The sequence below is a fragment of the Amblyomma maculatum genome, chromosome 6 (assembly GCF_055883805.1).
Source record: "Amblyomma maculatum isolate TAMU_Amacu chromosome 6, ASM5588380v1, whole genome shotgun sequence".
NCBI classification, from domain to species: Eukaryota; Metazoa; Arthropoda; class Arachnida; order Ixodida; family Ixodidae; genus Amblyomma; species Amblyomma maculatum.
This window is the reverse complement of record NC_139349.1, coordinates 136,480,518-136,550,533: the sequence shown is the minus strand read 5'-3', so window position 1 is coordinate 136,550,533 and position 70,016 is coordinate 136,480,518. Positions and strand designations below refer to the sequence as shown.

The 70,016-nt window shown below is 47.9% G+C and overlaps 1 pseudogene; it reads right to left on the bottom strand.

The window, feature by feature from the left end:
- Positions 1-32,970: 32,970 nt before the first annotated feature.
- Positions 32,971-37,035, bottom strand: LOC146186839 (uncharacterized; annotated as a pseudogene).
- Between the last annotated feature and the right edge of the window lie 32,981 nt (positions 37,036-70,016).

Here is a 70,016-nt window from a genome sequence, read left to right as displayed (position 1 = left end):
ACTTAGCGACTCGCCTCGTGACTCAAGACTTACTACGGTTCCTTGATGTGGACGACGTTACCCTCCTTTTATCAAGAAAGGAACACCTCCGGCGCCGCACATGTGCTCTTATCCCTCCGTGTGTGGCATCCCTCCCCGCGGTCTCACCCGTGCTAGGGAGGTTGCACTTAGGATGCGGGTCAGTGTTGCCCTCACACCAGCTGTCACTCGGATGTGGTCTCACTTCCGACACTTATATCCTCGCCCAGATTGTCCTAAGTGTAAAAATTAAAATATTGAAGAAGACATTCACCACTTGCTGTGGGACTGCCCAGCACTGAAATCGACACGAATCCGACACCTGACAATAGCTGGCCGTTCAGCAAGCAATCCTACCTCGTATATCGCGTGGACGCATGGATCACATCAACGCTCACTATGGACTTCATAAAATCAGCCAGCCTTTTTCCATTCATTTAATCATCTGCTCATTCTTCATCTCATACCCTACTGATGTCCTCAGGCAATAAATATTGTTACGTGGTGGCATGACAAGTGATGGAATACGGCGACAAAACAAACAGAACGACGTGATGGCATAACGATGAAATATGCTTTAATGGCCAGCGGGCCTAGCGCGAGCTCTCCGCCCCGCGCCACTGCCCGCTTCGTCGTCTTCGTAACATGACCCGGGTTCACCGAGCTATCGTCCTGATCGATTGCTTGTAATCAAATGCATAATGGGAATAATGAACACAGGTGGAGGACTCGGAGATGAAATGCGAATGCGAAGATGCGATGAATGCTTGTCCTGGGGCATCAGGTCCAATGTTCACCGTTTGCCGAAGGCCAAGGCTCATGGATACGCCGAACGGCTTGGGTGCTGTCTTCGCTCGAGTAGTCGGGAGGTCGCTTCATCGTGGGGTCCATCGGGTCGGTTTTGGGTTCTTCCTTGTCGTCGGCGTTAGGGAGGGGGCATGGGAGAGCGGCTGGTCGGGTCTGAGCAGAAAGGGCTGGGGCAGAGCTGGGCGGCTATCCCCACGGGCTTTTGGCCGATGGACCCGGCGTGCGGTTGGCGTCGACGGTGCGTGGCGAGGATGAGGATGAACCGCACCTCCAACCAAACGTTACGTGGTCGCATGACAAGCGATGGAACACGGCGACACAACAGAAACAGAAACTACATGATGACATGGCGATGACATATGCCTTTATGGCCAACGAACCTCCCTCCACCCCGCGCCACTTCCCGCTTCGTCGTCTTCGTAACAATATTGTTACAAAAAATGTAGACCAGAGAATAAGAGCATACCGGAATGAATTTCATAGCGCATTCCGTTTTCGTGGTAGACCGCTATTCCTAGCTTATGCTGACCAACGACTTTGTGCAACCAAGTGAGGAACTTACCCATGATGGTGAGGAAGGAAAACAGGGCCAGGTAGGGGTTGCTCTGTTGATCGTACCGCACCAAATCTCGTTTCGGCTCGGCAGCCATCGTAGCAATGTTCTGCGTAGCAAGAAATTGAATTAGTGGCACTAGTCCAGCGGATAGAAGCAAGCAATGCTGTCCATGAAACTCTCGAGGCCTCAGGAAGACCGGCTGGCCACATACCCGAAACGGAGGAGACGTGCGATATGCGATATGGACCGGTCCCGTGGACAGCAGGAAGACCTCGTCACGCAGAAGGAACTCAGGACCACAGAGGTATCTCGAAGTAGGAGCAGAACGTCCGCTGATGAAAAGAAGCGCTACCAAGCCGTGATGCGGGCGCCCGCGACAGACAGGACAGGAGCGTCTCGTGAGCACGAAGAATTTTCTTCTTCTGCTATCAGTACAGGCACGTGCACTCACATGTAAAGAAAGAAAGACAAATCGCTATATACTGGGGTCAGCTGAAGTTCAAATGGCGTGAAATCTCCAATAACTATTCATTTTTTTTGCAGATCCGCAGCGGAGAAAAAATTGACTAATTCAGTAGTAAAAATGGCTCGTAAACTCTAAATTGTAAAAATGAGCTCATATAGTACAGACAGTATTATGGTTTCTAGCCACCATAACAGTGTGCCATTGCCACGAACCGAATGAACAAAGTTGAGGCGGACGAAGTGAGTTTGTGCATCCGGCGCGTGATAGCTGGCCGAATCCTTCGCGGCGGGCTATGTTTTCATGACTAGTGCGCTCGTGTCTTGCATGGTTTGTCAGGCTTACGGGCTGCGAATGCTTCCTACCGCTTAACGTCGCGAAAGGAAGAAGTTTTGCGACTAGCTAGTGAAGAAGACAAATGTGAACTTAAAGGCATGGGAATCTGTCTGGGAGTGGCAGGTTAGAGCTGACAGCATGGAGTGATAGTCTGAGTAGAAAGAATCAGGCCTTTTAGCTTCTACTAGGTTGGCTGAACGGTCATCAGCAACGCCGTGTATGCTTCATTTAGCACGCTATCTAATCCAGGAGTGGCAGGTTATCCTGAGAATATTGAAAAGGAGAATTTTGGCATGCGGCTCGTGGAAATCGCAGCATGCAATCTGCATGGCTACGCTTAGGTTCGGCTTGAAAGTAAAGACATGGCTTTTGCACATAATAGTTTACTCTATGGTTTCAGCCTTATTTATGCCATATGGGGCACTTTTGACCACTAAAGTGCGATAAGGCGAAAGCGTCTGTTACGAAGAAGTGGTCTGAGGCCCTCTACGACGGCACCCTTTTCACCGTTTTCGCTCCTACCTTCGTTACGACGCGATAGCGTAAGTTACCAGCCAGCATATAGGCACCGTGCAGGAGTAACTCGCGGTGCGACGCGCGCACCCCTCGCGGCGGGAAGAACAGTTTGGTAGGGAGATGTGCGCCCGGCCATGCAGCGCAGACGCGGCGGATCTGCCGTGCGTGGGGCGCATTCGCCGTTCGTTCTTTCGATTCGCGGCATTGTATGGTCACAAATGAATTGCTAGGTTGCAGTCCTTGAATTGCTGCTGTTGCGCACATTTTCACTCGCCTGATAAAATATTTTTCGTGTCCCCGAATAAGCTTTACGAAGCGAAGCGACGCAAAGTGCGAATCGCTGCCTTCCAACGAGCAGTGAGCTGGCAATCATGCCCGGGTATTGCCGCGTCCAGATTTACCGCCAAGCATTTTTCCCGAAAGAGGACACACTATACCTTCACCTGCATTAGCATCCTTTCTCAACCTGCAAAAAAATAATATTTAAAGAAATGGACAACTCATAGGCATATCAGCGCTACTGTGACCGCCGTGCGCGCCCAGTGGGCCGCGCTCGTGAATGCAGTTGTTCATTGCATAATTTTTATTTATGCTGTCCTGTGGTTTATATTTCTCTGTCTACGATAGCTTGCATAAGCACCAGTACAATGCAGAGTAATTAACAGGAATGAACGGTTTTAATGGCGCATTTACTATGTCTTGCTCATTAGTTTTGCAAATTTACTTTGTCAACTTTTTCTTTTTTTTTTGCTTGCTTGCTTTCATTTTTTTCCCTCCCCCTCAGCTCATTCCTTTTTTTCTTTCCACACCCTTTCCTTTCATGCTGCTACTTTCCTTCTCCTCTTGGGCGGCTTCCTCCCTGCAGCCTGACGTTTTTGTTTTTTTTTTCCTCGCCATCCTTCGCTGTCCGCTTCGCCCTCCTCTGTAGATGTGATTCATAAAGCCCCTGTCTGCCATTCCATATGGTTTATTCAGTTAGTTGTGTTAATGACATTTCGATGTCTACTGAGCTGTTGAACCTCGAATGATAAGCTGTTTCTCACGCGATACTGCTCAATCGAGAATATAGTAAAAAATAAGTAAAAAAATAAATGTCGTTTTTTTACTACTTATTCGTGGACGCTCTGAACAGAACTTGCATTCATTACATGCCATCCTGCTCCAAACAAGTTGTCGAGCGGCTGGCTGCCCGGTTACCTTCCCCTGTCAAAACCTAATTTTGTGGCAGAGGACTTGAAAGTACCGTTAAAGAGGCATTAAGGATCGTTAAAAAAATAAAAAAACGAAAGAAAACTAGAATTCAAGTCGGGATGAGGCAGGACACTCTTTCAACGAAAAAGAAAATTAAGCACGCTACAATTCTGACATGTGACAGTTTTCAGGCTTGTGGCTTTTTTTTAGGCTTTTTTTTATCTTCTTCGACTACAGCTTCTTTTTTTTTTTTTCGAAGAGTTTGCCACAAGGCATAAGTTGAGAAAGGGGGAATGGGATGCAGGAGATAGAAAGTTAAAAGGAGTGAAGTCCAGTTGTGCTTATGTATTCGAGAAGATTAGCAGTATAGCGATTGTCCATTGTCCATTTCTCATAATCGCTATCGCGATTCCACCGCAGGCCCACCTTCATGATTATCCGTTGCCTAATGTTGTCTATTCTTCTCCCACACTCATTCCATCCTTCTCGGCCGCTCGATTCCCCGCAGCTTTCTCTTTTTTTTTTTTTCTCAGCTCTCCAGTTTGGGGCGTTCGAGCTGGCCTTTGTGAAGCTGTACCATACTTGGGAGGAAGGGCGCTCGCCACAAATGTTTTTTGTAGTTTTCTGCATTTTTACCGTGTTTTTTACGCCCCCCACCCTCCCACCTCCTTCGTTTTTTGCTCGGCCTTTTCCACTGCGTGCGCTTCTCCTGTCGTCTTCCGTTTCGCGTGTTTCCAGCCTAGAAATAAACGCTCAGCGGACGGCCAGGGCTCGTCCCTGTCTCTGCGTCTTGTGTCGTGTGACTCTCGCATTGTTTGTGCTTTGCTACGTCGCTCGAGCTGGCTGAAACTACTACCATTTTGCTGTGTAGGCCGCCTTTTTCAAGCGCGCGCCCTGCCCAGGCGGCCGCGCGTCTCCCTATCAAACTGTTCCGGCGCTCACTCGTGGCGCTGCCTGTTCGCCACGAGTGCTGCCCCCTGGGTTTCTGCATGGTGCCTGTAAAGCCCCGCTTTAACCGAGCCGTAAGAACGTGCCTGCGTGGCCTACGGATAACGTGAAATCAAATGTTTAGGCAGGCTGACTGTAGTATCACCCTCCCATACGAAAGGAGAGACCCGAATTGGCAGCTCCTGCCAAAAGTGATGTCACGAAACCTTACGCTCCGTTAGTGCTCCGCCATGTCAGTAGCCAGTTACCGCCTCCCACGACCTCCTCTTCTTCTTCTAGCGGTTGCTAGGCAACGGCTCAATGTCAGTGCGACCATAGCCAAGGTGCAACCACGACGAAAGTTTGATCACGTAAAAGAGGCGAAGCGGCTGGCGTAGTGTAGCTCTCGCTACGAAACGCATCTTCGTTTGCAGATCCCACTTAAATTTCCAAAAGCAGATTCCACTGTTGTTTGATAAAAATAAATTCGCAAACACGTTTAGCTTTGCGGTGTACTCTCAAATTTGACACAGATGGTCCTGCTGCTCCAAAATGTAGAAAGGCTGCTTAAAATATTGTTCCCAATTAATCTTGAGTTTTAATGCGGAAACTTTTCTTGGTTCATGGTGAAAATCTCGTCTAAGCGAGATCTGTCTCCAGGATTCTGCGAGATATATTCTTGTCTGTAGTGTTCCTGTCGTCATCATGAGGACGTGGGCGGCGTGATGACGAGTGATGCCGTATTGCAACTTTTTCTCTTGCAGGAGGACTGCAAAGACCGTGTGCCAAAAAAGGAAGTTTATGCTGCGGGGCACGAGCCTTGGCCTTAAGCTGTAAGCGGCGACCAATGTACCATGTGAGCGACTGAGACGGCTATGTCCTGCTGGATTCTCATTACGGAGCGAACTCCAGCAGTGCATAGCGGTCTCATTCGCTAAAATATGCAAAAGACAGAAAAGACAGAAGATCGAATTTGCATCTGAATGCCCATTGCTCACAGCGGACTGAGTGAAAGCTTTGGCGAAGTTTCCTGGTCCGCACAAGATCCTTCGTCGACTAGTTGAGCTGGGCTGTGAAGTCTTTCCTGGCGGAATCACATCGTCTCAACTCCGCGCCGGAGCCAGGAGTGTTCGACGTCGATTGTCTGAGCAATATACACCTTAATGAACGCTTCGTAATGCAAATCTCAGTAATTTTACCACCTTTCTCTTTCAAAGCATTGCACCGATTCTTTTTAAGCACGGCTAATGCTGAAATGTCTTCAATGCTTCATTATAGTCGAACAAGCCTTTACAGCTTTGTTCTGGATGGTAGATTCGAGCACACATATCCTGAATATTTGTAGTTCTGCGTATAATGATCTCTAAAGTCCTTCTTGAGCTTTACATTTGGTGCGGATGAGGGCAGGCTTATACGTATTTCCGTATTGCTTAGTTTAATGTGGGAGCAAGACATTCTATTAAAGTTTTTCTTTTTTTTTTTGTTTTGCAACCATTCAGCAGTTTTCCCGCTGACTGGACTGCTGGCGATATATATTAAACTTGAATATTGCTGTGACAAGCAAAGTGTCTCCGGCCGCAGTTGTCGCTTGTATCACGTACTTGGAGTCTTATTTCCTGACATCATCGCAGCTTCCATGCGCCATTACTGACTCCTACAAAAGTATGCAGAAGAATGTAACGGTCATCTCAGCTACTTTCCAAATGAAATGTTTAAACACAGAACTTATTCCGACTCTGATCTTCGAGACACCGCAATAATCCCGGTTTATTGCACGAAGTCGGTTGACTTGACTGAGCGCACACTGACAAGGATGGGATGTGATGCTGTAGCGCGGTAGTAATATTTCTTCGTGTTTATGTTTCTTGATTTTACCTGGAAAATGACACTACTGGTGCGTTAAATACAACTATCCTAAATAACTGCTTTAAATACTCATTCCTTCCACGAACTATTTCCGATTGGAATAACCTCACTAACAATGAAGTGCTGCAGCCATCACTGACGTTGTTCTCGCAACATATAACCTAGTTTCTTTTTATTGCTTTTGTTATTTCACTGCTGTGTTGTGTATGTTTGGTTTTATTATTAATTGTTCAGAAGAGCTTCAACTTGCACTGTAATTATTGTTTTTTTTTGCCTGTTTTGTTAAACTACATAGTTTGTATTCCCACCCTGCTAAAATCCCAACACTGGGATTGCAGTATCAATAAATAAATAAATAAATAAATCCAACCTTTTGTCTGTGGTTAAAAAAATAAAATTCTGAGAGCAGTGTGAAATGGCATGTATTATGCAAAAGTGTAAGGAGTTTGGTGTGGTGATTTGTGACTTTTTATCGTGATACACGTTGTCCCTCAATGTTACAAAACGCAAGATTAAGAGGGATTTAGTAGGATAAGCGTGGATTAAGAAAATGTGGCCACACGTGTACAACCACGGCAAAAGCCGTCGCCCGTATATACATTGCACATTATGAATTGTCGTGAGGTATTCTTCAACTGAGAAGAGAAAGTGCGTAAGCGCTATTTTTATTCAAATTTCACACACTTCGTTATGAACAGAGAAAGGTCAAGTACATTTAATGTGCATAAAAATGTTCAAGGTGTCCTGAAATAGGTGTCCTTTTGCCCACAACAAAGTGTTCAAAGTTTTATTCTGCCATACATAATAGGAAATCTGTAACGTCGAGCTTATTGGTGCGAAGCTCAGCTACTATCTGCTACGTATAAGGTAGTCGCTAGCAGAATCAGAACAACCTCAGACTTCAATCAATCAAGGCTTTCGTAAAGGCTTCTCTACTATATATGATATCCATAGTATCAAGCAGGTGATAGGAAAAATGTTAGGAATGTAACCAAGCTCTACACATAGCATTCATTGATTATAAAAAATCGTTAGACTCCAATCAACCACCCAGTGATCATGTAGGTATTGCGAAATAAGTGTGTAGATGGAAAAAAATGTGAAAGTACTAGAATATAACTGCAGCGGCTGCACACCAATCTTCGTCCTCCATAAATGAAGTAATAAATTTCCAAGACGGAATGGCGTTAGGCCTGAACATACGACCTGTCCACTACTGTTCACAACTAGCCTAGAAGCATCAAAGCGTTGGATTGGGAAGAGTTAGTGATAAAGAATCATTAACAATACCTCAGTAATCTGTGATTACCTGATAAAATTTTCTTGCGAAATAAATATCTGGACGCATTACGAAGTATGAGTAATGATTATAGACAACCAAATCCGAACAGTAGGCCTAAAATAATGCGGAGAAAGCTATAGTGATATTCGATATTCCCGGGAAGGATAAGCAGATTAAAATAAGTAGCGAGGTGCTGGAAGTGCAAGGAAATATGTCTCTTTTGGAGATGTAATAACGAAAATAATTACTAGATTCATAATGGAATGAAGTAACCGCATATCATACCTTGCAGCTTACCACCATCCCTCGAGAGGAAAGTATATAACAGATGTATTTCCCCGGTGTTCACCTATAGAGTAGAAAGAGACGTGGGGAGTAACGAAAATGGCTTTAAATAAGTTGAGGACAACGCAGAGAACACTGCAACGGAAAATGGTAGGTGTAACGTTAAGAGACAGGATGCGGTCAGTGCGGGTCAAGGAATAAAACTCGAGTTAATGGCATTCTAGTCTGAATCCACAAGAAGACACGGACATGGGCAGGGCATGTAGTGCAAAGAAAGGAAACCCGCGATGGTAGCTATGCATAAAAAATTAGATTCCAAGGAAAGGAAAGCTTAGCCGTTAGCGGCAGGAAGTTAGGGGTGCGGATGAGGTTAATAACTTTGTACGGGTCAAGCGGATGTAGCTAACACAGGACGGAGCTAATGGAAGGTGGTTTTGCCTGCAGTTGGTATATTCTGCATGATAATGATGATAACTTTATTATAAAATATTTTTTGGCATCAAGTTCTTTGAACAAATGTAATTATTCTAATGCTTTATTGCGTATCTGTGTACTTATTTGTACGGTTGTACTGCAACACACAAGTGCATAAGCTTTGCTGTTTTGGTTGGATGTGGGAGCTAGTTGCCCAACTATGTTACCTGGGATGGGAGCTTTTGTCTGACCATTATTAGCCATTCGACTCAAATTTCTCAGTAGAAAGAAATGGAACAAATAAGTGAACAAAGAGAGAAAGAAAGAAAGAAAAATAATGATAGAAAGAAAGGAAGAAAGAAAGAAAGAAAGAAAGAAAAAGAAAGAAAGAAAGAAAGAAAGAAAGAAAGAAAGAAAGAAAGAAAGAAAGAAAGAAAGAAAGAAAGAAAGAAAGAAAGAAAGAAAGAAAGAAAGAAAGAAAGAAAGAAAGAAAGAAAGACTGCCTCCTTCCTCTCACACCTCAGACACGGCAGTCAGGGAGTCCTCAGGATGGGACAGTCACGCCCACACTCAAGGCCTAGAAATTTTATTGGCGTACTGTCACTTAATTCTGCCACATGCATGCAAGCTTTTGTGCTCGCTCTGGTCTTTTCGCGCTGCTGCTTCTAGTCATCCCACAAGACCAACAAGCGCATACCCCAGCTCTAGCAACAAGACGTGTTTAGCCGCGCGTCGGCCTGCCCGCAGTTTACGCCGCTGGCATCCGCTTCCTTGAATATACAAACACTTCAACAGTGCAACTTAAATATTTCTTCAAACTCTATCACAGCACTTCCACTTTTTGACTTCAACTTATTCGCCCTGCATCATACATCTCTCATCGCACCGATCATCCCTTCAAAATATACCTACCACATTGCAGGACTAACTTGTTCAAATCCTCACCTTTGCTATTGGGTATTAAACTTTGGAATGACCTGCCGAGTCACATTGCGTGTACTAACAATTACGATGCATTTTTTGATGCTGTTTCTTCTGTATAGGCCTGCCGTTTTTGTTTTTGCACCCTATTTAGAGTATCCCCTACCCCCACCCCCCCCAATGTAATAGCCCTCTGCGAATCGTTAAGGGGATTGTAAATAAATAAAATGAAAACATAAACGAAGTATTAAGCGACGAGACGCTCTTGGGCAAGAGTCAATAAGGCCAACTGATCGGTCTGCTGGTCAAAATCTATTCAAGAGCGCCACGTTGGGGTAACAGGGAGAGGAAAATGAAGATACTTGCTTTCAACGAACATGAGAAAACGCAATGTTCTAAAGTTTCAGAGAGTTAGGACAATTCGAGTAAACGAGAGGATGTCTGATATACGGCAAAGGAAAGATCGATCGCAGTAGCTTTCAGGTAACTTCAAAGAATGACGGCGAGCAAGCGACACGAACTAGGTCATGATTACTAAACAAACCGCGCACATTACAGCCCCGAAACGCCATTCACTGCTTATGCAGAATTGAGGCCACAAATAGGCTGTTATCTCTATCATGAAAGAAATCAGAGAAGCCGACGCATTCGGCCGAGACTGCCTCCTTCTAAGCTCAATCTCGTTCTTCTTCCAAGTTCACCACGTAACATAGGTAGCATGCACAGTGGTCTCCGTACGTGACCATAAGTGAATGAATGAATAAACGCTTATTTGTAGAAGAAGGTATAGTGTCGTAGTTGGGGTAAAAGAGTAAAATGAACGCTTACGTCGAAACGATTGGTTTATTCATATTGCGGAGCTTTACCGGTGAGGACGTAAAACTGCCTTCGTGAAATTAGAGGGGGGGGGGGGGGGGTCGGCAGTTATATAATTTATTTCTGCTGAAGAAATGCAAGCTAACGAAATGAATAGTTGGTATCTGCTACTTACCTTTGGGGCTTACTAATTGCATCGTAGTTTTCACTGGGTGTTTGGCGTATCGTGTAGCCTTCGTTGCGTTTGTTTCACACAATTCAGCATAACTTCGTACTTCCACCAGGCAGCGCTGAGCGAATACATGTACATCTTTTCAATGTTTCAGTTATAACACGGCGTCGTCGAGGAGGCGGCCGCTCAGAGTTCTGTGAGGGACTGCAGCGGCAAAAATGGACGAGACTACAGCATGTACACTGTGCTTGCCAGTTGACGCGCCATTTGCGCGGCTGCTCTGCTGACATGACAAAACCTCCGCTGCCCTATTTTTGTGTTGTCAAGTGGTTTTTCAATATCACACAGTAGAAAAATCGCGCTGCGATATTTCATTCTTTAAGAGTAGCGTAGAAATGCACGGACGATGGGGTTTCGTAGTTGTCTTGGCTTTTATAAGAAAAAAAAACATGCATTTAGCTGAAACATCGCAACTATTCTCGAGGCATATCTCCGGAACTCGTGAGCAGACCAGCAGCCGAATCGCCTAGCAGACAATGTTGCAACTGACAAGCGCTCTGACAGCGTGATTCATCGCTTTTGCCGGGACCGGTGACGCTTGCGTATGTGCGAGTGCACTGACTCTCTTCGTGTCCGAACCGACGGCAAGAGCTTATGGCACGCTGAACGACCGTCTGCTAGGTATTACCAAGACGGGAACTCCGTCTCAGTGGTAGTCGACGGGTCCGGAATAGAGCAAGGCAAGATATTGTTATGGTGTAATAAGAAAGGGGTGTTTATTTACAGTGCTGAGGTAGCGGGACAAGATGAAGCCTACTAGCCGCCAGAAACCAACGCTTCTTCCTCCTCTTCTCCCACACCATCACAATCCTTCATCGTCGTCAGTAGCGTGGCATTTTCCCCCTACTTAGACGAAGCCCTCTGGGCGTGTTCGTGAGTCGTTCGAGGCTGACACGGTTTCAAGTGGGCAACATGACATAGTTCGGTTTTGGCAGACCGACGACCCGATGCTGTCGGGAGGGCTATTGCATACGTTGCGACGACGATGAAGGATTGTGATGGTGTGGCAGAAGTGGAGGAAGAAGCGTGACAATATATACAAGCGGAGGAGACGCCACGGCAGCGGAGGAAGCGGCGATCGCCCTAACCTGCGTTAGTACGGACGCGAAGGTGATCATCATTGACAGCAAATCGGCAATAAGGAATTTCTGCAAAGGCAAAATATCGCACTACGCGTTGAACATATTATCGAAAAGCAACACAGAGAGATTAACTTGACCTGCGCCCCCTCTCACTCCAACATATTAGGAAACGAAGCGGCCAACGCCCTTGCCCGAGCGCTCATTATCCGGGGGGAGACGCTGGCCTCTACCTAACTTTAAGGTCGAGACGCTCGCGACCTACAACGAAGTCATTGAGCACTACAAGTTAGGACGGCGAAAATATCCACCCCCAGATAAGTCCCTCACATCACAGAGGCAGTCCCCTGGCGCCACCTGCAAGCCAAGAACCACATGTCTCCCAGATGGAGATACCTCACGCAAACTGGAAATCCGGAGGACCAATTCTGCAAATTCTGTAAGGATATACTAACTTTAAAGGGACACTAAAGACAGCCAAAGATGGTATGAAAATATAATAAGCTACATTTGGTGACACTGTCGCCGCATATCCGGCAGCAAATAATCGAATAATTGCTGAGATATTGCGATAAGAAGTTGAGGTTTTTTCTTGTTCCCGCCGGTCGAATTCAAACTGTGGCCTCCAACTACGTAGTTGGAGTTGAGTGACGCACACTAAGACGTAAGCGGAGACTCCGTGATAACTAGCGAACCCGCGCGGCCAGCAGCGTCGCATCCCTCAAGGGCCAACTTGGTAACAGCGTACTCGCAATGACGGCCTCAGCCGAAATAAATAAAACGATGAAGAGAGTAATTTACCGAGCGATGGGCCCATAAAGGAAGAAAAAAAAAACATAGAGCGCTTGTAATGCACAATACTTTACATGTTTCTCAAGCTTTTGCGCTCCTTCTTGCACTGTGTATAAACAAACCGAGCCCTCGGCCATCGCAATGCTTCCTGACATGTTTAGATACAAATAAGATTTAGTTACCAGCAAAATAGTGTCCTCGCTGCTGCGCTTGTCAGTTTTCAAGCTTCGTCGCACTTTTTTCCTTCAAGGTTCGTGCTACAGCTCCGTGTTCAGCGAAAATTACGTCCACGGCAGCAGAACATGACCGAAGTGCCGGCGCCACTACATTTGCCAGCGCTGTGAAATTCCAGATGTTAAAATGGATCCAGTGCACAATATAGTGCGCATAGGCATCCAGAACAGTTGCAAGACGTGAAAGCAGGCAGCATGCGCCGATGATCAAGAAGTTGTAATTTTTAGACCGGCAGCAGAAGCACTTTATTGTAAATGGGGCTATGACATAAAAGCAAGAAATATTTCCAGGGTTCCCGTGGCGCGGCGTAGCCGAGCGGCCGCCGTAGCGAACGGACGTGTTATGTTGGGCTCCGTTGGAGCGGGTACAGCGGTCATGTCTGGCCGCGGAAACAGGCTTTTTGGTTCGGACAGTGATTATCAGGTTGTACTGCCAAGTTTGCCTACAGGTCGATTTGTTGAAAATACTGTTTTTTTGCACGGTGACATCAGGGCCCGCCCATACCGGGTGGAAGACTTTCGTGATGCGCTTGCTCCGCTTTCGCTCATGCCGGATGTTATCGCCCTGGGGGCGTACCGCATGAACCACGTCTGGGCCGTGACCTTCAAGGACGCTGACTCGATGAAGAGGACACTTCGCTTTGCAGACCTGCAGGTTAAAGGTGCTCGGTGTCTCGTCATCGATCCTGCTAACCGAGACGTCCGAATGAAGGTACACTAGTTGCTGCACAGTGTACCAGACGAAGACGCGCGGCTCGCCTTTGCTGCTTTCGGGAGGGTGACAGATGTTGCAAAGGAGAAGTGGAGAGCACAGGGCGTGTCGGATAAGGGTTCAACAACAAGACTTGTGACACTCAAGTTGAATCCAGGTGTCAAGCTCGACGACCTTCCGCATCAGGTGAGCGTCAGTGGCGAATTGGCTCTAGTGGTAGTGCCTGGCAGGGCCCCGCTTTGCCTGCGCTGCCAAGGTACAGGTCACATACGGCGTGAGTGCCGCATTCCGCGATGCAGCTCTTGCCGTCGGTTCGGACACGAAGAGAGTCAGTGCACTCGCACATACGCAAGCGTCACCGGTCCCGGCAAAAGCGATGAAGCGTTCGAGCTGTACATGGATGAGGCGGACGCTGAGGAGACTTCGCAAGCAGGAAAAGGACCAGCGGACAAGGAAGTATTGCAGCCTAATCTTCAAGTCCTTGTGCCGCAGAAGCCTAGTGTTCACGCTAGCCCACCGAGCAAACCAATAGTTACCGACCAAGAGGATTCTGCGTTGGAAAACGCGACGAACGACGACGAATCGAACATCGAGGGCGCCGAAGCACCCGCAATGGACGTTACTCAGGGAGCAGCTGGCGTCGGTGCCGGTATACTTCCCGGAAAGCGGCCGCGTGACCAGAAAGATACCGAGAGTGAGCAACTGGACGGCAGTGGCAGCGGGGAGCCGCCACCAAAAACAACCGGGAGGAGACGGCCGGCCGTCAAATCGCGGCCGAACCCGAACGTCCCATCCGAGTCAAGGCAGGCGGTGAAACCGCCTCCATAATCCTTTGGCCTGTGTGTCCAGGTGGACTCAGTAAAGACGGTGCTGGCTGTGATCTGTACGGCGCCTGCAAAAGACTGGATTGGGGAACGCTGCATGGAGGCTTTATGCACTGTGAGTTTAGTGTTTTGTTACCCGCCACGAACTCTTATTAGCGGGGCTTTTGTTACTAAACATGGCGGTTAATCTCGATGTAACACTTCGTCTAGCATCTTTAAATGTCCGGGGTTTGGGAGCAAGAAGACGACAAAGTCAGCTGCGACGCCTAATTCTTGAAAATGACCTTGACCTAATCGCTATCCAAGAAACTAAGATTGAAAGCGAAGAGCTAACTGATCGTATGGCGTCGTCCTTTTCTTCTTTGTATGACGTATGCGTCTGCCATTCCGTCGGCGCGTCGGGTGGCTGCGTTTTATTTATTCGTAAAAGTTTAGGCATCAACGTTGCTTCCGTTGTGGCTTCCCAATGCGGTCGCCTTCTTGTTGTTGACTTTTCGTTTTCAAATTATAGTTATCGTGTTGTCTGTGTTTATGCTCCGAACGCGGTGAGCGAGCGCAGAACATTTTTCGAAAGTCTCGAAATGCATCTTAGGTGCGACAAGGTAGTAATATTGATAGGAGACTTCAACTGTGTTTGTTTCGCTCAGGACCGCGCAAAAAATTTGCCAGTGAGGGATAAGAGTGCTCAGCTGCTGCACTCTTTAATTAATGAGTGTAATCTCGAAGACGTTGGCTATTTGTTCTCTTACGACGCACACCCTAAATACACGCATTTTCAAAGGGATAGCCACGCCAGATTAGATCGCATTTATGTCTCTGTTGAACTGGCTTCATTGTGCACAGAGTATGACGTTAAGCCCGTAAGCTTCAGTGACCATTGCTTAGTAATTGGAACATTTGGCAGGAAACAGCGGAGGTCACGATTTAACTGGCACCTGTGGAAATTTAACGTGAAGCTTTTAGAGGACGACAGTTTTGTAAGAGAGACAACGAAAGAACTCGATAAATTACTTTTGACGCAGGCCGAAAGCTATATAGTTGAGTGGGAGGAGCTAAAGCAGAGAGTAAAGCTTTTAGCTATCAAAACTGCAAGCGCAATTCGATATGAGGAAAAAAGAAAAGAGAAAGTAATGCACGAGGAGCTTGAGTTTTTGCTTAGCATGGATAGCATCCAGCCGGGAAGATATGCAGAAGAAATAAAAGCCTTGAAACGACAACGTGAAAACATTGACACTGAAAAGTATAAGGCAGCAGTGATAAGAGCAAGGTCGGAAAAATTTTGGGCGGGGGAGACGCCAACTAAGCGAGCGCTGTCAGATGAGAAACGGCACGCGTATCAAAAGGAAATACGGCAAATTGACAACCGAGGTGCTGTAACTAGTGACCCTGCTACTATCAAAAATACCTTTATAGAACACTACAATGAATTGCTTGGCCGTAAACGCGAAGTCAAAAATGGCTTTCAGGCAGAATTTTTGCGCCAAATGCCAAAGCTCGATGAGGATGTTAAAACGCGTCTAGAACGACCCATAAGTTTGACAGAAATAGAAAGTGCGATAGACGACCTTCCAATGGGAAAGTCGCCAGGACCTGATGGGCTTGGCGCTGCTTTCTACAAAGCATTTAAAGATTACACAGCCCAGATTTTGCTTAAAGTGCTAGATGAGTCATACGAACGTAAGCAGGTCCCACCTTCGTTTTCTACCTCGCACATTGTTTTGATTCCGAAGTATGATGAGCCAGGAAAACGCCTGTTGGTGGGTTCTTATCGGCCGATAAGCCTCACCAACGTGGATTACAAAATATACATGAAAGTGCTGGCGAAAAGGCTTCAAAGTGTAATACCGAGTCTGGTTGGGCCACACCAGACGTGCGGCATTAAAGGTCGAAGCATCGCAACTAATGTGCACGTGGTACGAACTGTTTTGGAGTGTTGTGACGCGATTGGATCTCGAGTGGCAATGATACAGCTGGATCTCGCCAAAGCATTCGATCGCGTTTCGCACGATGCCTTGTTCGAAGTATTGACACACTCAAACATAGGGCGAGTGATTGAGGAAGGTGTTCGAATGGTGTATGCGAACTGCACGACACGGATAATAGTGAATGGAGAGCTCACTGACAGCATTCGTGTGCTGTCGTCAGTGAGGCAAGGCTGCCCCCTGTCACCCCTACTGTTCGCGGCCTACCTCGAGCCTCTCTGCCGGTCTATCATAAACAATGAACGTATAACTGGTTTTATGCTGCAGTCAGCACAGGTCAAAATGCTGGCATATGCAGATGACATCGCTGTATTCTGTTCAAGCAGAGAAAGCATTCAAGAAGTTACTGCCCTTGTTGAAAAATTCTGCCGACAGACAGGCTGTGAAGTAAATTGGGAAAAAAGTGCCGGTTTCTGGCATGGAGACTGGGATGTTACGCCTGAATACTTTTCTCGTTTGCAATGGTCAAAATTGCCGACCCAGTATTTAGGCGTGCCGCTTGAATCGTACCAAGATCCCACCCCATTCTGGGCTGGCCAAGCAGAGAGAGCGAGAGAGAAAGCTGATTCATGGCAGGGCAAGCCGTTGTCAATGTTCTCACGCGCTTATGTGTGCAATGTTTTCCTTGTGTGCAAAGATATGGTACGTAATGAATGTACTTTCGGCGACGCGTGTTAGCATTAAAAAAATTCATCGTGTCTTTGCCGTTTTCATGTGGTCATCAACATGGGAAAAGTGCAGCAGAACCAACCTCTTTCTGCCTGTTAAGGCGGGGGGCTTGGGCCTTGTGCATCTCTTTTTGCGACAGGTTGTCTCGCGTTTTTTTTTCCTTCGTGATCAAAACGACAAATTCTTGAGGACGGTCATGCAAGTACGACTGTGTAAAATGCTTCCAGAATACGTTGTCTGTTCTGGTGAGAATATGAGTGGCGCTTTAAAAGGGTACATGCGCGAAGTTGTCTTGTCTTTCAGAATGTTGCATGCGCGTTTTTCAATGGAATACTTGAGCAAAGTGTGTAAGAAGAAGCTGTACAAAGATCTTCTGGATGTGATGATACCGTTGCCGATTTACCGTGCACCACACCGTGGAGGCCCCGGACAGGATGTCTTAAAGCGTGTGAAAAAGATGCCAGTTAGGCCTTCAGTTAAAACGTTCTTCTTTAAGCTACATTCCAACACATTACCTGTTAAAACCTGGTTACATGAAAGAGGCTTATTCGTTCCCTGGACAACAGACTGTCTCCTTTGCAAAAAACCAGAGACAATCGAGCACGTCTTTCTGGATTGCTGGGATCCAGTCTTTCACTGGGATGTTCTCCAGAGAACACTAAAGAAAGACCTTCCGTTAGATCCGTATGGCATACGGTTCCTTCCAGTCGAGAGTGAGGGTATTCCTTTGGATTTAGTCATGGTCCTGAGCCTCCACAGCCTGTGGAAAACAAGGATGCAGGTGCAACATGCAGATGTCAACACGCGTTCTGTACGCGAGAACTTTATCGAGAGTGTGCTGCTCCTTAGAGAAACGTATCGGGTGCTTTCTGATCCACCTAACTGGATCAGTGTGCTTGATGAACTGGCTGTCCTCAAAAAATTTTAAACCTTTCGTGACAGCCGAAGTCTGGTTGTTGCGAGTTTTACCATTATCGTGGATCTTTTTTGAATTGATGTGAACTCAAAACAGGCAATAAAGAAAAAAAAAAAAAAAGCGGCGTAGCCGAGCGGTTAGCGCCGAACGTTAAGGAGCAAGCAGTAGCAGGTTCGAGTCTCACCGCTTTTGGCGGTTTTTTTTTTATACAAATCAATTTTTAACGCGGTAGCGTTAAGGAGGTGGTGTCGCAGAAAAGCCGGTGTCGTCGGCGTCCAGTTCAGTTCAGTTCAGGCGTTCAGTCGTGTCCGACTCTTCGTGACCCTATGGACCATGTCACGCCACGCTTTCCGGTCTCTCACTATCTTCTTAACATCACATAGCTTCATCTGCAATGCCTCGAGAATGCCATCTAACCATGGCGTTCGCTGCCTACCCCTTCTCCGGCGACCCTCAACCTTTCCCAACATCAAATCTTTCTCCAGCGACTCCTCTCTTCTCATCAGATGACCAAAGTAGCTGAGCTTTAACTTTAGAATTTGACCCTCCAATGAGCAGTCAGGGTTTATGGTCGACAATATCGACTGATTTGATCTTCTGGCAGTCCAAGGAACTCTTAAGAGTCTTCGCCAGCACCACAATTCAAACGCGTCAATTCTTCGGCGGTCAGCCTTTTTCACGGCGTCCAGTGAGCGATAAATCCCGGCATGCACTTCATAAATAAACATGCGCTTCATAAATAAAAGGCAAGTTCCAAGATGGGCTGGGTGGGAATCGAACCAGGGTCTCCGGAGTGTGAGACGGAGACGCTACCACTCAGCTATGAGTTTTTTTTTTCTTTATTTCCTGGCTTTGGTTCATACCATTTCAAAAGAACACAAGTTGAATAACACAAAACAAAGTACATATTGGAAGGTCATCATCAGCCAATGTCAGGCTGGCTTCGTCTCAGTACATTAAAACTCCCGCAACGACAGCAAAGGGTAGAGCCTTTGCCACTCAGCTACGAGTTCGATGCTTGAAAGCGGTACAAAAGCGCTTCTAGTGAATGCGGTGTTGCCTTAGAAACATGCCGTAGAACGTTATACTGCAGTGTATATCGGTAATTATGAGCATGTTACTTACAGAAGTCGTAGTTACACGAGTAGCGAAGTAAGTTTCCGCTACATTTCTTCGGCGCTCTGCGCACATGCAGAGCCATCTTGCGGCAAACACAGAACAACCCCTCCTCGCAATGTGCGGCGCTGCCCCGACACGTGGCGCGCCACTCGCCCCTGACGTTTCGCCGTGCACCCTCACAGGTTGTAGAATCAAGCGTCTTTCCTTTCTTTAGATCACTATCTTCGCTCACCCGCTTCTCCCCTTCGGGCCGCGCGGGTACCGGTGCGAGGATGCCCCAATACCCTTGCGTTTAGTAAGTTTTCTCGACGAGGTGCAATAACGCTATCGCGTTCCACTCTTGAAGGCGAAGCTTAAGCATCCTCCAAATTTTTTTTAACCTTTCGTAGTGTATTTCTGGTGCTTCGTAATTTTTAGTTCTTACTTTTTACCCGAGGCCCTTTTTTCGCCGGGCGACGAGCACAATATATCGACGCTCTCCTTGGTATGAGCGGCAAGTATGCCCCTTTTGTTTACGACGCCTGCAAATAGCACGTTGAAGGTCTTGTTGACGCAGTATATGTTGGTCAGATGTGCCATGATTTAGTGAACAATTGAATGATAATGCGTTTTTCCTTCGGTACTTAGCATATGTATGCTTTTCGTGGCGTACGTAGCTGCAGTCAAGCGGTCAGGTCGCAGTCGAAGCGGCAACGGCGGCGATATGTTGGCGCAGAAGTGTGAACGAAAGAGTGTGTCGGCGGTAGCGGATTTCGCTCGCTCGTGCCTCCGAATGCTCAAATGGGAACCATCAAGGCGCATCTGCTGCTCCAAGCTCGTAATTCAGGCGCTGCAGGTTCAAACAAACTATCCGAGTGCGCACGAAATGCCTGAGCCGAAACATAACCAAAACTGAAGTGGGCGCCTGTGGCGCCTCCAAGTATATTTTTGCATTTGCCTTGCAACGTTTACGTTGTCTTTTCGCCGTCGTTTACGTATGATAAAAGCGTGTTATCATGTTTGAGAAAAAACGTACTACCGCATTCAAACATGCAACGTAATTCGCGTTTGTCAGCCTCCGGGATCCCTAGCGCGTCACGTGATTTGTAGTTGCGAGCCTCGGCCGTTTGGCTGTGGTGGCGCTACCTGTATTTCTGTTATTCTTCTTTACTACCTTATAACAGCTCTGTTTTCAGTAAGAGTGGTCTTTTTGTAATCAGGAACTGGCATTCTATCGATGCAAACCCACTTCCTTTCTCTCTTTAGTGTCCCTTTAAAACATATCCTCCGAGAGTGCAGCCACTCCCCGGGCTACAATTTATTCAAAGACGCAGAAGCATGGAGACCACGCTTCATAGCGAAGACCTGGCGACACAGGCCAACATTGTCCGTCTGGCAACTGAAGCGGCGAACCGCTTCGTCTACTAAACCCACTAAACCCTGCCCCTTAGGGTGATATCGGGCTCCCTAAACGCCTGCGAGCGGTACCGGAACTCTGGTGTCACCTCTTCCGGACAATAAAAGTTTTCACCATCACCACCAACCCCACCTCTTGCGAACTCACGAAGGACACTCTGAGTCATGAGCCAAGAAAGGTTTTCGCCTTAAAGGTAGTAGTCGGATGTTCCTGTGCACTCATTATTAATGTGTAAGCAATCTGTAGCTATGTTTGCGGTTTTCGTATCATCACGACCTTGTCCGCACAAATGACTTTATCAGAAAAAGAATGGTTGCATCAGACCGAACATCAAACATCTCGTATTGGAAATCGAGGAGTGCATTTACTTAATTGGTTATTTAATTAGAATCAAATTACAGTGGCTAGAATAGCCAAATAAGTTAATCAGACCTCAAAATAGTCTGAACGAGTATTGTCGACGTACAAAGGGGGTCACGTGGTACTCGAATTCCGGTGACGTGGGTATAGACCAGATTTTTTTAGCCTGGCTAGCAGCGCACGAGCGCGCGCGCTACTCTTGACGCAAGGCGCCTCCTCTCGGTGGGGACTGCGGGAATCGTCGCGTGTGCCGTGCCTACGCATTGTTTTCGTTGTTTCGGGTGCAGTTAGAAATGTACGGAAGCTATTCTTCTGGACGGCACTGCGCTGTCGTTGGTTGTACGAACAACCAGCGCAGGCGGAAACTTCTTTTGCAAGGCACTTGTCCCGTGCACCAGAACTTAAGAAGCCAGTGCATGTGCGGTGTTTATTCACTGCACAAATTTCCAGCCGCGGCAGAGAGCCGACGGCAGTGGGTTGTCGAGCTCAACAGGAAAGGCTTCGAGCCTAGCAAGCTTTCTCGAGTAAGTACGACGCTTTCTTTGGTCCGTTCTGCAACTATTGAAAGATGTATATTTAATTCGGAACTGTTTGCACGTGTGCTCTATCTATTTTATCGATGGAAAGCCTACCAGACTCAATCCCTGCCCAATGCTGAACCTTGGGTACGCAAAGAAGGTGAGCTTGAAAGGATTTGCGACTATGAGGCCAGTGTGCCGAATTAACGAGAGTAAACCGTATTGCCGTGAATCGCGGGTAGTTTCCATGCGCGCTGAGGTTTCGTAGACAAGGTTATCTCACCGTGTTACGTCTGCTCACCAGGCACTGAGCAACGCAGTAAAAGTACCGCGTCGCGCGATGCTTGGTGCATGTTTTCTCGCATCTGCGGCACGCCGGTATTCAGCATCAATCGTGGAACGGCACTTGCGGGATGGGTCGTTGGTAGGGCGCTCGACTGCTGAATCCAAGAACGCAGCTTTAAGCATGAAACCCAATACGCGAAACCAACCATCGCGGTACAAACGTTTCATTTGCCCGAAACAAGTTACAGACCTGCTACATTTTAACAGCTTTTTTTCACTAGTTTATTTTTTTATACACCGATTAGCACCGACAAGCACTAGCGTTCCATTCCGAGTAGCCTGACACATTTGAAAGCCATTTTTTTTCAACTGTTGCAATTATTGATCAATTGCAAACTATTTAATTAATTTATCAAGGACTGGTTTTTCTATTCTGAAAAGTTTCACACCGTTGAACCCCCTTTTTCCAATGTTTTCATTTCTTCAGTTCATCAGTTAATTACAGTGGCTTCATTCACTCGTGATATCAGCTATCACATACTAATCAAGCATCAATCATTATAATCACAAATTATCGTGGTACAGTTTTTTACATGACCTGCGCTTATTTACAATATGCAGTATCAGCCATGCCAATGGCTTTATTGACCAAATGAGCTGTATAAGCTACCGCTTAAAATGGGTGCAAGTGAAATGCACGATGATTGAGAGCAAGTAGCCCTGGCTATTGGCCAATGGTGTTCATAATTTTTGGCTTGGGCATGCAGTATATCAGTACAGGTATTGTATAATGTATATGACTGCAGCACGGTTGGGCTTCTAGACTTTTCATAACAGGTTTTCAACACTTTTGAGCGAGCATTTGTAAATAGACTGAGGCAGGTCAGAAATGGATAACAGACATAGACTCAGCAGTTATTGTTTCAAATAAAGCCTCTGGGGACATGCCAACATCTTTATTTGCAGAGATGGAAACATTAAAAAATTTTATGGCACACAGTGTGAAATACAAAAAATTGGTAGTGGTTTAACCACGGTTGAACGCAGATCAGATTAGCGTTAGCCTTGTTTGACATCATAGTTTAACATTTGGATTCCACTCATTGGTACCTTTTCCATGATATGACTTGTGTTCTAAAATTTGGAAATTAATCACTATATATATTGGTAATGTTTGCAATTAGCATAGTGCGGTTATACTTGACGTAAACTATTCAGTCGAATAAAGTTTGTTTTAAGCACAGTTAAGTAATTTACTGTAATTAACCAACCCCGCTGGGGGGGGGGGGGGGCACAGGGCTAAAGGCGCTCGATTACTGTGCTGAAGGATACGGGATGGAATCCCAGCCTCGACGGCTGCGATTCTAGGCGCTCGTGTGCTGTATGATGTCAGTACACGTTAAAGAACCCAGGGTACCCAGGGTGGCTGAAATTTCGGAAGCCCTCCACTACAGCATCTCTCATAGCCTGAGTCTCTTTGGGTTGTTAAACCGCCCAAAAACCCAAACCACTAATTAATTAATCAAGGCCTATAATTAGTCCACCGTATATGACATAACTATCCAACAACACAACTAGGTGCTATAAAGCTCAATTTTTGTCACAGTTGACTAATTAACAATAAGTAGTATAGGCCTACAATTAACTAATGCAGTTATACTCAGCATAGATTGCCCAACAATGCATGACGATAATGTATCTTAACATTCAATTTTTAATCACAACTAATGGATTAAGTAATTACAGTGCATGAAGTAAAGTGGTCAGCTAGATGTGGCCATATACCCGATTAGAATTCTACACGAGTATATGTGGCTTGTTGTTATGCAGATGAGGTCTACCATGAAAGTCATTGCGGCAGATGCAGTCATTTTTTTTTAGTCTTGTCTTCAGTAGATGCAATGCTGTAAAATTTGCCTGTGTACTAACTATTACTAACACAAAATATTTGGATGTAGTAATATTTTGAAACAAGTTTTACCTACTCGAAACAAAAAATACATGTGCATGATGACAAAATGTATTACTGAAAATAAATGCAGACTACTGTTATTGGCAAGCGCAGGTGACTCATGGACGAAGGCCAATCATCAAGAAAGGTCAGCCGTTGGAGCATGTTGCTCCAGGTGTCACCTCACAGGGCTCACAGGCACATGTAAGACTATTGCTATGCAAATAATTTTTTCCTGGTACACTGCAATATTAATATAGCTGCACTTTATGAAGACTAAGGAAACACAATATGACAAACTCAAAAAGATTCAAAGCTTATGAAACATGCTAGGTGTGTCACACTAGCACACCCGATATGAAACGAGAGGAATGCAGAAAACTAGCAAGGAGCACCTCAGTTCCAATATGCTGTCTTGTTCTGTATCACATTTCATTCAAAGCACGTTACACCTTAGGTGCGTGTTACCACCCTACTACTTCATATAGATTGCACCGTGTGAGTAATACAAAACCTGCATATCTCAGACCAGAGTAACTTTTGTGTCCAGAATGGTGCTGCCACTTCAAAAAAGGCAACACTCGGGAAGCATCCCTTCTGGCGTTGTATCTGCTTTTAAAAACTGTTTGTGCACTAGCATCATGTATTATGGCATAGCCGTCACAGCATGGGACAAAGCGGATTTTCATTTCTGTTAGCCTAGTGCCCCAATCAGTGCATCTACTGTTTCTTTTTGAGCAATAAAGTACCATATGGGACTAAACTGGCAGTAAGAGCTGGTGTAATCGCACGATTTAGGGCATTATTGAGGTAAGATGCAATGTCTTTAGAATGTTGTGCAAGCTTTCCGCTGTAGTCATCCCATGTGGAAGTACATCCATATTTAAGGTTTCATTATAGCATACGAGACAGCTTGTAATAGTGTCACAGCGCTCATTACTGCCCTATTGTTTCTAACTGCATTATTTGCTGCACATCCAAATGTGTCGTCTTCCACCAGGTATGTGCTCAACTTAACTTTATAGCATCACCATTCTGACATGGCCCCTGTCACAATCGCAGCGGCAAAAGTACAGTGGAAGTGGTTGCTTTTAACATAAGAGTCCATTTGGGTATTTCTACAACATACAACCATTCCAAGCTGGGACCTCAGGAATTTTTGCCTCTTTCCCGTTCACAGGTTTGGCTGAAATATTATGGAGCACACTTAAGTGTTTGGAATTTTCGTTCTCAATCTGTAAATAAAATGTAGGCTGCTAAGTGAATAATGCCAGCACAGCACCAACAGTCACTAGAGCAGGATACAAGTTGAAAAATAGCAGTTGGTAACTTTTTTTTTTACAGGCTATTGTATGCAGCACATTACTCCACTGAGCAGTAAGCAAAAATAGTTCTAATGTTTGGCTATTTCATACAAGTCAAAGGCATAATACATCTTGAGCTTATAACTTTGTGTGCTGGTCAGCTTTTATTTAAGTAACAAAGAATGTTTTAAAAGTGGTCTACTTTCTGTCACAAAAGAATTATGTGTGACAGTTACTGCAGACTTGAGTTGTAGCCAACTATAATACTTCCCGATGTGTGCCACTGGTTGCATGCACTGAAACAAAGCGAACATATCAGTTCGTATTTACATGGCCAGCCTGTTAGTCAGGTATCAGCATGTTGGTTGCAATGTGATCCAATGATTTCCTCAGACCTTCATCTGGATGTTTAGCGCAGCATGTACATTTATCTATTATTTATGCCAGATTTTTCTTTATGTTTCAGGTTATACCTCAAACCTTCCCTGTACGAGATGCAAGTTCTGACATTGCAACTGGAGAAACATCCGCAGGACCGTCGGGTTTTCCAGTTGATGTGGAAATGACAGAGGAGCCACTTGACGTCAGCAGCCACTGAGCTCCACATCATACGGAAACACCAGAATGCCGTGAAAAGAGCTGCCAGACCGAACCGGAGGTCTGCAGCATTGTTGTGCAGTGTGAGGATTTGTGCACTGCTATACAAGAAGACCACTCGTATGCTGTGCGGTCTGTTAAGACTATGTCGTCAGAAGTGCAGACTATTAGGAGGCCGTTTTCTGAAGGCATTTCAGAAGCAGTTTGTAGTTTTTATATTGGCCTTAACTGCACTGCCTTCTGGAAACTTGTAGCTGCAGTCTGCCTCAAAACTCGTGCTAGCCGCAACATGACCATCGGAGACCAGGTACTGCTGACGCTCATGCGCCTGAGGTTAAGGCTGCTGTACTTTGACCTAGCCGTAAGGTTCGACGTTTCAGTGTCCCAAGCTGGGCAGGTGTTTCGGACAACACTCGCAATTCTGGATGGCCTAATGACAAAAGTCGTGGCATGGCTACCACAAGAAACAATTCTAGCAACATTCCCACAACAATTACAGATAGTAGCTACTGCAATACTACATGCATCCTTGACTGCACAGAGGTTCCACTGCAGCGGCCTAAAAAGCTTTATCCACGAGGACGGACATATAGTCATTACAAAAGTGGAAATACTTTGAAGTTTCTTGTGGCAGTAGCGCCAAGTGGTTTTATCACTTTTGTGTCGCGTTGCTATGGGGGACGGGCGTCGGACAAATTCATTGTTGCGAAATCTGGCATTGTAAAGCTCTTCTTCAAAAACCAAGAAGTAATGGCCGACAGGGGGTTCGCACTAACACCTTCAATGAAAGAGAAGGTGTGAAGTTGAATGCACCTCCATTTTCAAGGGGAAGAGAACAGTTTCCAGAGGCTGAAGCTACAGCAGCAAGGAGGATATCTCAGCTGAGAATCCACGTTGAGCGCGCCACCAACCGCATCAAGTGCTACCGAATCTTAAAGTGCTCCCTTCCTATCCACCACAAGAAGCTTATGGACAGCATTGTTCGTGTTTGCGCAGGTCTGTGCAACTTAAAAGGCCCACTCATAGCTCCGAAGGAGTAAAAATAACTCAAGTCGAGCCCGAATATATTGTTACGTACTTTGTACGCGATGTTACGTACTTTGTACGCACGGGGGGTTTATTTACAGGGATCTGTACAAAGAGGACTGCGGCGAAGCATACAAGCGTTCCTCTGCCCTTGCTCTTTCTTCTTCTTCACCGATCTACCCGACCGCTCTTTTTTATCTTCCGTCGACGTTCTACGAAGGCGCGTGACATTTCCCTCCTCGCAGACGAAGCCCGTCGAGCGAGTTACAGAGATCCTCTGGAATGAAATCGCTTGAGGCGGGCTACATGCACCACCTGCGACTGCCGTGACCGTCGACCATTCGCCGTTATGCGTGCTATGACGTAATTCAGGTCATTGATGCGTTCTAACACAACAAACGGTCCGGTGTAGTGTGAAAGCAGTTTTTGACAAAGACCACGCTTACGGAGAGGTGTCCACAACCACACATAGTCACCAGGAGCATAGGAAACTTGTTGGTGTCGGGCGTCGTAGCGGTTCTTAGAACGTTCTTGTGAAAATAAAATTCGAACTCTGGCCAGCTGGCGGGCTTCTTCAGCTCTGCAGAGTGTGGTAGCAAGAGAAGGTTCGTCATGAATGAAAAATGGCAGTATGGTGTCGAGGGCGCAGCGAGGCGTGCGAGCATAGAGAAGGTAGAAGGAACTGTAGCCTGTTGTCTCATGTTGCACTGTGTTATATGCGTGCGTAATGAACGGTAGAACGCCATCCCAGTCCTTATGGTCTGCAGCGACGTACATAGCCAACATGGTGGTAAGCGTCCTATTAGTTCGTTCTACCACACCGTTCGTTTGGGGATGATATGGCGTGGAGTGGCGAAAACTGCAGGCGCTGAGGCGAAGAAGTTCTTCGACAATGTCCGCTGTGAATTGGCGTCCACGGTCACTAATGATGACTGCAGGAGGGCCGTGCCGAAGAATGACGAGTCGAAGTAAGAAATTTGATACTTCAGACGCAGTAGCGGATGGTATCGCGGCTGTCTCACAGTAGCGGGTTAAATAATCAACGCACACAAGAATCCATCGGTTTCCTTTAGAGGACCGTGGAAAAGGTCCAAGAAGGTCAATGCCAACTTGCTCAAACGGGGCTGTTGGAGGTGTGACTGGCTGCAGTTTTCCATGTGGGCTTGAAGTCGACAGCTTAAAGCGCTGACATTGCACACAGCTGGCTACATATCGCTTGATCGTTGAACGCCTCTTCGGCCAGTAAAATCGCTGCTGTGTGCGGTGGAGTGTTCGGGCCACTCCCAGGTGACCAGACGTGGCATCATCATGCGTCATTTCTAGAACTGTGATACGTAGGCTTTCCGGAACGACAAGAAGCATACGTGCTCCCCCAGAGGCGAAATTTTTCTTGTAAAGCACTCCTTCGCGAATGCTAAATGTGTTCTTCATAGGATCGTTGGCGGAATCAAACAGTGAAGTTAATGTTTTGTCTTTGCGTTGCTCGGTTCGGAAAACTCTGAGATCGGGGAAAGTTTGTGCAATTGGAGCCAAATATTCATCGAAATTGTCTGAGTCATTATCAGTCGTTTGAAGCGGCAAACGCGAAAGACAGTCAGCATCTGAGTGTTTACGGCCGCTTTTATGCACCGCGGTAAAATTAAACTCTTGTAGGCGTAAAGCCCATCGAGCGAGCCGCCCACAGGGGTCACGAAGACTCACGAGCCAGCAAAGGGAATGGTGGTCGGTCACAATCGTGAAAGCATTCCCGTACAGATAGGAACGAAAGCGCTGTACAGCGAAAACAACGGCTAGACATTCTTGCTCCGTAACCGTGTAATTTCTTTCACATTTACTCAACGAGCGGCTGGCATACGCTATCACGTGCTGATCGCGTCCATGGCGTTGTACAAGTACAGCGCCGATACCGATACCACTTGCGTCAGTGTGTACTTCAATTGGAGCTGATGGGCAGAAGTGGCGGAGGATTGGGCCCGAGGTCAAAAGAAACTTCAGATTACGGAAAGCTGAGTCACATTCGCTGGTCCAATTGAATGGTGTATCTTTATGCAGTAGACTCGTAAGTGGGTAAGCGATGTCTGCAAACCTTGGTATAAAGCGTCGAAAGTACGAGCATAGCCCCAAAAAACTCTGCAGCTCTTTTACTGACTTGGGCAAGGTAAAACGTTTGACGGCTTCAATTTTCTTGGGATCTGGTCGAACACCTTCTTTGTCAACTAAGTGACCGAGGACAATTGTTTCACGATCGCCAAAATGACATTTCTTTGCATTCAGTACAAGACCAGCTCGTTTCATGCAATTAAGTACGATATCCAGACGGCTGTTGTGCTCACTAAATGTTTTGCCAAATATTACTACGTCGTCCAAATAACATAAACAAATTTGCCACTTTAGTCCACGTAGAATTGTATCCATGAACCGCTCGAATGTGGCAGGTGCATTACATAATCCAAAAGGCATAACGTTAAATTCGTAAAGTCCGTCTGGTGTTACGAATGCCGTTTTTTCTTTGTCTGCAATGTGCATGGGGATTTGCCAGTAACCGGATCTCAAGTCAATAGAGGAAAAGTATGAAGCTTAGTGCGGACAGTCAATTGCGTCATCTATACGTGGAAGCGGGTAGACATCTTTCTTTGTGACTGAATTTAAACGGCGGTAGTCAACACAAAACCTGCATGTGCCATCTTTCTTTTTAACAAGGATAACTGGAGCTGCCCAAGGACTACAGGACTCTCGAATAATGCCGCGCTTTAGCATGTCTTGAACTTGCTCATCTATTACCTTACGTTTAGTTGCTGAGACTCGATAGGGCTTCTGACGTATTGGAGTGGCGGACCCTGTGTTGATCGTGTGATGAATACGACTGGTAGGCAGGGGCATTGAGTCATCCTTGGCAAAGTCGAACACTGTCACGTGTTTCAGTAGTAGTTCCACTAGAATACGATGCTCAGTTGTAGAAAGAGACTTACTAATCATAGCCGTAACTTGGGTCTCCATGCCTGGTCGCACCTGCTGCTCAGTGACAGAGCTGTTTAACGCTGCGACGGAACCGGATATGCCTTCCTCGAAACGGGCGAGTTTCAGGCCCCGAGGCAACACAGTTGGCTCTTCGGAGTGGTTCACTGTCCATAGCTGAGTGCGGCCTTTAGTCACGGGAATGACGCAACGAGGCACAAGGATACTCTTCTTAGAGCAGCTGAATCTCGTAGGTTCTACTATAGCCTCAAAAGATTCGCACTGGTTCCGAATAGAGAAAACCCGCACGAATGCTGCAGATAACGCTGGCACAATTGTGTCTTCTTCCACAGCAAATGCTCCAAATTCAGGTGTCGAGTCATCCACAAGAACCGAAAGTAGTGAAGGATTCAAAGCAATCTCTCCCGTACCACAGTCTAAAGTTGCACCACACTCTTGCAGAAAATCAATCCCAAGAATCACGTCATGCGTAGACCGAGGCAGTACTGCAAATTCTACTCTAAACTTGAGGCCGCCAATAACAACATCCGAAGCACACACACCAAGAGGAACTAAAGGTTCACCACCCACACCACGGAATAACACTGCACGGTCACCACTGAACATTACTTTTCTACCTAAACGGTTCTTAAAACTCAAACTCATAACAGATACTGTAGCACCAGTGTCCACAAGTGCCATTGTTTTCACACCATCAACAAACATTTCCAATTTGTTCTTTAACATAAACACGGGCAGAGGTATGGACGTCATCGACTCGCCGGCGGCCTCACCTCCATCGGCCGCGCCCCCTAGTTTCCCGGAGGCGGAGGGGTAGAACGACGTCGAGGGGAAGGTGACCTGCGCGGGCGCTGGGGTGGCGGCGTCACACTACGTTCAGATGCAGGAGATGAATTCCGCAAATGTGTCGAATGGTGTGAGTCCCCGGTAGGCATAGTCGGGGATCGTTGTTGTTCGGTGTGCAGCCGTCCGTGAATGTTCGCGTGGGGTCGGTAATCTTGTACAGTTGGAAAACGACGGCGGCAGTATCTAGCGATATGCCCCGCAATGCCACACCTGTAGCATACAGGTTGAGGGCGCCAGCGATCAGCATAAGAGTCCTCACTAACAAAGTCGCGACGTTGGTTGTAGCGAGGCTCTCGCTGCTGACGAACCACATTTTCAGAGTAGGCGGGCCTCTTTTCCATCGGCTGGTGGTCATAACGTTGAGTATAGCTGCGCTGATCGTCCATATGCGAAGCGCCGCTAGGTTGAACCCACGGAGTGGACAGGGCGGCAACATTTGCCTGCGGTGCACAACTCTGCCGCACATATTCTTCACTACAGATGGCGTCCCTAGATCTTGACAATTCCTCGCGTACAATCTCTCGTATCATATCAGCCATGGAAACTGAAGGACAGGCTTCAGCACTGGCTACAGAGGTGACATTGGCCAGTTTTCCGAATTTAGGTGTAATTCGTCGCAGCTTGAGAGCCTCAAATGTTCTACAATGCTTTATAACATCAGCGGTGGTGCTCAGGTTCTCTTTGCTAATAAGAAAATTATAAACGTCTTCCGCTATTCCTTTCAGGAGGTGACCGACTTTGTCTTCTTCAAGCATAGTGGGGTTGACGAGTCTGCATAGCTTTAAGATAGCTTTGATATATGCAGTACAAGTTTCTCCGGGTACTTGTGCCCGGTGAAACAAAGTTTGTTCAGCGCGCTTCTTCTTTGCAGGTTCATCTCCAAAATTTTTCTTGATTTCGCTGGTAAAGATAGCCCATGTACTTAATGAATTCTCGTGATTATCGAACCAGTCGAAGGCAGTGGCGGCAAGGAAGAACACCACATTAGCCAGCTTAGTAGCGGCGGTCCAGTGATTGTATTTATTCACTCTTTCGTAGTGCTTCAACCACTCATCAACGTCCTCCTCAGGTTTTCCGGAAAAAGTGCGCGGCTCTCGATAATGGGGCCAGTTGTTCGCCGTGGATGGTCCTGGCTGCTCGGTACTGCTGTCTTCAGCCATGTCTGATGGCATTGGTGGTAGGCCAGCAAGTCTACGGCTTCTTCGGTAGATGAAACGCTCCGTGGTCGCTACCCAGCACCTCCACCAAGATGTTACGTACTTTGTACGCGATGTTACGTACTTTGTACGCACGGGGGGTTTATTTACAGGGATCTGTACAAAGAGGACTGCGGCGAAGCATACAAGCGTTCCTCTGCCCTTGCTCTTTCTTCTTCTTCACCGATCTACCCGACCGCTCTTTTTTATCTTCCGTCGACGTTCTACGAAGGCGCGTGACAATATCAAGTGAGTTCAGATATTGTTTGTTTATTTTTTTGTGGGGTTTAATGTCCCAAAGCAACTCAAGCTATGAGAGACGCCTTAGTGGAGGACTCGGGGAAACTTCAACCACCTAGGGTTCTTTAACGTGCACTGACATATCCGGGTACAACTATGATTATAAATGCAGTGCTACACCTTTCCCATGCCTACACCTACACCTTTTCTTTATGAAGGCAGTGTTTCTGCACCTGTTCATTGAAGACAGCAAAGTATACAAACTGTTTCTAGTTTGGTTTATTGAGTTTAACGTCTCAAAGCTACTCAGGCTATAGAGACGCCTAAGTATATCTGTTCTTGTGAAAAATGAGTTAAGTTGAGCTGCATTAATATCAACATTATTAATTATGAACAATGTGTCTTTGGATAAAGCTTTATAATTGTGCTATGTACCTTTGTTTAGTATTGAGTTAAGTTGAGCTGCATTAATATCAACATTATTAATTATGGATAATGTGTCTTTGGAAAAAGCTTTATAACTGTGCTACGTACCTTTGTTTAGTATGGAAATTCAGTGAACATGGTGAACTGTTAACTCAGTAAACAGGGTGAATATGCAGAGCCCATTGGTGTCCATGCATTGTTGCTTTAACATCGACAGTGATTTAAGGTAAGGTGCAAGATCAACATGCATTCTTTACTTGCATAATGCATGAATAGCTCTGACACAAAGATCATTAAGCAGCTGTCTGCCAAATGTGTACAGATATATGCTACTTACTCCTGAGTAGTGAAGAAAATGTGTATGATGTGCATCAGGTATATCAAGAGATGCCTTAGTGCAGCTCAAAGGCTGCTGGGTGGTTCTACCTGACTGAATTTTTAGGTAATGATGACTTCGAAAGTGCACTTGGAGCTCTGATGAAACGGAATGCCCTGTATTTTTCACATTTATGACTATTATAGAAGATGTTTTTTGTGGAAAGTCTTTCTTTGCATCAAAGTGTTTATATTGATAAAGCATGAACGTATGCATGCAAAGTGCTTAATAAACTGTTGCAAGTTGCTGAAGTGAACCAAGAGCTCTACTTCCTTATTGCACCCTGCAAATGTGGTTGAGCTGTGCATTTCAGGACAGTTGCAATGCTTTTTTGTTTTCCCACCCTCTCATCTATACTCATTTTATGGTTGCAACAATATCCTTTTTATTTTCAGATCTGCTCTGAAAACTAATCCAGTTGTTTTAGGCAGCTCGATAAAACATTTTATTGCTGTGTTTTTGTAATGGTTTATTACAGGACTCAGTATATTATCGTAACAGTCGACAGCTCTGCTTGCTATGATTTAGTGCAGAGTTCAACGTAATCCTTGCAAAGCACTAGGCTTCTGCTGTGAACTTCATTGACAAGCCTGGGAAGGTAATGCCCAAAATAAAATTCGGACAGCCGTGTGAGGTGGCAGACTAAAAAAATTCACATCCAACAGCAGCTCTACCAAAACAGTGTTGAGCACTGACCATACAAAAAAATAACAATGGGATCTCTGCAGGCAAAACATAGTGAACTGTGCCTGGTAGTAGTATCCATTTTTTCCAGTTTTACTAAAGTAGCACTTTCCTTCCTTATTTTTGTTCACATCATACCTGTTGCTTTCCACAAGCTCCAAGCAATCGTTTGTGTAAGAGCACTTAATCTCCAAAATGCTGGTTTCACCAACTAATCCATCTGGGCTTGCTGACAAGAAAGGGTGAGTTTAACTCACAACAGTGCCGCACTTTTTCACCTGAACTTTGCACAGCTTCTCGAATGTTTGTCGAGCAACAGGCTCGTACCGTTGCCCATGACTTGTTGCTTTGTTTCCCCTAAAGTGGGAAAAAAGACATGATGTTATAAATTAATCTGGCAATGTCTCCTTCTTTCGTGGAACTTTGGAGATATTTGATGCAGTCAACCTAAGCTTGCGACTGTCCTGCCATAAAAGGCCGGTTTGTTGCGTCGTCAGTTCTGTAAGCTGCAGCCTTGCTGGCTCTTTCAGGCGGACCCACTTGTTGTAGAAGTCTTCGCAAACGCTGCAGGAAAGATCATCACCCTCATGAGATGTGTGTGCAGGTGCAGCAGTGTCAACTGCAGGCACTGCAGTATCGACTACAGGCATGTTTCCTGGCACTGCTGCATCGACAGTCAGTTGCAACAAGCTCCCCTTTATGTCGAGAAGAGGCGCTATGTCGGAACTTCTCATTGCTTGCACGTAGTCTTCGTGAGTATTGTAGCAAGGCAAATCAACATTCTCTGTTTTCACTGAGGTTTCTGAAAACTTCTTCATTTTGAAGTTCATATCAGAAACCTTGGCTGGCACGACATTTCTTTTGGTTCCACGATTCCAAATTGCGCTTCGGTCAGTGCAAGCTTGTCCAGTAAGTCCTTCTCTGTTGGCGAATTCCATTTTCCACAACAGTGCCCCTGGAATCCGAAGACAGAATAAAGCATTTTTTGTTTAAGAGTCGGTAATTGATAACCGAGGCTATTTCTATAAGGGGCAGTGTCTAAGCAATTGGCGTCATCTTGGCAAAAGCATATATAGGCACACGAAACATTACTGGAATACAGAAAGAAAGCCATTCACACCAAACAGCTAATTTTCCCTCTCTGCCATTGCAAGAAAATGCTACTGTGGACACAGCAGTACGAAAAGTTTGTTTCACAAGTCTAGCTTATCGAAAGAAATATCAAGGAAACCATTGAACACCAAAGTACAGTCTTCCAGGAGTAAACGGGCTGTGCAGCTTGCTTTTCAGCCTGGTTGTGCATGATTGCACAACCGTAGCATTGAATCCTTCCATAATAAAGAGAACCCCTCAGTTTTTTGTTACCTCTTTTACCATTTTGGTTGTATTCAAGTCTCCAATAAATGGCCGAGAAGCAAACCACAAAGCCTGGTTATCTTTTGGCACATACAGGACATACGTATAGATGTACATGCTGTCCGTACTCAGTCTACATGCAATGGAAAATGATTCTTGCAGTCGAAAAACTTGCATTCAGACTTACACAAGGAAACAATCTTAAATGCAGATATATTTTAGTAACTATTTTCTTTAGTACAAAGCGTGTTTGACATTTTCCTATATACATACATTTTCTAGACAACTTTTTGTCTGTTTTCAGTTAACCCCATTAGCTGAAGAACGCTATAATGTCATAGAAAGCCTAGTCGGGATGCGGCCGCAAAAGGTTTAATTCACAGAGCTGGAATGAGCAGTAGGGTGCATGCTCTTAATTATGCAGAGAAAATTTCATGCATCAAACAAGCTCGTTCCAGTAGAATAGCCTTGACGGGAGTTCTTTTCAATCAATGAAAGTATGGTGTTGCAAGCATGCACAATATACAAGCATCAAATTTGTATTGCTGTTGCAGTCTTAATGACCCGAGCAGATTCTCCTTTGATTGTCATAACGCATTTCCCACACAAAGATTTTGCTGTGCAAATCACTGAGGTCTACTCTCAATAGGTCTGGATGATCTGGTATGCCAAAAGTTCACCTGTAACAGCCTGTGTGCTTACCTACGTGGCTGCAGACTTTTGTCAGTCCAACCTTGCATGTGCAGGAAGCGGAAATTATGCTACATGTCATTGTCAGGCACACCCACACTTCATATGGCCGGGTATCATCGGCTTGTGAGGGTGCCACAGCTCCTTTAACGTAACATACATCTTCATCCACTTTATGTATCAGGAGCTGCCCCACTTTGCCGCTGATCACATAGTTGTAAGAGTCGAAGCTTTTCAATGCCTGGACATCTTCCAGGTCGCATGCCTTTGTTTTTAGCAAATAGTATGTTATGTGGTGCTCTGCCACTGGTGGCCACAACTTCATATCGTCCAACCATTCCTTGTCACAGATCGTGGCAGGGTGCGGCAAAACTCGGGTACCTGTGTAAGAAACAAAAGCTTAAAAGGAGGCTTGTCCTGACCAATGGTCGGTTATCAAGAAAAACACTTCGCGTAAGCTCAACCGCTTCATTGTCGAGAATTAGCTTCAAAAACCATGGCAGATTTTGAACGAACAGATGAGGCGTATCCCTCCTTTCCTTAACCATTATTTTGTTTAACCTTGTCAGTTTTGCTTTTGGTTTAATTTTTTTCGCCGTTCCGCGCCCGTCCAGTTGGTCTCCGGGAGTGATCGGCGCACCTTGTTCACATCTCGGCGTCGATGTCGCGCGCTCCAGCTGCACGGAAACGGCGAGTTTCCACTGAAGTTGACGAATCGGAGAGCTCATTTTTGGATGCGAACAGCAGGAGTGATGACTCGGAAGACGAATTCAGCTCTTCAGACTTTAGCACCGACAGCGAAACTACGTCAAACCGAACCGGAACGTCAACAGCCATGCCCCGATATGTTTAGTTTTCTCCCTCGAAAAGTTCCGCTTTTGCTGCATGCTGATCACTCATTGTTCTGAAGATGGCAACTGTTATCTTCAGGGTGTCAATGTTTTTCAGGCGGTATTACTTCCCGCCGGTAGCGCAAATAGTCGTGTTTTGTGCTAGAAGTGTTTTCTTTCGTAACTATGGGGGGGGGGGGGGGCAGATATTGTACACAGAAAGAAATTGCTGCAGTGTTGCTTTGGTCCCGGTTGCAAAAAACGTAGATTTTAAAAATCTTTGTTTCATTTGTGTCAGAAAACTTTGATACTTTTGTGCGTTGCTTCTTTAACTACAATTTTTTTTCTAAATTTCTTTTCATCACTTACTCAATAGATATGTTCATTGTCACTAGTACCATTGTGAAGAGGAATTCCTCCTCTACAATTTGAGACGCTCCTGTACCAAGCAAATTTTGTAAAAAAAAAAATGACGCCACCCATTAACCCGCCGACATGAAAGTGCGAAATTGTGCATGCGTTCGAATTGTGGTCAACTCGTGGCTCTGCTAACCATTGCGACAAATTAGCTGCAGTGCGTCGTTTTAGTTATTAATAAATGTATTGTTATCAGCATGCATAGCGCGCAGGTGCAAAAGTGCACGTTGCTTGCTTCCCGTGCAGCAGGGCGACGGACGGCTAAATACACGTTCACGTATGTACACATACACCAAGCAAATACGCTGCAACCAGTTATCACTGCTAAATCATTTGCTTAAAATGATCGACGTGTCTGTATTTCATAGTGGAGCTGTACAGCGCCCCGGGTCCTCGCACGCTCAAACAGTCAGTATCCCGCACACGTGCTCCACCGCAGCGGCGTGCATACATAACACGCTGTTCTCGCTAAATGCTGTTGACATAGTGCTTTTTTTGCGTCCTCAAAAGGTATTTCAGCACTTGCGAAGGGTAGAATACAACGACTTTGCCGAAGTTTACTTACCAAGCTTCAAAGAAGGCGCGTGCACCGAGCACACACCCATCGCAGCAGTGTCACCGACGTCGATCGTCTGCTAGCCCGCAGTCCCCAAGGAAATGCTCGCAGCGCGGCGCGGCAGTCGCGAAAAAAAATGGCGGCGACCGGCAAATGCGGAAAAATCTGGTCTATAGGAGGATAAACTTTATTTTTACCTACAGTAAGTATCAAAATGTTGGGGGGGTTATAGCCCCATCAAGTAGCCATGAACTCATGGCATTCGGCGACTTCTATGACTTGTCACGACCCGTACCTTTGTGCCCGAGTCGGAGCTGAGCAATTCGGCCTCCCATTGGTCTTGATATTCTAGGCACTATAGTCTTGATTTGAGAGCTACAAACCCGCGGAAGGGGGTTCCCGATAGCAAGCCCAGAGTATGTGTGAGAGAGTGGCGTTTTGGTCATATAGCACACAGGATGGGAAGTATGCCCCAGGATCTATGGGAGCACGCAACCTCTTCCCCCCGCGTATAATTGCCTTACGTAGGCGTAACTTCCCATGGCGGCGCATGAATAATGTTGGAACGAATCAACCAAATTCAGTCTGAAAAATTCTGAGAGCAATGCAAAATCTGCCTTGCAGAAATGCGAAAACCTGAGCGCTGCTGTACGCAGTACATCTCGCGCCCCTTGATAAACACAATCAGCATTTCTTTGAACGCATGAAAGTTCACAGGCGTTCTGTAATTGGTTTGCAGGAAGGAAAGCCGCAGTATCTCTCACTCGCGAAATCACGCTGACATATGTCGCGGACAACACAGCAACGTTCAGGCTTACAAGTTTCCTCCAGTGCAGATACTGCAGTCATCTCCGAAAACTTTTACCTAAAAGCTCATTCTCGAACACACCCAGCGTTCCGTTGAACAGATCACAGTTCACCGGCGTTATATAATTGGTTTACAGGAATGTAAAGGCTCAGTATCTGTCACTGAGGAAATCCCACTACTATAATCCTCACGTTAGACAAGGAGAATTATGGTACGCGTTTCACGGTCCCGGAGAGGTGGAGCTAGTTAAAGCCAACGTTCTTAGTCAATATCTATAGTAACGTTTGTTAAAGCGTTTGGCTGGGGATTCAAGGGATAGCGGTTTGATTCCAGGTGGAGACATGTTTTTTAAGGCGATAGCCTTAAAAAAAACTGTGGTGCAGTGGTAAGACGCCCGACTACTGTGCCGGAGTACCCGGGTTCGAACCCGACCTCGGCGGCTGCGTTTCGATGAAGGCGAAACGAAGAGGCGTCCGTGTGCTGTGCGATGTCAACGCACGTTAAAGATCCCCAGGTGGTCGAAATTACTCCGCAGCCCTCACTACCGCGCCTTTCCCTTACTATAAATCAATCAGGCGATAGCCTTTAATCGCTCATACTGTCGTGGACAAAGTGTGTCCCGCTTTTGCGGCGTTCTGATTGGCCGAGGCAAGATGCGTCCCTGCCGTCTGCAATGCCGCACTTGAACGCGCGCCAAGGAACGCCACGCGACAGGAGCGATGGTGCACCATCCAAACTCACACCTGCCGAAGAAAGTGTGATAGATACTGCGGCTTTCCTGTAAACCAATTATAAATATATGTAGCACTGCAACGAATGCCAACAAGTGGCTAATGATGGGAGGCAAAGTATAAGATAGGAAGAGTAGGCTTTCGACATTCTCCTCTTAAGAGACACCTAAGAGACCCCCTAATTTTAAGACGAAAGCCTTTAAGGGTTCATACTGTCGTGGACAAAGTGTGTCCCGCTTTTGCGGCGGCTGTCGCGTGGCGTTCCTTGGAGCGTGTTCAAGTGTGGGATTACAGATGGTAGGAACGCTAGACAAGATGAGACTTCTGGAGGAAAGACGCTGTATCTGTCACATTTTCTACGAAAAGTGTGCGTTTCGATGGCGTGCCAGCGCTCCTGTCACGTGGCATTCGTTGGCGCGCGTTCAAGTGTAGAATTGCAGATGGCAGGAACACTAGACAAGATGAGACTTCTCAGGCTTACGCCTTTCACTACTTTAGTCGCTAAAGTCCCCCGTAATTTGTTTTTCTGATGACGTTATTAGGATGATAACGATAATGATAATAATAATAATAATAATAATAATAATAATAATAATAATAATAATAATAATAATAATAATAATAATAATAATAATAATAATTGATTCACAGGAAGGGAAAGGTACAGTATCTGTCACACTTGCTCTGTGGACACCTGAACCGCGCCGTAAGAGAAGGGATGAGGGTGGGAGTGAAAGTGGAGAGAGAGAAAGGGGAGCCGTAGTGGAGGGCTAGGGAATAATTTCGACCACCTGGGAATCTTTAACGTGCGCTGACATCGCACAGCACGCGGACGCTACTTCGTTTCGCCTCCATCGACAGCAACAGGCGAAATCCCGCGGAATCTCGCGAAGAAGTGATACCCTTCTCGAGGAAGCACGGACGGACACGCTGACGAGTCACGAGCCATAAAAGGCTTAGTCGGACGGTCCTGTGGACTGATTGATTGATTGATTGAATGTCCTTTATTGAATGGGAAGGCTCATGGCCATGGATGGGGATAAAGGGGAGTAGACATAATCTTCATTGTTTTGGTCGTCACTCGAATCACATTGCTCTAACCAGGCCACTAAGCGAGCCATACTTGGCAAATATCATCTGTGTGTTTGCATCAGTATCTAGAAGGGAACGGTAGTTCAGGCGGTAGGGTTCGATCTCGGGGCGTCCAGTAGAAAACGCAGGGCATTCCCAAAGTAAATGAGATATGCCGCCGCAGGTTAGAGTCGTACAGTGGGGGCACGTAATCATTTTCTCCTTATACTGACGCCAGCGGGCCATAATACGTGGCGTATAAGCCGCATGGGCGATGAGCTTATTCAAAAAGACTTCTTGACTTCGGGTGAGGTGGGTTCTTCTCGTAAAAGGTGGGTCTGGTGTGGCCACCTGAATGCGATGCTGACTGAGGCTACGAAGACTGGTCCGAGTATAGTGCATAAGGGCAAGAGAAGGGGTGAGTTGCCCGCCCAAGGTCGAATAACGATGAAGCAAGGGGGGTGGGGAAGTAAATGTGGACATCCCACCTGCCAAGGCAGCCGCGGCGTGTGCCGCCGCATTGCCCCCTGATTCGTCCGAGTGACCAGGGGTCCAGTGAATAGCGACAGTTCTGGTCGCGAGTTGGTGGCGTTTAAGGAGGCGCTGTATAGCCGTAGCTGTTGCATCTTGTAAACCCGGAGTAGCGATTTCCTTGTAAGCTTCAAAGGAATCAGTAAGAATACGTAGTGACCCAGTTCCGGTGCAAGGCACTCCTGACAAGGCTCCCCAAATCGCGAGGAGTTCAGCGTGAAGAGGGGTACCCTGAGGTAGATGGCAGGCATAAGCGCCTGAAAGGGAAGGGTTGTCATCGCATACCCATGCCATAGATGCGAATTCTCTTGTAATCGATGCGTCGGTGTATATGTCAGTCGTATCGGGGATTTGCTCTTGTCGGTGATGGGCAGCTAGGAGCTCCCGGGGAATGACAAAATCGCGGTTTATAGGTCGGCGATGGACGCGTGTGACTACTGGCATCTCCCAAGGGGGAAGTGATGCCTATAGGGCTGGTGTTTTGTCGTTACGCTGTTCATCCCAGGCCAGCAGGCGACGCCCCTGGACAGTGTTCTCTAGACGTATTCGATGACGCGTCTGTGACTCGGTAACGATGGTAGTGAGCGGTGGAAGAGCGGCCAAACGCTCAAGTTCGGCTATAGGAGTGTGCTTAGGTAGACCGGTAATAGTGCGTAGTGTAGCGCGATGAAGGCGTTCGACCTTAGCGAAGTCAGTCTTCGACAGTTGGAGGACCGGTGTGCCATAGAGGATTTTTCCGACCGCCGCTGCTCTGGCCATCGCACGGCAGGCATGCTGCCGCGCACCGCCGTGCCGGTTGGACAGGCGACGAATAGTATGTAGCAGTGCTGGCCAAAGGCGTTGTAACTGACGAACCCATTTCTGGGGGCTGTTGCAGCTTGATATGGGCAGGCCAAGAATGCGGATTTGCCCATTTGCCTTAACAGCTCCTTGTCGAACACAACCAGCGTTTCCGTGGAACGCTTCAATGTCCACCGGTGTTCTAAATTGGTTTACAGGAAAGGAAAGCCGCAGTATCTGTCATTCGCGGCATCTCGTTACTATCATTCTCGCGATAGACAAGGAGAATGATAACGTGGGTTTCACGATCCGGGCCGTTTCGCTGTTGGTTAAATAAAGCGTTCGGCTGGGGATCCAAATACTTGAGGTTCTTTTCCCGGTGGAGACAGGTTTTTAATTCGAAAGCCTTTAATGGTGGCTCATACTGTTGTTGTTGTGGCTGTAGGAAGAAGGAAAAGAAATCACGGGCCTGTTACTGGCTCTGTAGCTGAGCCACATCCGCTGCCTCTTGCGGACAGAAGAAAGTAGAGGAGACAGAAATAAAAATTACGAGGGACTTTAGCGACTAAAGTAGTGAAAGGCGAATGCCTGAGTGCCGCAGCCTGCTACGCATCTAGCACTAATAAGCAATTAAATAAATAAAACATTTCTTTATTTATTCATCAGATATCAATGTATTACTTATTTAGTCGTAATTTGCTACTTAATTATTAGTAATTGATCACTGATTGACATGTCGCCATATAAAGCACGCATTCGCGCATACTGTGGTGGTGCTCTGTGATTGCTCGAGACCTCTATTACGTCTTCCCGCTGCAAAAGCAGGACACATTTTGTCCACGATAGCATCAGCCATTAAACGATTTCGCTTTAATTATTATGAGGTACTTTAGCGACTAAAGTAGTGAAAGGTGAAAGCCTAAGTCGTCTCATCTTATTTAGCGTTCCTGCCATCTCCAATCCCACACTTGAACACAGGTCAAGGAACGCCACGCGACAGCTGCCACAAAAGCGGGACACATTTTGTCCACGACAGTATGAGCCACTGATTTAAACTGATTTATTTATAGGAAGGGAAAGGCGCGGTAACTGTCTCACTTGTTTTTCTGTGGACACCGCAACCGCGCCGTAAGGGAAGGATGGTTGGTTCATGGGAAGGGAAAGGCGCAGTATCTGTCACACTTGCTCTGTGGACACCTGAACCGCGCCATAAGGGAAGGGATGAAGGTGGGAGTGAAAGTGGATAGAGAGAAAGGGGGGCCGTAGTGGAGGGCTACGGAGTAATTTCGACCACCTGGGGATCTTTAACGTGCGCTGACATCGCACAGCACACGGACGCCACTTCGTTTCGCCTCCATCGAAACGCAGCCGCCGAGGCCGGGATTCGATCCCGGGAACTCCGGCACAGTGGTCGGGCGTCTTACCACTGCACCACCCCGGCGGGGCGCCGTAAGGGAAGGAAGGAAGATAGGAGTGAAAGTAGAAAGAGAGAAAGAGGAGCCGTAGTGGAGGGCTACGGAGTAATTTCGACCACCTGGGGATCTTTAACGTGCGCTGACATCGCACAGCACACGACACCTCTTCGTTTCGCCTCCATCGAAACGCAGCCGCCGAGGTCGGGTTCGAACCCGGGTACTCCGGCACAGTAGTCGGACGTCATACCACTGCACCACCCCGGCGGGGCACAGTATGAGCCACTAAAGGTTTTCGCCTTAAAAGAAGAGGGAGAGAAAGACGCGTGGATGCAACAGCCGTCGTTCACCACCGAAGCGGTGGCGGGTGCAATGATGGCCTACAGCAGATAACTTCTGTGGCAGGCTAACCCGCGCCGCAGTTAACCTACGTCTCGAAACCAGAGGAACGTAGCTCTCGCTATGTATATCCTGGCGTAGTCGAGCTAAGTCACTGCCAATTTGGTTTTTCACAGAGCATGTTATTCTCGAGACAATCATGTTGTCTGCAGTAACAGTCATGATCAGTGAAAGATACCGAATTGTTGTGTTTTCCGGCATCGTTTCTTAAAATTGTGTAAATGTATGTGCGCTGCGTAATCTGCATCGCCACCTTTGCATTAGAGAACGCCTTGTGCTATATAGCCTGCAAGCGGACGTTAAATGCAGGCGGTATCTTGCACATTCATATTCCATCAATTTGTGGACTCGGTATCGCTATATCCGCTTCAAGTTACCTTGGTCTCAATGCGCTCAGTAATTTCTTTATTGTTGTGACCATCACCCGGTGCCAATCTGCTGAGGAGGCTGCTGCGCACCGAATTGTTCCTGCACTCTCATAGAGGATCCGCCTGTCCGGCGCCGTGTTCCTATCGGGGCTGCCTGGGCCCTGGATCGAGTCATGGAACGACGAACCCCGGCACTGCGCCCGTCCAAGGCGCAGTGCTTCACATTCACGGTACCGGAACCTGTTCCGACGGAAAGCCTCATCGACACTATCGAGGTGGTCGTCGGAGTAGGGGGGCTGCAGTACCTGCGGCACCTTGGAGGTCTTCGTTCCCTGGCCGCCGTGTCCTCCATGGCGCAAGCGACCACAATGGTGGCGAGAGGTGTCCTGCGTCTCGTCGGAAAAGAAGTGCCGCTGGAGCAGATGGGAGCTCCGGTGGTTTATGTGGCGGTTTACCGTCTTCCCCGTGCCTCAGCGACGAGGCTCTCGCTGCGGCGCTTTTCCCGTACAGAAAAGTCCGATCCGTTTCAGAAGTAGCGTTGCAGTCTAGGAGCCACGTCCGGAACGGGACGCGGCTGGTCAGGTTGGAAATGACGCGGTCACCCCCCCCCCCCCCAACTTCCTGATGGTAACCGGGACCCGAGACATGCTGGAGTATCGAGGGGTGGTGCAGTGGTAAGACGCCCGACTACTGTCCGGAGTTCCCGGGTTCGAACCCGACCACGTCGGCTGCGTTTCGATGGAGGTGAAACGAAGTGGCGTCCGTGTGCTGTGCGATGTCAGCGCACGTTAAAGATCCCCAGGTGGTCGAAATTACTCCGTGTACCTCCACTACGGCTCCCCTTTCTCTCTTTCCACTTTCACTCCCACCTTCATCCCTTCCCTTACAGCGCGGTTCAGGTGTCCACATAGCAAGTGTGACAGATACTGCGCATTTCCCTTCCTGTCAACCATTTATTATTATTTATTATTTGTGTTCCAGGTTCGGTGTTGAGGGCCACATTGGCGCTGCTTGTTCGGCGGTGCGCTGCGCTCATTGCAGTGCTTACGGCCATGATAGTGGGAGTTGCCGCTCCGCGTGCAAGCTCTGTGGCGGCGAACATCCAACGGTGGATTGTGTTCCACGCTCTTATGCAGGGGCTGCCAAGTCGTCCTCGGAGCCTGGCGTACACCCCGAAAAGGCAGCGAACCTAGAGCTGTCCGGCGACACCCAGGAGCCCAGCAAGGACGCAGAGAAGGACAACGACGAGGCCTTGACGGCCACGTCTGAGGCCCTCTCTGACGGGGCAACCACGGAGCCCTCCCCTGATAGCGAGCCTGTGACGGAGGTGACAACCTCTCAGAGCGACTCCGAGACTTCCTGAGATGTTACCCGCTCTGAGTCCCGAGCATTGGAGTCGCAACCTGTGGCGGGCCAGCACACGCACGGCGACAAGCTGCAGACGACGCCCGCTCCACATGTGAAGTCGGCAAATCTGGAGGCTCTGCTGGACGCCCCGCGCCTCCGGCACTCGGCGGCGTCCGCCCCCGTCCTCCCGAGTAAGGAAGCCACCCTGTCAGGCGTTACGGTGGCAAGACGCTCTAGCTCCGCGAGGCCGCAACGCCTGAGTGTGGGCCGCGCTATGCAAGCGCCTTTGGCGGACGACGGAAAGCGTCACTTTTCCGGCACAGAGAGCTGTGCATCTTCTTCGAACGCATCAGCGCCGTATAAGAAGGTGCGGAAGGCACCAGACGGCTCCGAGATGGACGTCTCGGACGCCGAGTCGTAATCACCATGGCGCTGCCTCTCAGGCTCAACGGCCGCTGCGGCCGCACCCTCCTCCTCCTGTTCGCCTATCTGGCGGTGGCGTCGACGCGGGTCAGTCGGCGGTCGGCGCCGACCAGTGGCCACCGCTTCTCGCTCCCGGCTAATAATCGCCTAGGCTGCGTCGCTGCGGCCTGCGAAGGGTGAACTGCGTGCGTTCCGTGCAGTGAGTGTGTTTGACTGGTTTGTTTTTGTTTTTTGTTTGTTTGGTTAGTAAATACGTATAAGGTATTTACTAAGGTAATCGCTAATAGAATCAGGACAACCTTAGACTGCAATCAAGCAAAGGATCAAGCAGGTTTTCGAAAACGGTAATCTACTATCGATCATATCCATACCATCAATCAGGTGATGCGCCAGGCTAAGACGGAGTCACCCCTGCATATAAACCTTAACAGTGTGGTGGCAGCTGGTGGGTCGATCACTACGGTTCCTTCTGTACCTCGTCGGAGTCGACTACTTGCTGGATTGCCACCTTTTGCCCCCGACCATGCTCCAGGAAGGCGACGCATGACATTCTAACGCAGCGGCACCCGCTTGGCATCATTACTCCACACGCATCACTCCACTACGCACTACGCCGTGGGTGAAAGCGTGACCCTCCTACCTTTTCTGGTAAGGCTGGCGAAGTTGTGGACAAGTGGCTCACAATTTCAAAGCGGGTGAGCACGTACGATCGCTGGGATGTCACAGTAAAGCTGAGTAATGTTGTTTTCTACTTAGACGCCACAGCACTGACATGGTTTGAGAACCATAAAGCGTCCCTAACGAGCTTTGACAGCTTTGAAAAGGAAATCCGCAACTGTTTCGGGGATACCGCCGCAAAACGAAAATGCGCTGAGCAGAGTTTACTCCAGCGAGCGTACGTGCCTAGTGAAGTATGTGCAACGTACATAGAAGATGCGCTGAAACTCTGCAAAGGCGGTGAATCCTCGCATGTCTGAAGAAGACCGTGTTGGCCATCCCTTAAGGGTATCGCAGAGGAAGCGTAAGCTTTTTCATCACTAAGATCCCAAGTAGCACATATTACATGGCCCACCGGGGGCCCGTATGGGCAAGTTGGGCTTGGGAAACCACAATAACACCCACGAGGGCCCGCTTTAGTGATCAAGCGGGCAAGCCCGAATTGGGCTTGTCCCTGTTTTTTCCATTTGGGCATTTTATAGGCGTGCAAAGGGCTAACTGAGTACATATTCCCACATCTGGCCCTCAAGGGTCCCGCTTGGGAAATTTTAGGGCCGATGCAAATGAAATTTGGGCTTTGTGTAGGAAACGCATGGGCTGATCTAATTGGGGCTGCCCACTCAAAAGCCGAATAGGTCCCGCATGGGCCGCGGCGGGGCTAAATACGGGTATGCCCGCACATTGCCTACATGGGACCCTTGAAGGGTACTTGAGGGAAGGTCAGACGAAAATCTGGAATTCATGTAGAAAATTCCTGGGCTGCCCCAAATAGGGTTGCCCACCGAAAACCTAGATAATTTCCGCGTGGGCCGTAGCGGGGCAGGCAATTGCTCCTTCCCACTTCTGCCCGCATCGGTCTCTTGCGGGGCAATTTAGGGCAGATGGGATGCAAATGTGGGCCTAAAGCAAATAGATGACGTGCTAGTCCGATTGGGGCTGCCCACGCAAAAACCGAATAGGTCCCGCATGGTTTGCGGCCGGGCTGAAAAGCGACCACACCGCCACGCTGCCCACACGGGTATTTCTTCGGGTACTTGCGGGAAATTGCGAAATATATTCGTAGTCCATGCGGTAAAATCAAGATCAGCCCAATTCGGGCGGCCCATGAAATGCCGCAGTGGGCCCCAAATTGGCCGTAGGCGGGCTTACCGCTCTGAAACGTCTCCACCCTATTTTTAAGGCACCATTTTATTTATGTAAATCATGTTATACCAGCTACTAATTGCCTCTTCTGGAGGTTTCACATAACTGTCCTAAGCATACCTATGCAATGAATAAAGACTATTTATTTCTACTCGAACAACTACGTTAATTATGCAGTGTCGACAGAAAATATGCAACAGTATCTGTTCCGCTTTATGTGTATGCACTGAACGACCTCCAAATGTTTCCTGCAGCATTACTATTCTACAGGCACCACCGAAATAAATATTCAGACTAACATGTTCGGATTGATATGGACCAGCCCACATTAGTGTAGTGTTGGGAATAAATTTCTCTCATGTTACTGAGTGTCGCATACAAGGAAAAAAAAATTAGCGCATAATGTTTCACAATTGATTATTGGAATTTGGGCAGCCCCGAAAATGCCAGATTCAACCCATCAGGGCAGCACGTGGGCCAGCCCAAAACAGACTGGCTTTCGCAAATCCCGCGCCTGTATAATTCAGGTATTGGAGGGATTAATCGACTTAAAAATTAAAACCTTGATCAATGGGATGGCATTGCCTGCACAAATGTGGGACCCATTAATGATTCTGGTGTGCTGCCCACATTCGTCTACCTGGGCTGAATGCGGGCAGCCCTATTTGGGCTGCCCACACGGATACAGATTGGGACCGATAGAGGCAGAATTGGGCAGCCCATGCGGGGCCCCTCTGGGTACGTGTTGCAAATCCCGCATGGGGCCCGTATGGGCTGCCCTCACGGGCTCAACGCGGGCCCCCACGTCATAGCCCACTTTGTGCTACTTGGGATAACTTTAATTCTGCCACGGCCGTCAATAAACACTGTTGCACATTCGAACTTCTTAAGCTGCGTCTCATCGCTCCGAATTTCAACCGTTTTCCTAATGTAAACACTGTCGCAAGAGTCGATCATCATGAGCCCCCGAATTTGCGCGACATGACTCGGCAAATTCTCCGGGATGAACTCTCCCGGCTAACAGAAGTTGTGAGCCGCAGTGCAATTCCCATTTCTCTGTGACTGCTGCTCCCTGCAGGCAGCTCCGGTCCAGCGCTTCTATTCTTGGGGTACTACCTCTCACACTCATCGTGCCCCTGAACACAGGAACGACTCCTACGGCCCTGCTCTGCTTCCTTGTTTTTACTACAGCGCGCCAACTCCTCCGCAACGACATCAGCAGCTGGACTTCGCTGATCGCTTCGATCCTGTCATCGAGGACTATTATCTTGACCGTGCTCGTGAAGCACCGGTCTGTTACCGCTGTGGTATGCTCGGCCACATATCCCAATTCTGCCGCCGCCGGGAACAGGTTCCACGCTACCAGTACCAATGGTCGCATCGTCGATGTATAAGAAGTTCGTGATCCGATCCTTTCACCCCCTTCGGGATCCTACCGCTACGCGGCACCAAGAAACGGCTCTCCAGCTTCTGACCGGAGCCTGACTCTCCCTGCTCGCTACTCCCGACGTTCTCCCACTCCCCGCTGTCATTCGCCGCCATCGGGTGACTAATGTGTGCGGCTGATGGAGGTGTGGTCGCCAGGTCGTCGGATGTTGCCAATATTATGTTTAGTCTCACAAAATGTTTGCAGCACTGCGAAAGACAGAGGCACCCCGGTCCAATCAGGATCACGCGAACTAAAATAGGCAATTGTGCTCCTATGCGCCTCTCTCCCCTCAAATTGGCGGGGGTGACAGTAGGAACACAATTCTTTATTATAGTGCACAAAGGCAAGGCTTCCTCTGCTTTTGGCAGTGCTGCAGATATCTTGTGAGACGAAGTACAAATCCTGTAGTAGTGCTAAAGAACCGCCTGGAAGCGGTAGTGGGTGGTGGTCGTGTTATGTCCTTGGTGGACACTGGCGCTACAGCGTCCGTGGTGGGCTTTTACCTCAGATGTAAAATTATGTTTGGTTGAGATAGAAACCTCATATATCGTGGCAGAGGGAGAGATCGGTAGCTCCGTTTGGTATTTGTTGTGTAAATGCAGCGATGGCTGGCCAGGTGTTTATAACTGAATTTAAGGCACTCCCTCACTCTACGCACATTATTCTAGGTGTTGACTTACTACAGCAGTTTGCCGCCACTGTCGACCTGAATAGTGGCGGGATATCAATAAGCCCTAGCCTTAGGTCGGCCCTCATAGAAGAATCGCCGCGGTCTCCCCAAGCATATTTGTCTTTGAAGATACCCTCCTTCCGAAGATGTCTGCTATCTTTGTCCATGTTTTGTCCTCGGGTGCGCTTTACAATTCCTTCGACGTTCTGGTGGAACCCGTTGCCCTTGCCAGCCCTAAAAGAGTGGGCTGATTCCCCGCAACGTTTGTCGAGTGAACGGGGGTCATGCAGCGCTTTAGACTGTCAATCATTCTAACAAACACGGTGTTTCCTCGCGGTTTGAAACTCGCCGTCTTTGAGTAACGCGTTTCTGTGCCAATCGCCGCGTTCAGAGACGGCGAAGCTCGTACGACTACACGCCCCAATCTTACCGATTCCCACATCCTGTCCATGATAAACAAATCGCTACCCACACATGACCGCCGGAAATTGATGGAAGTTCTTTTGATGCATGTGCATCTGTTCGACTTCTCTAGAGATCGGCCACCACCGATCCCATCTTCACGGAACCGTCATCACATGATCGACACCGGGTCTGCACACCAGATTAGACGTCATACCGTGTCTCACCTTCAGAATATAACATAATTGACGAAAATGTCCGTGATATGCCGAAACTAGGAGAAATTCCGAAATCATCGAGCGTGTGGGCCGCCCCAGTGATGCGCCTGAAAAAGTGAAAATGGCATAAGGCGAGATTGTCCTGTCTATCGGCGCCTGAACACTGTCACAAAGAAGAACGTTTACCCGCTCCCGCACGATGATGAAGCAATTGACTTCCTCCATTCGGCTTCCTACTTTTCTTCGGCCGATTTAATATGCAGATACGGAAAGGTCCCGATGCGTCCGAAAGACAGAGAAGACTGCGTTCGTGGCTCTGGTTGATGCATTTCGGTCCATGCAACGCTCCCGCTACCTTTGAAAGATTTATGGACACCCTTTTAGCGTGAACAGAAGTGGCAAGTTTGCACCTAGATGTCGTAGAGATTATCGGGACTACCTTCGCCGAACATAACAGCAGTTTAGCTGTTGTCCTTCACTAAATGATAAAGTCGGTTCCGTATTGAACTCTAAGAAGTGCCGCTTAGGGGAACGTCAGATCTTTGTGCTTGGACATCTGGTTGACGAAGACGGTGTTAGGCCCGACCCACTGAAGTTTGAAGCTGTCAAATGCGTCAAACAGCCGAAGTCTTTAAAGTAGCTCAGGATCGTCTTGGGAATTTGCCCTTACTTTCAGCGCTTCATCTCTACGTTTGCTGACGTAGCCTACCCGCTCACATGCCTCTTGCAAAAGATATTTCTGTTAAATGCACTCCCGAAGGTGATTCTTCGTTTTGTCAGCTCAAGTTTCGTCTTATCTTTCGACCCATATTGCGTTATTTCAGCCCGATAGGTTCCAGTGTTCTTTTTGGTGTACAGCGGTATCACTCGCACCTTTATGGACGTGATTTACAGTCATCACCGACCCTCATTCGCTTTGCGGGCTGATGAATCTGCGCGACCCTTGCGGTCGGTTGGCCCGCTGTTCAGTACGCCTTCAGGAGTTCAACTTTACGGTGTCGTACAAAAATGGCCACCAACACGTAAATACTGATTGTCTCTCGCGTCTACCCCTCGCGAATACTCTTTGCGATGAAGACTATCTTATTTTCGTTTCCTCACAATTTCCGAAAAGACTTGGTACCACTTTTTGAAGAAGCTTGTGATCTGACATCTCCGAACCCTTTCTGCATTCGCTATGGTTTGATCTACCGAAAATAAAATGCTTGTTAGACGGTGCACGCTTTCTGCTCCTCTTCCCGGCTAGACTATTCCGGAGTCCTACAGGCAATGCACGATGACTTTACAGCTGGGCACTTACACTTTGCCAGGGCCCTTACTCACATTAAAGAACGTTTTACGGGCCAGATATGAGCCGCACCGCTCAGAGTTACGTGACTGGCTGTGTGCAGTGTCAGTGGTTCAAGCTTCACCTGACTTCGCCGGGCCGCTTATAACCGGTGATACCACCGACAACACCATATGAGCAAGTGGGCGTTGATCTTCTAGGCCTGTTCCCCGCTCTAAAGGCGATCGTTGCGTCATCAAATGCGTTGATTATCTCACGCCTTACCACTGCCGATAACTGCCGCCATCCCTCCGCCCCCACCTCTGACGTCTCTTTCTTCACGCTGTCGTCCTCAGTCGTGGGCCTCCTCGTGTCGTTACTAGTGACCGCGGCCGCTAGATTACGGCAAATATTCTGGAACAGCTACTGCGCTTTTGTTTTTGCCCGTTTCCGTCACTCTAGACCACACCATCCCCAGAAAAATGGCCTCGGTGAACCTGCCGTCTTTGCCAAAAGTGACCAGGCTGCGTATTGCACTTTTCAGACGGGCAGCAGAGAATTCGTACAACTTCTGATTCTGATTGTCTAAATCTGTGGAAAGTAAAGACGAGCTCTTGTCCTCATTTCTTAACAAGTTGTGATCCTCTGGAAATTAATTTGGCATTAGGATACAAGCCAGACGCAAAATACAGAGCCTGGTTACTTTCGGCAAAAGTGGTACAAATCAGACACTGACGAACATGCTTGCGATGTATGCCGACTCTCGTCATAAAAACTGGAATGACGTGCTTCCTTTCATTACACCTCGAGACATGAAAAAACTACTTATAGCCCATTTTGCCTTCTCTATGCCCCTGCGCCTCGACGTTTTCTCCACAATATATCTTACCGGTCTCTCTCGGCACCGAGCCTTCCGTTTCCAGCACGCTCTGTCGCGCTGAAGAGGCATCGTCGGCTCGCCCGGTTACGCACTCTGGCCTCGTAGGACCGCTCTAAGCAGCGCTACGATTGTCGGCATCAGGATGTCTGCTACTTTCCCGGAGACAGTCGGCGGGAGACTTAGTATGGCTCTGATGCATGATCGCTTTGCCCAGACGAAGACAAGTCCTTTTGTCGAAACGTTGGCTCGACCTGCGAACTGAGGCGCACCCCATTTACCTTTGTTCCGTGCTCTCTCATAACAGCAAGTTGTAGTTATTTTAAAGTTGTCCCTGCAGTACTCTAACGCTGTTTATCAACTTTATTTTCAAAATAAATTTTAACTGATGCTACGTTTCTGGTTATTGCATTTTTACATTTTCTGTTTCGGGAGCATTGCTTCAAGCGATCCACGATGGTCCAAAACAGGACTGCGACCTATAAAGCCCCAACGCGCCTCAATTAATTATCAGGGCAATTATCAGGATCAGTTTCGGGTTCGAGTTATGCGAGCATGGGGGGAGCGCGGAGCATGGGGAAGCGAGCGATGATGTCACAGATGCGAGAGTGCCACACGAGTGCCTCCTGCTGACAAGTTTGGCGACACGTACACACACAATCTAATGACGCATACCGGTAGCGTTTTTCGTCTGCTGGCGATCGCACGTGCAAGAAAATATCGTCTTCGAGCAGTGTTTCATCGTAGCATAACTAGTTTTCCAATGTTGTTTAGCCCGAAAGCGCGGGTGTTAATCACATTGCCGAGCACTTTGATTTCGACCCGCTCGCCAGAGACTCAAGTGAAAAAGCAGGAACTAACAGCAGCCACGAAAGCTTGAAGGTTGGCGTGCAGGAAATATAAGCTGGTTAAACATGTTTTAAAAGGTACTGATGCTGCTTTCTCAGCCCGGTTTGCCGGTGCTGTGAGCCCATAGCTGGCATCCGAAAGAAAATTGTTCTAGCAGTAAAAAAAAAATGCATGGCTCGATCAGATAGCGTCAGCCACCGTGACCTTCTACCGCGCGGGATCCTATGCTCTGATTGTTGCCGACGCAGCAGGCCTGACTGACGCCGTCCAAGCATGTGGCGCTATCTGGCGCTGTCAAGGCGATTTGGGCATGCAAAGCCGTGGCCACCGCGATCAGGTCCGATAGCCTCCTTTGTCTGTAATCGATCGCAAATCACTCTGGCGACAATTCGCGGCGACACGCCGTGCGACGGCGTCGCGCGGTGATCTGAGCGGCCGCCAAAGCATTGCAGTTCGTCGCTGTCGCTCACTTTCTGGGTTTTCAGAAACTTTCGCGTGTCGTCCGGTGGCAACTCGCGAGGCAGCCAATCGCAGAAGGCATCGGGAGGCTCAACGCCCGTTCCTTTTTATTTTGTTGCGGGTGAAGTTTGCTTTCAGAGTCCGGTTTGGGCGAAGAACCTGGTGCCTGCAGACGCTCCCTTCGTCTGATCCGTGTATATGAGAGCGCATCGAGACAATTCAGCAAAAGCTTGAAAGGCTATGTAAAGGCAAAAAGGAAAAGGCTAATGCGGTTAGATATTGCCGCGAAACCTTCGAAACTGTATTTGTTCTTTTTTTAACAGCCGCCGGCATGCGACCTTATCACTGTGATTCTGGCACGCGTATTAATTCTGTATGCCGTGTTTGTTCCTACTCGTTGTCGCGATACGACACGTTATCATTTTCTTTGTCGCGAACGATGCGCCGAGACCCGCCTCGAAGATTCCGATCACTTGTGTATGTTTCTACAATGTTCCAGTTCGTGCTAGTAGCAATTTGCGACGTTATCTAGATTGTTCTGAGCAGTCTTTAAATTGAGCGTTGACGAGTATGACGGGCATTCTTTGTTCGACGATCGACGAGCACGTTTGTTGCTATCGCCGCCGCTGAGGTGCTTAGTTTTTTTGCGGGAGCAAGTCAGCCCAATGTCATCCATTAATAATCAGAAGGATTATTAACGATGCGCCCTTAACGGTGCGCACACTCCCAGACACCCTTAGAGTGAGGGGGGGGGGAAATGTTCCGGTCGTAAAGGAGATGCCCTCGACCTGCGTGGCAAGCTCAGCCGGAATTCAATTACCTTGTAGTGACAGAAGGGGGTGGCCGTTTTTTGCCCAGCTGTCGCCGGTTCAAGCCAGAGTAAAAATCGGAGTCAGACGTAACATAACAAAGCAAACTTTATACAGAGCAAGAGACGATATAGAGGAACACACAAACACTAAAATTGTACAGACGAGAGGTTCACAGGAAAACAAACGCTAAGCATGCAACTACGGAGGTATTCAATAACACAGAGGCTTTACAGCACAGATCAAACACGAGAGAGCCACATAAACAACCACCAAATTGCTCGCCGGGTACTGTTGCAGTCCGACGCCTCGAGAATGACGATGTGGCCGCCATGCAAGACGAGCGCCGCTCCCTCGCAGGTCCATGGGCTTGCCAGCAGCGGGTGATCCCCGGGAGTCCAGCCGAAGCCCTTGCGAACACGCCGCTGTCACTGACTGACTGACTGACTTACTGACTGACTACACAAGCGGCGCGGTCTCCATAAATAGGGCGAGCCGCGTCTGTCTGTTAAGGCGCGCTAAGGCTAGCGCGCACACACAATCAGCTTTGCTGATTAAAGCGCTCCCTTTTCCTCCAGTCGAGCCGCACGTCGTCATTGGCTAGGTCCCATAGAATTTTCTGGAGAAGTCTGGCATCTTCCGGACTGATGAATCACCCTCATCGCCGGGTGATGAGAAAGGTTGACGGCGACGCGTCAAAGCTACGCGCTCTCTAGCGCGGGGAAAGAGGTTTCTCTCGAATTTCGTGGACCTCTCCTTGCGGCGCCGCATGGGCCACGCGCCGCGCCGGCTTAATAAAATGTGCGCCGATTTCGTGACACACAATTAAGGGTTTCTTCAGTACAATCACCAACTCTTCATTTGTGTCACCGACCCTGGTCACCACGACGCGATATCTGATGATTGCTGCGCTTGATCCTTCAAGCGAAGACCTCAGCCTTGTTTCTGTTTCCCTGGAAGACAGCCTACAGGCCACCGAGCCAGCCGCCGACTCCAAGGCCTACAGCCCGAACACGGTCGGCTGCCTGACCCCGTTTGACTCCGGAAGGATCAACATTTGAAATGGCCCAGTCAACAGCACCAGTCGTTTTCGTGCAGCCCAGGGCGCCCCCCATCTTCCAAGGATTGCCCAGAGAAGATGTGGAAGACTTGATGGACCGTGTAATAGAATTCAACGGCTGGAACGACGCTGCGAAACTCAGACAAGTCTACTTTGTTCTTCAGGGACATGCCCGAATTTGGTTCGAAAATCATGAGGCAGCTATGAAGGATTGGGAGATTTTCAAGGAAACGTTTTTGACTGCCTTTTCAAGCATCGTCCGAAAGGGAAAAGCCCAGGCCCTCCTTCAGTCAAGACTTCAACTCCCTAACGAGCCTGTCCTGGCGTACGTTGAAGAGATGAAGCGCCTCTTTCGCCGCGCCGACCCTAGCATGACCAAAGGTGAGAGAGTTAAATTTTTATTGCGAGGCATTAAAGAATCAATTTTTGCAGGTCTTGTCCGAAATCCGCCAACAACCGCGGCGGAATTTGTAACGGAAGCGTCTACCATCGATAAGACGTTGGACACCCGGATGCGCCACTACTAGCGACCACTTCAATCGGACCTAAGCCCAGCGCATCTGCTCAGAATCTTCGGGACCTCATCCGCGAAATCTTGCGAGAGGAGCTCCGCCGATTGCTGCCATCATCACAACCCGAGGTGGCGACACTCGTGGAAGTCGTACGTCAAGGAGTCCAGCAGGCACTGGTCGTTCCTCAAGCAGTGACTCCGTCGTCTCCAGCGCATGAATCAGCAGTGATAAACTACGCTGCTGCATTACGTCGTCCTGCACCCCGACGCGACCTCTCAAGCCCTCGTCGCTACAATCCTGCCCCGAAAGCCGCCCCTTGGCCCCCGCCCGCAAAGTCTACCAACGATCTCCAAGCCCCAGGAAATGCGACGCCTGGAGGACATCTAACAACCGACCGCTCTGCTTCCATTGTGGTGAGGCAGGCCACATACTCCGTCACTGCCCGTACCGGCGGATCGGCCTCCTTGGCTTCGCTATCGATGCCCCCCGACCCCGCCCTGGCGAGCAACCACAGGAAATTAACGACTTCCTGCGCAGGGGAGAGCACTCATCGCCAAGGCGTCTGTCACGCTCCCTATCGCCGTACAATGCTCGATTTGCGTCACCGGGCCGCGGTTGCTTGCAAGAACGGTCTCCTAGCCCCCGAAGAGGAAACTAAAGGAGGCCACCTTTGGAGGTGAGGTTGCTCAACTGCCTCCGCCGCCGATTACCACTAACGACGATGCAGCCATTTCATTGCCGCTCCACACGACGACATCGACGACAACACGACCAGAGTGCAAGCCGACACCGCCGCCCAGCGAAATAACAACGGTATGCCCCGGCCATGACCTGAAGAAACGACGGAGTCGAGATCGGACACCAAGGCCCACGTGCAATGCGAGGATGCGAATAAGCGACCTTGAAGTTGATGTCGACGGTCTCAGAGTGACTGCTCTATTAGACACCGGAGCTGACTATTCAGTCATCAGTGGACCGTTAGCCTCTCAGCTCAGGAAAGTTACCACCGCTTGGGATGGTCCGCTGATTCGGACCGCAGGTGGCAACCTGATTACTCCATCGGGACGATGCACTGCACGAATAACCTTAAATGGGCGTACTTACCCACCAGCTTTGTGGTCTTGCAGCAGTGCTCCCACAACGTGATTTTAGGCATGGATTTCCTAAATGAACATAGGGCTATCATCGACCTCCGATCCAAGCTCATCAAGCTCTCTGCAGACAAAGTCATACCTGCTACGATGCCTTCGACACAACACGTTGCTCTAAACGTCCTCGACGGAGAATTGACCTTGCCGCCCCGATCAAGCGTAGCAGTCAGCGTAGGTAGCGCAGACATCGAAACCGCTGAAGGCATCGTCGAGGGCAATATCCAATTGCTCTTGGAACGAGGTGTCGGCATCGCAAGAAGCATCGCGAAATTTCGGAGAGAACAAGCTCAGCTGCTGGTAACAAACTTCATCGAAGAATACCGGCATCTCAACAAGGGCACGACGATCGCTTTTCTCGACGAATTAGCGGACCTCAAAGACGTATTCGCCCTCCACGACCAACCACTGGAAGACGCACCGGATCAATTCCGTCAACCCACATGTGACATTAACCCGGCATTGACCCACAGCAGGAAAGACCAGATTCGCAGTCTTCTTCGAAGCTAGAGGGAGTGCTTCTCGTCATCATCGAAGGTACGTCAAACACCACTGCCAAGCACCGCATTATAACGGACGTACACGCCCGGCTTCCGCGCCAAAGCCCCTATCGTGTATCGCCGCGAGAACGCCAGGCCATACGCGATCAAGTTGAGAAAATGCTGCGTGAGGACGTAATCCAGCCATCGGGAAGCACCTGAGCGGCACCAGTCCTTTTGGTGGACAAGAAAGACGGCGCACTTCGCTTCCACGTTGATTACCGCCGCTTGAATGGCATAAATAAGAACGATGTCCGCCCGTTTCCCCGCGTCGACGACACTCTCGACCAGCTCTGCAATGCGAGATATTTCTCATCGATGGACCTGAAGAGCGGATATTGGCAAATTGAGGTCGACAAAAGAGATCGCGAGAAGACAGCATTCGTCACACCGGACGGCCTTTTTGAGCTCAAGGCGATGCCATTTTTCTTCTGCTCCGCATCAGGCACGTTTCAACGAGTAATGGACACAGTCCTGGCAGGCTTGAAGTGGTAAATTTGTTTGGTATATTTGGACGATGTTGCTGTCTTTTCGTCGAACTTTGAAGACCACTTAAAACGACTGCAGAATTTGCTGGAAGCCATCAAGTCATCGGGACTAACGCTAAAAGCAGAGAAGTGCCACTTCACCTACGAAGAACTGCGGTTCCTAGGTCACATCATTAGTAAGGATGGTGTTCGCCCAGACCCGGAGAAAACAGCTGCAATCACACAATTCCCACCGCCCGTTGACAAGAACGCTGTGCGCCGATTTCTTGGGTTGTGCGATTATTATCGACGATTTGTCAGAAACTTTTCGCGCATCGCCGAACTGTTGACGCAGCTTACAAAGGCCGACGTACCTTTGAAATTGGAAACGCCGCAAGGAGAAGCCTTTGACGAACTCAAGCGCTGCCTGCAGTACCCTCCTGTACTTCGCAACTTTGATGAAAACGCCGAGAGTGAAACTCACACCGACGCGAGCAGTGTGGGCCTAGGAGCCGTTCTCGTCCAGAAGAGTACCGGACAGGAGAACGTAATCGCCTACGTTAGCAGATCCCTCACAAAAGCCAAAGTCAATTACTCGACGACCGAGAAGGAGTGCCACGAGATCATCTGGACCACTTCTAAGTTTCGTCCATACGTTTACGGCCGACCATTCAAGGTGGTAAGCGACCATCACGCGCTCTGCTGGCTGGCTAATTTGAAAGATCCCTCCGGCCGCCTTGCCAGATGGAGCCTACGACATCAAGAATTTGACTTGACTGTAGTCATAAGTCGGGCCGGAAGCATTCCGATGCAGACTGCTTATCACGCGCTCCCGTCGAGGCTTCCCCGAAGGACGATGACGACGTTTTGGGACCGGTAAGCGCCAGTAGTATCGCAGAACAGCAGCGATCAAACCCTGAGCTGAAAGCGCTAGCCGATTGCTTAGAAGGAAAGACCAGTGCCCCTCCTGGTGTGTTCAGGTGACATTTATCATCGTTCGCGTTGAGCAATGGCCTCCTCGTGAAGAATTCGCACCCAACAGGACTGCACAACTTCTCGTAGTGCATAAAAACCTCCGGCAGAAATTACTGCAGGCGTTGCATGGTGAGTCCACAGCCGGCCATCTAGAATTTGCACGCACATTGCGTCGAATCCAGGAGAAGTACTACTGGCCGCGACTGCCTGCCGAAGTTGCCCACTACGTGAAGACATGTCGTGAGTGCCAACGACGCAAGACGCCGCCTATCTGACCAACAGGACTAATAAACCCGATTCCGCCCCCAGACCTGCCCTTTCAACAAATTGGGATGGATCTCCTCGGCCCCTTTCCAGTTTCGTCTATGGGTAACAAGTGGATCATCGTGGCCACTGACTGCCTTACCCGTTACGCCGAAGAAAAGCACTACCAAATAGTACCGCGGCAGAAGTCGCCAAACATTTTGTCGAACGAATTCTTTTGCGACACGGCGCCCCAGAAGTGCTCATCACGGACAGGGGAACGGCGTTTACGGCAGAGTTGACGCAAGCCATCCTGGAATACAGTCATACAAGCCATCGACGAACAAATACGTACCATCCCCAGACTAATGGCCTTACGGCGCGCCTGAACAAAACGATCGCGTTCATGATCGTCATGTACGTCGACGCTGAACACAAGACCTGGGACGCCATCTTGCCGCATGTGATCTTCGCGTATAACACGGCAGTCCAGGAGACGACCAGAGCGATCCCGTTCAAGCTTGTGTACGTCAGGAAGCCCACGACGACGCACGACGCAATGCTGCCGCACGTAACCAACGAGGACAACCTTGACGTCGCCGCCTACCTGCAGTGTGCGGAGGAAGCCCGACGACTCGCCCGGCTGCGAATTAAAGACCAACAGCGCACCGACAGCCTACGATACAAGTTACGACGACGCCACGCAGAGTGTACTCTGCGTTTGGACACCAATTCGTCGTCACGGACTAAGTGAAAAGTTGTTGCGTCGATACTTTGGGCCGTACAAAATCATTCGCCGCGTCGGACCACTGGACTAAGAGTCATTCCCGACGGAACGTCAGCATCACAACGGCGACGCGCACGCCTAGAAATCGTACATGTTGTCCGTCTGAAGGCTTTTTACGCGCGTTAATGAATCCGCGGTGTTTAAACTTTGTAATGTTTCTATTTAAGTTGCTTTGTTTATTTTGGAACATCGGGGCGATGTTCTTTTTAAGGGGGGAGTATTGCCGCGAAAGCTTCAAAACTGTATTTGTTCTTTTTTAACAGCCGCCGGCATACGGCCTTATCACTGTGATTCTGGCACGCGTATCAATTCTGTATCCCGTGTTTGTTCATACTCGTTGTCGCGATACGATGCGTTATCATTTTTTTTGTAACGAACAATGCGCCGAGATCTCTCTCGAAGATTCCGATCACTTGCGTATGTTTCTACAATGTTCCAGGTTGTGCCAGTAGCAGTTTGCAACCTTATCTAGATTGTTCTGAGCAGCCTTTAAATTGAGCATTAACGAGTATGACGGGCATTCTATTTCGACGATCGACGAGCACGTTTGTTGCTATCGCCACCGCCGAGTTGCTTAGTTCTTTTGCGGGCGCAAGTCAGCCCAATACAAAGTTTCTTCAGTGCAATCACCGACTCTTCGTTTGTGTCATCAACCCTGGTCACCACCACGTGACAATATTATAAATTTTCGAAGGTTGCAGAAGAAAGTCACTTTTTGCAATGCAAGACGGCATTGCAGTGTAGCAGTGCACCGCTGCGCTGTGACCCTTTAAAGTGCGATGCGTTACAAGAAGTGTTATCAGTGTTTTATCGTAATTCATGCTGTTTAGCGTTAGAAATAGGATATAGCGTGATTGTACTTCCCTTGACCGAACGACGAGGCGGCTGTAACAGTGCAAAGCTGAAAACGCGCCTCTCAGTCGCTGAGCCCCGTCGCTCCGTGCGGTGTGCACCAGCCACAACGACCTTATATTGTGTCCCTTATATGTTTCCCTTATATGTTTCCCTTATATGTGTGTCTTATATTGTGTACTTGTCGTCTTTGCGCGGTTCCTAAAATGCAAACGCACCAGTTCGCCCAATTCAGCAATCTTGTATAACGACAAGCGTTGACGGCGGCGTCGCGCAACGGATTGCTAGGGGTTGTCGCCTCATGCGGTTACTGCTTAACAACTACCTACAAAGGACGATGAATAACGAATAAATTGTGAGCATTGTTTGACCAATACTAAGGTGCTGGTAGAGTGATTACAGCGGTACAAGCGAGTTCCCTGTTTCCACATCCAATTTGCTGCTGGCGCCCGGCGCGATTCGCCTGGCGTCTGCTCCACTGCTGAAGCCGTCTTGAAAATCAAGAATGTATTTTAATGCGATAGGCTTCCAGTAAAGCAGCGCGAAAGACTGACGTTTAATAAAACGTTTTAGCCCACTCCGAAGCGTCGTCCGCTGCCGCTTTGATGTGAAACCAGCTTGGCCCAGCGACGTCAGCAGGCGGGGAGCGACGGTGCAGTTCACGTCTCCCGGCACGACAGAGGGTGGTGCCGTTGCCTAAAACTGTGCACTTGAGAAGGATTGGGACCCGAGTACAGCAGGCAGCCTGAATGTACAGGCGCCCAAATCTTTAACTGGCGTGCGCGAGCGGCGACTTTTCTGTGCGTCAGCGCCCTATGACGGAGCGAAGTTGGAAACAGGATGAGGCTAAGCGCATGCTCACAAAGCACGCTCAGCTGGACGCGTCGTCTGCCAGGCTGTTCCGTCCAGCTGAGCGTGCTTTGTGAGCAGGCGCTTAGCCTCATCCTGTTTCCAACTTCGCTCCGTCATAGGGCGCTGACGCACAGAAAAGTCGCCGCTCGAGCACGCCAGTTAAAGATTTGGGCGCCTGTACATCAGGTTCATTATGCACGAGTGCGGCGTCAATGAAACGAGTAAATAAATTGTGCTTTCCCTTTGCGGAGTCCGGTTTGTGTGCCCATGCCCGCGCTAGAAAAACACGCTGACCGTGAAATGGACGCCAGGTGAAGTAATCGTAACATACAGCAACGAAGACAGTGTGAAAAAATTGGAGGCGTATCAAGGTGGATGCGAAGCATGTTAAGCAGCTGCCTCAGTGTGGATGGGGCTAAGTAACGGAGACGTGGTTTTAGGTTAACCGTCGTAGGCATCTTGACCGCATATACGCCCGGCGCAAAGACGCTGGCGCGGTTGCGGGCAGAGACTGACGCGACGGCGGGCGCGCGCCGCTTCATCCCTGGCGTGACGTCACATATCACGTGATGCAGCGATGGTGGCGCCGCCGCCGCCGCGTCGCGCGCGACGGCGCGAACCGAGGCGTGGAGGCCTCCGCCGGGCGACGTCCGACGGCGCGATATGAGGCCCCATCTGCAGCCGGTGCGACGTCATCACGTGACGTCACATCATGTGATCTTACTTTAATGTCAATAGTGGCCACCGCCGGGAGGCGACCGACGGCGCGATATGAGGCCCCATCTGCAGCCAGTGTGTCGTCATCACGTGACGTCATGTCACGTGACCCCACTTCAGGGTCAGTGGTGGCCACCGCCGGGCGTCGCGCGAAGGCCCGAAACTTACGTTAATATGCTTTGCATAAAAGTCATCGAGTCACGCGACCAGAAGCGCAGAGCTTCCCTAGGGGTGCGCAGTCGATACAGACAGGGCAGGCACGGTGAGCTATATCCTGTGCCGCCACTGGTCTTTGCTCTGCTGACTCTACGTCGCAGCTGTTTGGTGACGTCATGTTGTTTACCTATGCATACGTTTTAGTGACAGAGATGTCACTGGTCGATGGGTTTTGTAAAACGCAGTCTTTGCCTGGCTTGTATATTAAATCAAATTAAAATATGTTAGGGGCAAAATGAGAGGTTGGGATTACTTGAGGAACATCTCTGTATAACCAAGAAAGCAACTGTATTACTTTCGACGCTTCAAAAATTGGTGTTTATACTCCTTTAAACAAGTGAGGTTCACATTGAACACCTTCATACAAACAATCGCATTTTTGCGCTAATTTACAGGTTCATATAAAAAAAGATTGTTTATTTTGGGAAGCACATTTTTCAAGAATTATGCATTTTAAGCATTTCTTTATTGCTATACACTTTGCGCGTCTATTTGCAAAAAAGAAGTCCACCGATTATTTCGGAACACCAGAATTTTTCAGAATTACTGTATGTTTGTTAGTAGTTTAGCGATCTTTTTTATAGAGTTGGAATTGATAGTGAAGAGGCATTTTGTCTTTGATGTCACATTCAAAAAATGGCTTCGTCATGTGCCACATAGCTAAAAGGCATCAGAGTTAACTGTTCGGGCAACTTTCGGCCACAATAGCACTACTTAATTCTTGCCCATTTGTGCAAAGTATTCTCGTTAAATCAGGATTTCGGGTAAAATCTTTGTTTGCGCGAGAAGTCTCATGTGAAATATGAACTTTATGAAATTGTTATTTTCAGTTTTATATGATATATGAGCTTTATAAAAATATTATCTTGAGTTCTTGCAGCAAAGGTGCACTGATTATAATTTATGGCCATGAAGTAACGGCTGAGTAACCTGTGTTACTTTTTTTCGGTAACGCTATCGGTAACGCGTTAACTTTTTTGTAGTTAACGTAAGTGGTCATGCGTTCCTTTTTTTAAGTGCGACGAGTAACGTACTTAGTTTTTTTTTGTAACGTCTACAACACTGATTAGGAGAGAAGAAGAGTCTTAGCTCGAGGAAACGAATGGTTTATTGTCTGGCACTTCGTGGGTCGATCCGAGTGGCGCCATTGTATTCGCAAACATGGTCAGAACTTGGGGTACCTGACGTAATATGGTTTCACTACTGCAATTTAAGAGCGCTAAGTTATCATGCACGAACCGGAATATTTAGAACGCGTGAGTTATCAAAGCGTTCCTTAAGAGCTCTGTCATGCATGGAGAGGTAAAGGTCACTGAGGCTATTGGCAATGCATGGTCCTATACGGATCCCCTACCTTTGGATACAACGAGACCCATTCCACTCTGCAAGGGTTGGTTTTGAGGGAAACCGACAACAATTCCAAACATCATCAAGAGTAATGCCACAGTCATTCAGAAAAGCTATGCGTCATGGGTGCCAACAGAATCATGCACGCATCTCATAAGATCATGTTGCGGTATTGACTACAATAAACCTTTTACGTCGATGGAGAATCTGCTAAAGGCATTGCTTCTATTGTCGCTCGAGAACTTGAATACTCTCTATGCGTTTTTCACCTGAACATAGTCGTTAACAGGAAGCAGGTTGAGCTTGCTCGGCAAGAATTTTGCAACATCTAGACATGGGCGTTTTTACTGTGGGTCTCTATGATGTGGCTTGCAGATTACCAAAATAAAGTAGTAGTTCAGCGCCTGTGTGTCCTACTTGTTCCTCCGTGCTTTGTCCATGTCTGGCTGCACGCTGCAAAAACGATAAAAAACCAACTAACCCGAGAAATTGTCCTCTTCAGACTATGCTGAATTCCTGTCGCCAAGTAGTGGATGCCTGAACAGCCCGGCTTTATCACTAATCAAAAGAAACCTATAAAGAGCAGCGTAAATGGATCCGAAATGGATAATGAATCCTTATGAATACAACCTAAGTGGAGGTGTGAGAACTGTACGCAGTAGCCGCTCAAGCAGCAAACAGTATACGAATGATCAGTTGACCCAACAAATGTAGCGCGATTACCTTTGCTCCTGAAATAATGAAACAACTAAATTCGCTTGCTGTAATTGCTCAAACGGTTACAGTAGGCCATCTTTAGAAGTCATTAAGTAGATCGACAGCTGTCTTGTCGTGTTTGCATGCTTCACCGCCCTCGCGGCCAGTGCTGCGCCACCGCCTCTCTGTACCACATATAGGTTACACATCAACTGTAATCAGACTTCTAGTCCTGGGCCAATACAATCAGGCCCATAAATTTGGTTTGGTTTGGTTTGTGGGGTTTAACGTCCCAAAGCAACTCAGGCTATGAGAGACGCCGTAGTGGAGGACTCCGGAAATTTCGACCACCTGGGGTTCTTTAACGTGCACTGACATCGCACAGCACAGGACGCCTTGCTTTTCGCCTCCACCGAAAAGCGGCCGCCGAGGCCGGGATTCGATCCCGCGTCCTTGGGAACAGTAGTCGAGCGTCGTAACCACTGCGCCACCCCGGCGGGGTAGGCCCATAAATTTGATCATTTATGAACGATAGGCTTGAATATAGCTCAAATGCCTTATTTCTTTCAGCAAGGTACTTTCAAGACGGAAACTTTTGCATATCACAACTCCGAAATGCCGATGTGCGCTAATTGTCTCCTGTTCCGTTGATGTGACCGCACATACAAGCATGGCAGTTGTTCTCAACGGATGGATGGATGAAATATAGGAGCGTCTCCTTTGAAACGGTGTGGTAGCAGTTGCTATCATGCTCATTTTTTCTCCCTACATCTTAATTATCTTAGATTGGTTAAGTATGCAATCATTCTATTTATTGAATTTTTCTTTTTACATTACTAACATTATGTCCCTTATCTTCTTTTAAGCCACCAATTTTCCGATCGTTTTTTGCTAGCTTCCACCGCAGGTTCATTCACCCGGCCACTGGTATCTCTAAACACCAGAGCTTCAGTAAGAGTGACTACGCCTGCATCGACTTCCGGATGGATATTATTACATTCGGGTATAATATGGTTGTTTCTGTGGATTTACTAAATACTGCACATGGGTCATCTTGTTAAATTTCTTTTGGTAGCCGCGTGTTCTAGACACCCTGATCTACCTTCAAAAAGTAGTGCACTGCCTCTTGAGTTATCAACGCTTCCGTCCTGATCTGCCTTTTCCACTTTCTGTATAGTTCCACACTCTGCTTATTTTCCACATAGCTGCTAGATGGCGCCACCTGCACAAAATGGCAGCTCCACTGATAAAACGGTCTATATGGAATCCTAGGTTGTTTTTTAATTCACTGAAAAGTTTTTGGAGCTTATTTAGGAACTAAAGTTTCGTTTTTCGCGTAAAATATTTTCAAAGAGGAATTACTTTATTCGCTTACTTAATGAGACAGTTCTGCGCGGTCGAAATAACTTAAGCGTCTTGGCGTTTTTGTTAGCATGAAAAAGAAAAAAAAAACACTAGCGTTGTTAAAGGCAAGAAGGCACACATCAGATACTTCACACCCGGGCCCCCGGTGGGCTGGTCGAGGTCATCCTGGTTGGTATAGTATCAACAGTCAAAGGATGGAAAGACTTGTCGGGACATATACGTATTTACTTAAATTATGTGAAAAGCATTGGGAGCCTCCGTGAAAAACACACCGCAAAATAGGGAAACCAAACTGGCGATGCACTTTTAATGGCGCGGTATAAATCCCGCCTGTTCTTCAAGCATGACATTTTCAGCGTGAAGGCCTCTCCTGTGCCCATATATGTTCGGGACAAAATACCCTAACGCCAGGCACCCAATTATATGGTCACTGCGTCGCTGAAATGAAGTGGGCACAAACTGTAAACGCGTTCGCGGTAAGGAAGTCTTAGGTCGCTTACCAAAATTAACGCACTGTTCACTTTAACAGTTTGTTTGCTTCAGCTGGAGCTGATGCACCCACAACAGATTATATGCATTGATCACTGCACAAAAGGCGTGGTCGAGGAACCCCTCCGCATCGCTAGTGTATAGCTAAAGTGAAGTTAGGCAGTTCTTCCAAACTATAAATAAGGAGTCCTTTCTTTCTTTGTATTTTAGCTTTTGGCACGCTGCGTCGGAGGCCGTTACGTGCCAGATCCCTTAGAGGAGAATTTTTGGAACTACCTTAATCGAGCAAGAAAATTATTTAATGGCTTTGAATGGAAGTGGTTGTGAACCAGTGATGGGTGGGGCACGAACCAATATCGTTAGCAGTTCGTAAAAACATGACTTGCATAATTACTCATCCACGCTGCGAACGAAATGATACTCGCTTACTGAGGGCAGCCACAAAATAAACTACGTGAACAGTCAATAATGGAACAAAATTAAACGGGGCACGGGTACACAGTTACTCCCAAAATGCCATACGATCCCCCTCCCCTCCATTCCCACCAGTCACTGCGCATCTTATTTTTCACTTCGAGCCGCCAGCTTTGAGGACACAATGCGGCTGCTGTCATGAATGCCGGATGCCTTGCGCTTGCTCCCTCTTCGCGCGACCCTCAAGGGAGAGTGAAGAGCCCACTTCTTCGCCACAAAGTCCTTCATCGTATTGATCGGCTGCATCTCCGTTGTCTCCGGCAGCCCCATTGCCATCAGCCCTAAGGAGAGCAACAGCGACGCTGCCACGGCGTACAGCATGCCCATCATGTTTGCCGACAGGGTGTCGTTAAGGAACGAACTCAAGAACGAGGCCATGCGCCCGCAGGTGTAGCAGAAGGACAGGCCAGTTCCACGAACCACGGTCGGATACAGCTCGGCTGGCAGTATGAACAAAGTGAGGACGCAGAGGTCGAACAACTGCATCCATAGTATCACGAGGCCCGTAATGATGTGGCTGGCAGCGCGCAGAACGTGCGCCATGGCCAGTGCACCGGCCACGAGGGCCAGGACGATCATGCTGAGGGCGAGCGTCTTGCGCCGCCCGACGTACGTGATGATGAGCACGTTCACCACGACGCTGGGAAGCTTGAGCAGTACCAGCACGATGCGTACTTCCGGGCTGGAGCTCGTTGCCAGTCTGCTGAAAACGCTAAACGTGGTGAACCAGCATGCGAAGATGAGCAAGGTCTGCTGACGTAGGGTCGGGTTAACCAGCAGCGCGGTCACCTGCACGTCTGCGATGAACAAACGTGTGAAGAAGCAGTTAAATAAACATAAATACAATAATTCCAAGCAGTTGCATAGAGTCTTCCGGGACAAGGGCGCTACTAAAGATGACGCTGTGCCTCTGGAACATTTTACACTACCGGCGAGCGAATGGTACTTTGTCCAAGAGGAACAAAATACGAATAACGCAGGGGAAAATTGAATCTAATGCGAATCAAGTAATGATAAAATTGAATATTTGCTATACTATTGACTGTTCGCGTGAATACTCGCGCGAAAACAGCCAACACGTGAAATAAAACTGGGGTTCTTAAGCTCCATCTTTAAGCGTACGATCCGACATCGCGTTTATGGTTTCGTGTGCGTCATAGCTTCAATTGACCTTCGTTCTCGTACTCGAATTTTGCTACTAGTTTAATCAGTAATCATTTTTATCTCACATACGCTTATTCGCGTAGTGCCGTAAGCTAACATTATGTTCTAGACCATTCGGCATAGATACAAAGCTCCGCATTAGCAAAGCCACACGTACTATGGCTTCTAGGGACAGCTTGTCTGACTGGGGTTTCAAGTGCCTCGCCTCATCACGTCATAAAACCTGACGGCCAATCAGAGCCCAGTCATGTCACCTGCAGCCCAGGGAAGGCTTCGGATAGGATTTTTCGCGTCACACCCTATTAACGGGGTAGACCGATGGAGAGCGCGCGCGTATAGGCTCCGAGAGCCACCGCGAGCTCCGTCCGTCAGCCGCATTGCTAGGGGATCACATCACGGCGTCCTCACGTCGAAGGTAAAGCCCCTTGATAGTATGATCGAGAGACTTCAGTCGAAGGAGGTCATCTGTAGCCTCTCTGAGCGCCGTGGCTACCTCACCGATCGTCCAGCATTCGACAATGTGCCCGCTTGACTGGGAATGATTTTCACCAGGCAACACCACCGCTGAAAACTATGACGTTAAAATTTCTGGTGGGAGGTACCTTTAACACTTTCGCGCATTACAGGCTATACAAATGTAATCTGCATACTGTAATTATTCAATTTTGTTTAAGAGCATGGCAAGTTAAAATTAATGCCCTCTCTAGCTCCTTAATTACTTTGGGTACGCGGAATGATATCATTTTTAATACCCGTGCCAACGTTGTGGGACTTTTGTTCAAGTTTGTACTTTTCCTTGAAGAAAAATACTGAATTTATAGCTGCAGTCCTGCATGGACTTTACATTTGTTTAGCTGCTGGATAAGAATTATATTCAGTATATGAAAAATCGGTTCTGTAGGTGTATCTCGGGAAACGTTGACGATTGTTCTAAGGGTTTGTTTTTGTGGTTAGGAAAGACCGGTAACATTGAAAAAGGTGGTGGTTCCCCAAACTAAAGAGCAGTAACTTATAACTGAAGAGAATAGTGAGTGAGATATTTGTTTAACACAGTGTGGCAAAATATAATTATTTAATGATAATTGTTCATAAATATATGCTCCAAGGCTTTGAAATTCCGAGGCAGCTGACCCTATTCAGAGTGAGAAGCCTAGCAAGTCAATATTGATTCTATTTGTGCCGGAAAATTATAGCTTTGGTCTTGTTGTACCAATTTTTAATCAAGTAATGATTGTCCATTTTTGAAGAAAACGCAAACCCTTATTAGCCTTTCGAAACATATTACATACATGAGTTGGTGTCTTCAGCGTATATAATAAACGTGCAGCTGCTATCTAGACTGGTAATATCATTTGTATATAGGTTAAATGGCACTGGACCCATATACAGACGCACCCCGCCGGGGTGGCGCAGTGGTTACGGCGCTAGACTACTGTTCCCAAGGACGCGGGATCGAATCCCGGACTCGGCGGCCGCTTTTCGATGGAGGCGAAAAGCAAGGCGCCCGTGTACTGTGCGGTGTCAGTGCACGTTAAAGAACCCCAGGTGGTCGAAATTTCCGGAGTCCTCCACTACGGCGTCTCTCATAGCCTGAGTTGCTTTGGGACGTTAAACCCCACAAACCAAACCAAACCATATACAGACGAAAGGAACACCATTTCGTACAACCTTAAATGAGAAAACCGATTTTCAATTTTGACTTGTTGGCAACGGATGGTTAAATAACATTGGATTATTGTAGAACGAATCTCCGAAAACCGGATATGTCTAGCTTGGGTAAAAAATTTCTACAGCTGAATCGATCAAAGGATTCGAAAAATCGGCGAATATGCCCAAAATAAACTGTCGGTTTTCAAATGGTTCTAGTAATAATGCTTTGTGTACAAGGGCGCTCTCTGTTGACCGACGTTTCTGAAAGCATGCTGGCATATAGTTTTTAAATTGTTTTTCATTAAATCCAGCATTATAAGCTTGATAATAACCTTTTCCTAGCATTTTGAGAAGACGGGAAGTATTGTTATCGGATGATAGTTACAGAGAGCATGTCTCTCGCCACTTTATATATTGATAGGTGGCGCTCAGAAGAAGTTGGATGAAGATGAAGAAGTTGAAGAGCGGAGGCACGCAGGCTTGTACTTATCGCTCGCTGACCGTTCCGCGACGTACCCCCACCCTGTAAATAAATTAGTTCTGCCCATCGCTACTTCATAAAAATATAAAAAGAACTATAGCCGTTTTTATTCGCTTTGGAAAGAATCTTTTTTTCTAGACAGGTATCGATTATGTACTCTAATACTTCGCTGATCATGTGACACAAATGCAGCCTCAGGGTTGCGAAAATGTAGGTGCTCGGTCGAACGTTGATCATGAGCACTGCTTACAGTCGTTAGGGCGGTTCGCTAGCTGCTTTCCGTAGA